Source organism: Vigna angularis, chromosome 1 (genome assembly GCF_016808095.1).
Source record: "Vigna angularis cultivar LongXiaoDou No.4 chromosome 1, ASM1680809v1, whole genome shotgun sequence".
Taxonomy (NCBI): domain Eukaryota; kingdom Viridiplantae; phylum Streptophyta; class Magnoliopsida; order Fabales; family Fabaceae; genus Vigna; species Vigna angularis.
Window position 1 is genome coordinate 54,482,931 of NC_068970.1, and position 60,948 is coordinate 54,543,878.

The window sequence follows — 60,948 nt, forward strand, 5'->3', positions numbered from 1 at the left end:
GGTGGAACAGAGAAAACTGAGAGAATAAAACAGAGGAATATAAAACTGCTTGATGTATTATTTTTGGAGTGCAATTGCTTTTATAAAGCAAATAAGTGAACGTAAATGTACGAAAATGTTGGCCTCTATAACCACTAACAAACTAGTGCTCTTAGTGCCTAGAAAATAGCAAATAAATTCTACTAGTCAACATGACTTTTATTTTCCTAAAAAATAGCATAACATATAATTTTAATTTTTTAATTTCCAATAGTCATTAATCAACATAGACACCAGTGTCAAGAGCGTTGTTCGTTTCGCAGATGATAGTATAATTCATGCATAAGGCTCAGGCAAGGTGTTGATCACACGAAAAGATGGTAAATATGTGTTCATGCACAATGTCCTCTATCTGCCCACTATGAAGAGTAATCTTATGAGTCTTGGCCAACTCCTTGAAAAGGGATACAGTATGAATTTATGGGAAAAAAAAATATTGAGGTTTATGACGAAAAACAGAGTTTGATAATCAAGGCACCTCTTGCTTGGAATAGAACGTTCAAAGTTAACTTGAATGCTGTTGAAGTGCAATGTTTAGCTGCAGAAGGCGCAGATACAGAAGAATGACTTTGGCACTATCGCTTTGGACATTTGAATTTCAGAAGTTTGTGTCAATTGAGAGATAAAAACCTCGTGGGTATTCCTAAGTTTACTACACCAAGCAAAGTGTGTGAAGGGTGCACTACTGGTAAACAGACTAGGTGTGCCTTCAAAAGACATGCACCCAAGCGAGTAATACAGGTGTTGAACGTCATTCATGCAGATGTCTGTGCGCCATTCGATGTGTCGTCCCTAGGAGGTAACAAATATTTTTTGCTTTTCGTAGATGAGTTTTCTAGAAAGCTTTGGGTATATCTACTAAAAGAAAAAAAAAGAGACTTACACCTGCTTTGTTAAATTCTGCTGCATGGTTGAGAGGCAATCGGGCAAACAAATCAAGATTCTTAGAACCGATGGTGAAGGCGAGTTTAATTCAGGAGATATGAGTGTATTCTGCGTTGATAGAGGAATTAAACATGAAGTCACTGTACCTTATACCCCACAACACAACGGGTTGGCTAAAAGAAGAAATCAAATGATCTTGGACATGGTCAGATGCAAGATCAAAGGAAAGGGGTTGCCTAACTTTCTATGGGGTGAAGCAGTCGCAACAGCAACCTATCTTATGAACAGATGTCCTACAAAAGCATTATCAAATTACACACTAGAAGAGATGTTGTCGAAGAGAAAGCCTGATGTTCGACACTTGAAAGTATTTAAATCAGTCTGCTATAGGCACATACCAGCTGAAAGAAGAAATAAACTTGATGATAGAAGTGAAATCCTTGTTCTTGTAGGATATCATCCAACAGGTGCTTACAAGATGTTTGATCCAGATAAACAACAAGTCATGATTGGCAGGGATGTCATTGTTGATGAAACAGCTACCTACAAGTGGAAAGAAAGTGAAGTTGTCCCAGCTCAAAGACCTGATAATGTGATGACCATCTGGATGGAAGAGAACAAATTGGAAGAAAACAAACCAGCAGCTATCAGTGTAGATGGTGACACAAGGCGATCACAAAGAATGTGTTTCCCATCTATAAGACTCACGAATCATGAATTGTTCTCTGATAATGATATTACTGACACTGGAGATATTGTACAGTATGCCCTTTTTGCAGGTGTTGAATCACTCATATGGGAGCAAGCCATTGAGATCAAGGAGTGGCGAGAAGCTATGCAAGAGGAGCTATCAGCAATAGAACGAAACAAAACATGAATGCTTGTGGAGCTGTTAGAACAAGGATGTTGTCAAAAAAATACACGTAAATAGTGTTAAAATATTGTCCAAAAAATGTTGTCAAAGTATTGTTATTCTTTTTAAAATCCCTATTCAAAGTTAGTAATTTTTTTTTTGCTTCGTTGATATAAAATATTCAAGGGTTAATACCTTATTTTGATCTCAGTTTCGTTCAAAAATGTCAAATTAGTTCATTCTTTAAAAAGTGTGTCAATTTCGTCCTTACTTAATAAAATTTATATCAATAAAATCTCTTCCATTAAATCTGTACAAACAGCGGTGCGTATTAAGCCAATATTCAATAATCCATCATAAAACTTTTATCTTTACTTTTTGCGTTTTCTAAAACCCTTTGTCCTGAAAGCCATGCACGTTTTCTATCCCATATCTAATAACACGTGTAAGAAAATAACTTAGAGAATGATGAATCCAATACAGTGTAGTCCCTTTCATACCTATATGTCGAATAGAAAGATTTATCAATAATTTCTTTAAAGTTTTCCTTGCAAGAGAAAGATAAGTCTTTTCAATTCATTTCTATAAGTAATTATAAAAGGGTAACATTATTTCTCTTGATTAGTTTATAGAAAATCACTAAAATATTGAATAAGTGTTCATAATTACTCGTTAATCAAACTTCAGATAATAGGAAATTGGAATTTGAAAACTTGAAAAGACTTGAGAACAGAAAGCGGTGACTGCAACGACAAGCTTCCTTGAGAAAATATACTTTTATAAAATTTATTATTCAATATTTTTCCAAAAATGGAAATTCTGCTACAAAAATGCCAATTTCGACGAAAACAGTTGGGTCAATGTTTTTCTGACGAAATGGAAGCCTAGAACTGTGAGTTCTCTAGGAGAAGAAAGTGACAAATATGAATGTAGTTTGTTGGCTAGGTTTGGAGTTGGAGTGCAAGCATAAAAGGTGTTTGTGAGAATTACGCAAAGAAAAGTACACGGTGGAGAAAACAAATATATCTACTTCCAACCCTCTGATTGGAATCTTAATCCACCGTAATCTTGTCGAATTTGGATGGAATAATCATATAGGCTTTGATTCACACTTCCAATCCAATCGATCAACACAACATGGAGGATTCCCTCCAATCTTCAACTCCAACTTCTCAGGAACATCTTTTAGACCACAGAGAAGGGGCAGAGAGAGAGCAACAAGGCGCCAACACCAAGTCACACAAGAAGCTAGCTCTTCTCCCTCTAGTTTTTCTCATCTATTTTGAAGTTGCTGGAGGCCCCTATGGTGAAGAGCCTGCTGTAGGGGCTGCAGGTCCCCTCATTGCAATCCTTGGCTTTGTGGTTTTCCCCTTCATCTGGAGCATCCCCGAGGCCCTCCTCACTGCAGAATTGGCCACAACCTTCCCTGGTAATGGTGGGTTTGTCATATGGGCTAATGAAGCCTTTGGTCCCTTTTGGGGTTCCCTCATGGGCTTCTGGAAGTTCTACAGTGGGGTTATCAACTTAGCCTCATACCCAGTTCTCTGCATAGATTATCTCAAACTAGTGATCCCGGCTCTGTCTTCTGGTTCACCCCGCTTTGTGTCCATAATCCTCTCCACTTGTACGTTGTCTTTTCTCAACTATTCTGGTTTGGCTATAGTGGGTTATACTGCAGTTGCTTTGGGGATTGTTTCCCTCTTGCCTTTTGTGTTACTCTCTTTCTTTTCCTTGCCCAAGATTGATCCCAGCAGATGGCTAAGTTGGGGTCAGGAGGGTGTGGAGAGGGACTGGACACTCTACTTCAACACCATCTTTTGGAATTTGAACTTTTGGGACAGTGCCAGTACTCTAGCTGGTGAAGTTGAGGAGCCTCATAGAACATTCCCAAAGGCTCTGTTATCTGCAGGGTTGCTTACTTGTTTGGGTTACATTGTTCCCTTGTTGGCTGCCACAGGAGCTATGCCACTTGACCAAAAAAGTTGGGTTGGAGGGTATTTTGCAGATGTGGCTGAGATCATTGCTGGGAAATGGTTGAAATTTTGGATGGAAATCGGTGCTGTTTTGTCAATAATTGGACTGTTTGAAGCTCAACTCAGCAGTGCTGCATTCCAGCTTCTGGGTATGGCTGATTTGGGATTCTTACCAAAAATTTTTGGAGAAAGGTCAAGGTGGTTTAACACTCCTTGGATGGCTATTTTGGTCTCAACGGTTATAGCACTCTCCGTGTGTTTCTTCTCCTTCACAGATATCATATCTACTGTGAATTTCTTGTACAGTTTGGGAATGCTTTTGGAGTTTGCTGCTTTCCTAAGGTTGAGGAGGAAATTCCCAGCTTTGAAAAGACCATTTGAGGTTCCGTTGGGGTTCTTTGGTTTGGTCCTAATGTGTTTGATACCATCTGTGCTTCTGGTGTATGTCATGAGTGTGGCTTCAAAAATTGTGTATGTGACTAGTTTCTTCTTGACCTTTCTTGGGATTGCTTTATATTATTTCATGAATGTTTGTAAGTCTAGGAAGTGGCTTGAATTCAGCCTTGTTAGAGATAAATTGGATGAAGATGATTATGTGTTGTAGAAGTTGGGTGTGTGTGAGTATTGAATCTTTATCAGATTTATTAGTCTGGGTAGGGAGGAAGAATCTTTGGTCATATTTCTGCCAGAGAAATTGGATTCCCTTCAGATATTATGTATAATAGTATAAATTGTCACGCAAATACGTTGATGACGATGTAGACTCCCTTACAATCAGTAATGTGTGGTTGATTTTTAGTTTGAATTGTTATTTTATATCAAGTTGGCATTTGTAGATCCAATCTCATAAGCTACTAAATTCAAAGGTCATAAAGATCTGATTTAAGAATTGGTGTCCCTTCCAATTTTTTTGGGTGCCCACTACCTTCTACAAATGATTAAAATGGAAAAAAAAAATTATTTAATATCCGTTACTACTTGACAACTAATAAAATGATTATGGAGTGGTTTTTTATATTTTTTATAAAATATAATAAAGGACAACATTAAGTGAAATAAAAGAAATTTTAGTAGGTACCATTCTCCTTTAAGAAAATGATCCAGTGGAGAAAGTATCAGACGGTTACTCCCTACACCATCCTATATTCTTATCCTATATTCTTATCTGCGTCATTACACTTTTTTTTTAATTCTAAAATTATATTTTATATTTTAAAATATTTTATACATCCATTTCTTTTTTTTAAATGGATGTCAACATCCACTGAAAAGAAAAATTCTTCAACAGATGTGGCACATTTATTGAGATCTTTACCTTTTTTTATTTTTTAGTTTTTTAATTTATCATATTTTAAATTAATATATAAATATTATTTAATTTTTTTTAAATTATTACTTAATTATTTATAAATTTATTTTATTTTATTTAATAAAATAATTATTATTAATTTAATTTATGTATTATTATTTAAATAATAATTAAATTTTATTTTATAAATCTATTAAAACAGATGTATTGATTTGTTGAAATTTTCTTTTAATTTTTTAATTTATTGTATTTTAAATTAATATATAAATATTATTTAAATTTTTGAAAATTATTATTTAATTATTTATAAATTAATTTTATTTTATTTAATAAAATAATTATTATTAATTTAATTTATAAAATGATGCAGATTTGGTGGTGATGGAGGAAGAACACTCATGATGTCCGACACAATGGGTCAATATATTTTAGCTGTTTAGGGTTAATGACACAATGGATCAATGTATTTTGGCTGTTTGGGGTTAATGGCTGATTTTGATACAGTTTTTTTTAAAATTGATATAATTCTAAATTGAAAAATCAAATTCATTTAGTTTCTTTAATTTAAGTAATCTAAATAATGCTAATTTCAAATTTTAATTTTTTATGTCATAGACAGATACAATAAAATAATATTTATTAATTTTTAAATTATAATTATTATTTTTAAAAATAGGTTGATCCAACCATCGATCAATGAAATCCGCCAAAACTCATTTTGTTTTTTTTATCCAATTTGGCACAACTAATATTAGAGACAGGCCAACCTGTTTTACTAGCTTTAGTCACATCACTTAAATGATGTTGAAAAATATCTATGTGATTAATATTTTGTAAAAATTGTATTTAATGTTATTAATGTGAGATTTATGTAAATTTAAATATATTATTTATTATATATAAAATATAATATATTTAATTTAATTATATTTAATTTTTATTAATTTTAATAAATATCAGATACACATTTAATGTGTGGCCATATATATATATGAACTTTAGGAATTGAAACACGAATTACACTAATTGATTATGTTGCAAATGTTTGATTATGATCCAATAATATAAGAATGTTTTTTTTAATAATTACTTATAATTTTTTTAATTAATATAATTTATTTATTTACTTGTTAATTTTACAGTAGTAAAATGAAGGGCAGCGAATGTGAATAAAACATATAGATATTTAGCGTATACGAGAATAACAAAGTAAAATTGAAATCGACAGTAATCCTAAAAAAGATATGTTTATAGTGGCCCACCTGTTCCTATACCTTTCCTTCCCACGTGATATCCATTGACAATTAATAATGGTGCATTAGTAGATCACATGTTCAAATAAATATACAGGAGAACTATCACACAAATAAATATTTGATTTAATTATTTTGGTGGTCTTTATATATTTTTGAATCGTTAAGTATTTTTTATATTTTCTTTATTTTAATTAAGTATTTTTTTTATGTAAAATTGAGTCAATTGAAATTTTATCATTAATGTCAATGAACGAGGTTTTAATTTAGTCGTGACATATTGAACAAGTAATTAATTCTGATGTAACACACTAAAATTGTATTAGGTGGAATTTAATTATACATTAGGTGAAATTTAATTATAATAGACAAAATAAAGCATTGTTTTCTTCTTTGGATGTCCTCTTCTGTTAGGATCTTCGAAGATGTAGTGTCCTCTTCTGTTAGGGTCTTCGAAGTTGTAGTGATTTCACGCATGGTACGAACAGATAATTCAAAAGTATTTTATCTTTCCTATGCTTTTCTTAGCCATTAAATACTGCAGAGACTGAGATTAGTCAATAAGCCACCGGCAACCAGTGCCTCCATTCCATTCATCCAATATTATTTGTGAAAACAGTAAGCAAAAATGGCCTAAACGTTTAAACTTTTAAATTAATACAACGTAGGTGATTTATACATTCTAAAATCTTCAAATCTTAAACAGTAAATCGGAAGTGAATCTGTGGGAAGTGGTTTAGGGCAGTGGATCTGGGGGCGGAGAAAGAGGGTTTGGGGAAGTGAATCAAAAGTGGTTGTTCAGAACAAGAAAGAGGGTTTGGGAAAAGAATGGAGAAGAAATTTTGGACTTAGCCTTAGACGGTGGCAGATAACAGTGTTCATGGCGTCAGAATTAAGCTACGACCACCTCTTATAATTTTCGATGGTGTCGAAGATCGCGATGGATTGAGAAACTCCATACTTAAAGGAAACAGGCAGAGTCTAGATTCTTTCCTTCTCGTTCTGAAACAAGGAGGCCACGATTCGAGATTCGCCTCCGTTAGCGTTATGTAGTTCATCGCCACGGACGCCGAATTGAAGATTTTAGTAGCCGAGAAGGAAGGCGCAATTGCAGAATTGCTGAAGTCGGTGGTGCTGGAGAACGATCCAACACTGGTGGAGAAGGTGTTGAACCTGGTGGAGGTGGTGCTTTGACGAGGGAGGGGCGGAAGGAGATATGCAAGGACGCAGTGTGCGTGACGGCGATGCTGAACAAAGTTTTGAAGATGTCTAATGTGGCTACGGAGCAATGTTGTTAGAAGTCATAAAATAAATTAGGTTTAATTATTTTATCTTTTTGTTAGAAGTCATCAAATAAATTAGGTTTAATTATTTAAAACATGAAATAAAATAAATTCTACCTAAGGCGACCACATTGTGTCATGTTATTAAAATTTGCACACTCAGTAGGTTAAGATATAGAAATTTTAACGTTGTCTAATCCAATTAACCGCAAGGTTCTAATTGACTCAATTTTGCAAAAACAGAAACTTAGTTGAGATAAAAAAAATACGAAGACCTATTTGAGACAAATCTGCAGAAAATGGGAACCTGAAATGATTAAACTTAAATATTTTTAACATAAAATTATACTTTACTAATTGTTACTATGGGCTCATAGTTGTTCGGTCCCGACAAGCTTCTCAGCCATTCGGTCCCGACACAACTGTTGAGCAGAGTTAATGCACAAATAAATGCGGTAATGGCTACCATTAGACACTTAAGGTTTGCATTAATGACCATTAAGAGGTAAATTAATTAGTCAGATTCCTTTAAACTCTATAAATAGGGTTTAGGTTTGAGGTAAACGAACATTCAACTCTCACTCTACTATGCCCTACTTATGTCCGATCAGGACTTAAATATTTAACTATAACGAACAGTTCATAAAACGGCTCCTAACTTGAGCGTCAAAGTGCCTTTTGTAGGTACCTCCCCCTTTTGCACGAGGGTGACCGAGTGGTCAAGACTGTAGTTCACCGAGCGGCCAATACGGAAGAGGACCGCTCGGTCTAAATTGAAAGCATACAAGCAGAGCACACAAGTCAAAGGTTAGTGTCTCGGTCTCACAAAATTCCTACCGAAACATTTTGGCGCCCACCGTGGGACCGAGGCTTGAAGACACCCTATGGTGACCACGAGAAATATGGAAGAGCAGGGCACTAGAGATTTAATCAAAGAGTTACAAGCCCAGATTGAGGCACGGGCGCAGACCATACAAGCGCAGGCACATGCACAACAAGAGATGCAGCGGAGAAATGCAGAGGAGATTGCGGCGCTAAGGGCCAAACGGGTCCCTCCCGAGCGATCCGCATCAAATCGAGAGAATGACAACGAAGCAAGCCATAATCACACCAACCCGAATGGTCGAGGTAGAACGGAACCAACTGCATACCGTTCGGCCTACCAGTTTTCTTCCCTTTATAGTGACCATCATGCAAACTCCAATGCCGGAAAAAACTCCGCCCACATTGGATAAGTATGATGGTTCAACCGATCCGGACAATCACTTAAGGACGTTTGGTAATGCAATGGCATTCTATACAAACAGCGACCCGATCATGTGTAAAACCTTCTCATTATCACTCAAGGAAGAGGCATTGGAATGGTATAACACTCTTCCTCCCAACATAGTGGATTGCTTCACCACTGTGGAAACCCTCTTTAGAAGGCAATATGCCTACAATCGGAAACAGGGGATAACACCGCCGAAATTGGTAAATACTAAGCAGGAGAAAGAGGAAACTTTGAAGGCCTTTATGAAAAGGTATACTGAGACCACATGACGAGTTAAAGAGGTCAATCACTCTTTTATCATAAAAATTTGTCTTCATGTCTGAGACCAGGATATTTTGCGGAAAAATTGTATGCGCGACCACCAAAAACTATGGAAGAGCTCCAAAAAGAGCAACTGAATTCATCCGTATGGAGGAAATGCGAATCTCACAGAGAAAGCGACAACAAAAAGTCGATGTAGGCGGAGGCAGAAAGGACAGCAGACAACCATTCGACATTAATGATAAAAGTGGGGAACTTCCCCAAACATGTAAGTTTAACCATTATACAACCCTCAAAGCACCTAGGGCAAAAGTTCTCGAAGAAGCCCTCAATGTAGAAATTTCTCGTACCCCGAAGGAAACCATCTCCAAAAATCACAGACGAAAGGAAGAGCTGCTACAGAAGAATGCATTACGCTAAAAAATGAAATAGAAAGTCTTGTTCGGGCGGGACATCTTCGTAGGTATATAAAGGAAGCAAGAAGCCTCACCAGGGAAGGATATTTTCTAAGAAGCCTTGAACGGGCCTATAGGAAGGACGAGCGGGGGCGGGGCTATAGTCGAAGTCCTGGTCGTCTTTGGGAACGATCGATTCGTGGATTTATCAACTGAGGAGAAGCATCCAAAACTCTATTAGTGTCATGTTTAAATTCAGTTTCATTTGATTTAGACTCTTGTTCTTGTCTTATGCTTTCATTATGGAATAAATTAAGCCTAGCAATTCATGCTCAATCACTGGTTTCTAACTTTGTTAAAGTTCATATTCAACGAAGAAGCCTCTCAAAAAGAGTATGAAGCTAAAGACCGAGCGGTAAATTCCTCTCGGCCGAGAGGTAAACTCATCTCGTTGAAGTTAAAGACCGAAAGGTAAATCCCTCTCGGCCGAGAGGTAAATCCCTCTCGTTAGCCAGAAAGCTGAAGTTAAAGACCGAGCGGTAAATCCCTCTCGGCCGAGAGGTCAACTCCTCTCGTTGAAGTTAAAGATCGAGAGGTAAATCCCTCTCAGCCGAGAGGTAAACTCTTCTTGTTGAAGTTAAAGACCGAGCGGTAAATCCCTCTCGGCCGAGAGGTAAACTCCTCTTGTTGAAGTTAAAGACCGAGCGGTAAATCTCTGTCGGCCGAGAGGTAAACTCCTCTTGTTGAAGTTAAAGATCGAGTGGTAAATCCCTCTTGGCCGAGAGGTAAACTCCTCTCGTTGAAGTTAAAGACCAAGAGGTAAATCTCTCTCGGCCGAGAGGTAAATCGCTCTCATCAGCTAGAAAGCTGAAGTTAAAGACCGAGTGGTAAATCCCTCCCGTCACCTAGAAAGTTGATGCCAGACCGAGAGGAAAATCCCTTTAAACCGAACGGTTTATTTCTCGCCAACCAGGTAGCCCTGGTAACATGAACTAAGACTCAAGTACGTAGCCAGACGGTCATATTGTACGAATGACAAGATTCAACACATGAAATCGTTCGGCCCAAATAAGATACAACGACTTGAGGCACATGGAAAGCAACTTCCTCACTACAACGAGAACAACCTCCCTCAAACTCATAAGTCCTATAGTTAACCGTTCGGCTAAATTTTTACGGTTAACTCGGACTTGGGGGCTTTATATTACTATGGGCTCATAGTCGTTCGATCCCGACAAGCTTCTCAGTCGTTCGGTCCCGACACAACTGTTGAGCAGAGTTAATGCACAAATAAATGTGGTAACAACTACCGTTAGACAGTTAAGGTCTGCATTAATGACCATTAAGAGGTAAATTAATTAGTCAGATTCCTTTGAACTCTATAAATAAGGTTTAGGTTTGAGGTAAACGAACATTCAACTCTCACTCCATTATGCCATACTTATGTCCAATGAGAATGGATAATGGTACATTTTTAAATCATATATTAGAACAATTCATCTTATAAATAACCTATGACACTACCACAATTTCGAAAACTAAAAATCTAATATTTATTTTTAATGGAAAATTACTCTTACAGTCTTTTATCTTTTAAATCTAGCTTCTCTGAACTATTTATCTATTATATATTATTTTCAATTATCTAAATACATATGTTTCTTGGATATTTAATTTAATCAATTTCTTACTTGTTTTTAGGTTTAATAGGTTCATAGGTCCCTATATTTGCGAGTTTGTTTCAATTGGGTCCTTCAATTTTGAAAGTGATCAATTGAGTCCCTAATTTGGTCAATCTGATTCAATAATAGGATCATCGTCAAATGAAGTTAACGATGTTAACTTTGTTATGAAGTGGCAAGCTAAGGCATCCAAGTGACATTCTTTTGAGCTGTATAGGTAGATTTATAACATTTTTATATTATTCACAAATAAAATAAAAGCTAAATGAAAGCTAAATGAATTTTCGTGGTTTAACCAAAACAGTGTTTCCCCAATTTCGCAGATTTGCCCAACTTTGAAGACACGAGCTACCTGACCCCAACTTCAACTTCATCTTCCAACTATCAAAAACCCCAAAGCCATCTTCATTTTTTTCACGGAGACAGAAAAACATTGGATAATCATCTTTCTCACACAAAAGTTGATTCCTCTCTATTCTCACCACAACCATTTCTTACCCACACAGAAAAACACCTCCCTCAGTATCAATTCATCTTTCATTCTCTCCTCCATCATGTTCAACACCTGAAAAATAGAGAAGAATTCACTCGGCTCCTAACCTCAACCATGTTTCCCATCACATAAATTCATTCTAACGCCCAAAACAGAAAATAGATATCAGAGGGTATGGGAACAATTGTCGGCAGCAAGTTCTAATTTCAAACGAAGGAGGGCAACTGTCGGAGTTAGGTTATGGCAGTGTCGTGTGAAAAATAAAGGGGAAAGGGATTTCCTCCTTGCAAGCAAAGAAGAGAAAGAGGGAGAGAGAGAGAGAGAGTGGTGCATGCCGGCGACGATGGTTAGGGGCTGCACCGGCGCGAGTAGGGTCCAACGGAGACGTTGGCAGAACCTCTGGTGGTGGCTGTCTCAAGGTGGAAGGTAGAACAGCGTGCCCCAAGTTGGAGGGAGGACCCGTCTCACAGAAAACGAAGAAGGGAGCAGTACAACTGGCTTTAGGAAGCGCCATTGGCTCTAGGCAACGCTGGCGGCAAGCTCGATAGTGGCGGCGACGCGGTGATGGCGGAGAAGAGCGAAGAAGGAGAAGGTCGCGTTGACGCTGGTAAATCTTCCTCCTATGGTGACCGTCATCGCCGATGGCAGTCCTAGCTTGACAGAGCGTGGTCGCGCAACGGTTGCTCGACTGGAGATCTCGAGGGGTCGCGACGGTTATGGACGCTGGTGCAGGAGTGCTTTGTCCGAAGTGAAGCGGGGCGCTGGGAGAAGCCTTGGTGGTAACCGGCATCGTCGCCGGCGGTCCTGATAGCGAATAGCATCGTGACCTAAGGTAGGGGGTTGGGAAACATTGTTTTGGTTTGGTTTAATGATTTATAATTAAACCACGAAAATTCATTTAGCTTTTATTTTATTTGTGAATAATATAAAAATGATATAAATCCACCTATACAACTCAAAAGGATGCCACCTGGATGTCTCAGCTTGCCACTTCATAACAAAGTTAACATCGTTAACTCTATTTAACGACGATCCTATTATTGAATCAGATTGACCAACTTAGGGACTCAATTGATCACTTTCAAAATTGGAGGACCCAATTGAAACAAACCTGCAAATATAAGGACCTCCGAACTTATTAAACCCTTGTTTTTATCTACTAAACCTCTTTGATATGGGCTCTTCATCACAGTATTAACAGTCCTAATTGGTGTGTAGTTTATGTTTCGGTCTTGATGCAAAACATTAATTTCATGTAATAATTATTAATCTCATGCAACAATTTTACTCCCACGTTTGATAAATTCAATTTTTTATGTGGACTTTTCATCAGGATCTCACACATAATTTATTAATGTTTTTGTATATTTTTTGTTTCTTTCTTTTTTGTTTTTGGTGAAGATGAAGATGGAATGTAATAATAAATGAATGAAGTAAAAAATAAAAGTAATGTTCAAAAATGTATGATATTTTCCACAATTTGTCACTATGGTAAAATACACAATAAATTTATTTATACGTCTGACTCTTCCGTAAAGGGTTACAAAATTTGAATTCAAATTTAAACTTAACCACAAATAACTATCTTAGAATTAATTACTGTCAATAATTTTTGAAGTTCAAACAGTGTTAAGAAATAGACTTTAAACCTAACTCAATCCCACAAGGTTTGCAAGGTGAGATTTGTACCCATTTATATATTATAAATTGGTCTTATCTTTAGTCGATGTGACTTCCAACACACCCCCCTCACACTGAGGTAGAGACATCATCTCGAGCATGACTAGACATTAAAGGGTGGTCCGATAATGGCTCGATAGCGGGTGGAACAATATGCCCAACAAATAACAAATATAATTAAGATAGGCTCTAACTATAGCTTTGATACCATATTAAAAAGTGGACTTTAAGTCTAACTCAACCCCACAAAACTAGCTTGTAAGATGGGTGCAAACCTCACCTTACAAGTCAGTTTTGTAGTGTTGAGTTAGGCTTAAAGTCCACTTCTTAACACATGGTTTGAGCAATTACCATCCATTAAACTTTCAGGCTTTGTTCACTTGAATGGATTTGGGGGAGAGTGATTGAGTGGATTTGAAGATAAAATTTGTTGTTGTTTATTTGAGTGAATTTGGATGTATGTGAGAATAGATTTGAAAGTAAATTTTTTTAATCTGTCATATCAATCAAATCCTACACTAATTCTCACAAACGTTGCTTCCAAATTTACTCTCACTTACCTCCAAATCACTCAAATAAACAACAACAAAAATTTATCTTCAAATCCACCTAATCACTATTCCCCAAATCTATTCAAGTGAACAAAGAGTCAGGTCGTTTACTACTTTGTTTTTCTCGATTTTCTTCTTGATGTTTATTGATAGATATCTTCAATGTGCATCTTTCTTCTACCAACTTTTGATGAAAGCCACCAGAAGTGACTTTCCAATAAATGAATGCTCATCTTATTGCATCAATCTCATAAAGAAGCACTTGATAAAGCTGTCTTTTTTTCACGATATCTATGCAGAATAATTCTCTATAGTCTACAGTTAATGAGACTTAGGAAGCACAAGATGATGCTCAAATGGAACTTGAAAGTGATATTGGTCTTCATTGACACCCTCGTAGTTTTTATGTGCTAGGATCCTCCGTTTCACGATCTTCATAAAATTTGACGTTTGGTTGATTAATAGTTTTGAAGCCTAATTATCGACTATCCATGTATAATTTTTCTATTAACCTTTAGTCTTATAACGACTCTCGATCTCTTAAATAATTTCTTCTGACTTCTTCTATGTGAATCTAGTCATATAATATCTTTTTCAAAATCCCTATTTAATACACAACCTATAAGATCTCAACATTATATTTCCTCCTTGAAAATAACTATGTTCGTATCTTACCAAATATCACGTCTGAATAACTCATTACATATTCATTCCTAGATACATTCTTATATCAAATCATTATAAACTTTAGTTCAATTAACCATGTTTAAATTAACTATATCATAGAATTCATCATTCACTACCACTTACATTTTAGACATTCAAAACACAACTTTCACTCCCTAAAAAAAGTTATTTTTGTTCAACAAACCCATAAACAACACAACTATGGAAGTTTTATTATAAAAGGCTCGCCCAAAATGGATACTCACTCACTTGGCGAGACACCTCTTGAAGTTAGCTCTCTCAACAATCAACCCCTTTAAGCTCTTTGAATTTTAATTAAATAAATTTCGTTCAATGAAATAGTTGACTTGTTGAGTGACCAAGTACTAAGTTCTTACTAAATACTTTTGCTTGACAAAGCTAGACTCACAAAGTGACAAAACCGCCTTAAGCTCTTAAATTTTTTATAAAATTTAGAGAACAGTTGGTTTTATCAGCGATAAAAAAAATGGGAACTTTATTTGAAGGCTCGCCCAACGAAACAATGTTGTTGAGCTCTTTAGATTTTAAAATCTTGAATTTAGTCAAGTGAGTGGAGGAATTTTAAAATCTTGAATTTAGCCAAGTGAGTGGAGGGTCCACCTAACGTGCCTATATAATTCATAAATATATTGTAACCAAAACCTGCAAAAATATAGCAATGGTTAAGCCTGTTGCCAGTAAATTCCATTTCCAAAAACAACTTCTCTCCCTGTGTCATTCCTCCTGCATTTACACTTTAATGGAAAGCAATATGCGCCCAATCTATACGGCGGACTACACTGCTGTCGACGTTGCCCTTCACCCAAAACACAACCCTCCTTCTCCACCTAATGCAACCTCCATCCATCCCCCCCAACCAATATATTTCCTCAACCACTCGACCCTTCATACTGTTGTCCATGCCACACGTCTGACTGGTCTCCCTCGTCGTGGTTTTCTCCACATGTCTTCGTCCAATGGTGGTGGTAATAACACACCTGCATCGTCTACGCCCCTGTCCTCAACCTTCACGCCCAATGCTTCCATGGAGGACGAAACCATCGATGACACACGCGCCACCAACATCACAACAGCATCACACCATGGAGGTTCGGTTAAAGGGTTATGCACCTTCAGCTATGGCCACGGAGCCACTGTCCAGCTATAGGGAACCGGTCTATGGAATCGGAACACACACCTGCCATCGAAACAACCAGCAACCAAGCCGCACACTACCCTCACTTATTAATGGATCCAGATACAATAAATACGTAACCGGATACACCTAAAGAGCAGAAACTGAGTATGGCTCGATCCGGATACACAAACATGAGATCCGGATACACACACATTTCTTCTTCATTCGCTGTTGTCTTCATCATCAACCGGCAATATCCTCCGACGTCGTCTTCTTCATCCCTTGCGTTGGTTGTCATCAACGACCTTCTTCCTCCTCCGCACACCCCCGTCTTCGTCTTCACCTCTTCCAGAGGTCTTCAACCTGCAACAACCATGTTAATGTGTAGCAAAAATTTCCTCACCTGAACTTCTCCACACCTGCTGGACCTCACTCTCGGATAAACACTCTCAGCACACAAACAACACACAAAGATCTCTCACTGCTGCAAAAGCTGGGCTAAGTATAGACACTCTCACAATTAATAACTTATCAACCAACGGCCTCTTATAAATGGTGTTACTGGTCAGACTAACTTTTTGAATTTCAAACAGGAATCTCTCCTTTGCAGTGAATTGTTCTCTCAACCAAGGAATCTTGCTGCTATCCAATGCTGCAAAAGCGTGCCTCCACACAGTCAAACCTCCTCACATGCCAAGCCCCAGTATTATCCCTTGTGATGGCACAGTGCATTTGGTTGAAATGAGTAAAAAAAATGAAACCTAATCACGTGATATGTGTACATATCTCATGCACGTTTTTTTAAATTATCGTTGAATTATTGTAAAAGCACAGGGCAGATACGAGTTTTCACTACAAATCAGCGCAAATCTTTGCTCATCTGCGAGATGCTGAAAAAGTGAAAATCATCGCAAATCGCTACATTTACATGTATTTCCGTCATACCAAATCACGCTAATCGAATATGGTTTACCACGCAAGTCCATCTTCGCAAATTCTCCTCTACAGTAAATCGCCACATCCGAACGCAGTGTAAGATCGTGTATCAAATTGGGTTTTATCTTGCATCGAATATGATATATGTAGTTCTAAAATAGCATTCAATTGAATTAATTTAAATCAATTATCAAACTCATTCTTTACTCGTAAAAACACAACTTTCAATTCAAATTACTCATTTAAACATTCACCAATAATTAGATACTAAAATCTATCAAACTACTAAATTCAATTGTGCTGACTTTATCATGCCTACAAATAATTCATCTAACTTTTAGTACTAATAGAAACTGAGCTAAATTACTTTATACAGATCATGATTATTTACTCTAAATAAGTTTCAAGAGTTTCTATTCTCACAAAATACAAGAACTACACAAAAAAAAAGAAAAAAAAACTCAAATAAACTATCTGAACAAATCCTAACCATCTTAAACCAATATAAATTTATTTTTAGTCCAATTGAGTCACACAAAAGCAACATCTCATTCATGCATGCATAACTTCAAAATATTGAATTAATAAAAGTAATAAAGACAAATTTAGTCAAATGAAAATTTTGATCAAATAAAATTATTGTACTCACGTTAAGATCTCTATAATGAATTATGATTATAAAAACTAGGATATCTGTAATGAATTATGATTATAAAAGAGATGAACAAATTGTTCAAAAACTAGAAAAAAGTAAAAAAAAATTATTTTTAAAATGAAACTCAAATGTTTGCCTTTTCTATTAATAAATTTTTCTATTAAATAACATTATAAGCAGGAAGTTGACATCTTTCAACATATTAATTACAATGTAAAAACACATCTAACTATTTACCATTTATCGGTAGGATGTGTTTCACAGTTCCTATTTTGATAAGTTTTAATTGATTTAAAAAGTTAACTTACTTGATTTAATAGTTTGACCTACACATATGATCATTGTAACTCTAAAGAACACACTCTTTGGTATCACATTCCAAGTATTGTTTTATTTTCTTTGCATAAAACTTTTGTTCACTCATAAAAACTCTTATATTATTTTGTATGTATCTAACTTTTTTTTATTCTCTGATATAATAATCAAGGTTCTATTAAAATATTATTATTATCTATTTTATTATTGTTTAAGAAATATATTTTTAATTTATTTATGAACATAATTATGATTGTATTTGTAGACATTTTTAATATATATTTATATTGATTACTTAAGTTACTAAAACTTATTATTCACATATAACTTTTTTTTATCTTAGCTTTAACAAGATAAAATCCTACACTTTCTTTTATACAATGTCTTATAAAGAGTTATGTTAATATTAATATTACAGTTGTTCTTATGGGTGAACTTTATAAAAAATAAAACATCATCCCTAATATCAAAGATTATATATATTATCCTTTCGTACTAATAATATATAATATTATAAATAGAAAAAAATAATTCAACTTAGTTCTTTTTATTTTTTATAAAGCATGTTAAAACCTAGAAATAAACTTATGATTAAATACCATACTTATACTAAAATGTATATGAAAGTCTTACGATCTTTATAAAATATATTAAAATCAAATTAATTTAATTAACTATCACAAATTAAAAGTAATCAATATTTTTCATGGTTAAAATTAAATAGCTCAAGGTTTGATTTTTTTTTTAAATCCTACCGACAAAGAAACTAACTTTAAAAATCAACAATTTACTGAAAAATTCAAATCGTGGTGAATCTTTTAATACATGTAAGAGATTCGATTTCTCTCTCTCTCATAAATGCAGAAGATTTTTTTATAAAAGAGACCAACTCATTTTAATCATTTTATGTAAAAGTTAAAATCTGTTTCAAAATTTATTTTAAGGATATTTTAAATTTTTAACCCACACAATATATTTATAATATATAAAATAGTATTTTTTTTTTGTGATATTATCTATTGGTTCTGCTAACTAGTTTAAGAATAATTATTAAATATTAAATTTTACAAAAAAAATATAATTAATTTTGACATTAAATAAATTCTAACATCAATAATGCAGTTTTACTTTATTTAAAAAAATATTTATAAATATTATATAATTATAATTGATAATTATTTAATTGATATAAACAAAAATATTAAAAAATAATTAAATAATAAATAATTTTAATGTTAACTTTTTTAACAGTTTATTTTTTATTTTAATATTATTAAAAATTAAATATAATTAAGCATAAAAAAATTTAAATTAACATATAAAGTAACAAACAAAAATAACAAAAAAATCGTTTTTAAACATTCTATCATATAATTTTGTATTTTTTTAATTAATGAAATTAATTATTTCAGATTTTAACCTAAATATAATAGAATCAAATAATTAGTTATATCTTAAAAATATTTTTGAGACATGGTTAACATTTCTCTTATCTATTTACTTAAATATACAAAAAATTTCAATTATGTAAATCTTATTCAATATTATTATTTTGAAATACTCTTATTTTTAAATTAACAACATTCTTCGTAAATATAACTTAAAAAAAATAAAAAAATATACTTCTCTGTTAAAAAAATAAAAAAATATACTTCTCTGTTAAAAAAATGAAAATATTAAATTAATTAAACTATGGCATTCTTAGATCGGATGGTAATTAAGGTTAAATTAATTAAACTATGGCATTCTTAGATCGGATGGTAATTAAGGTCTCCAACTGGATTTGATTGAAAATGAGAGGTCTTCGATTTCTGTTGTGGGGATAAGGAGAATGTCCATATCACTTTATTTTCATAAATAGACTAAAAGTAATGCATTCGTGTCAGATCAACTTCAAATTTAAAATGATAAACTACAATGGTTCTAGAAATAAATATTGTGCAGTTCTAAAATTCAAAGCACAAACAAGTCAGCTAATCATACACTTTGGAGGAACGTCTCATAGCTTGAAACTCATATTTTACATTTTAAAGTCTATATCCTACCATTCAAACTGCAAGTCCCTACAGTCCCCCAAGTGTAAATCATTGAGACTAAAATACAAGTTTACATCTCCAAAATTTTATAATTAAAAATTGTTTTTTAATATAATAAATAATTAATTAACTTATAAAAACTTAGAAAAAATATATTAACCATATTTGTAAATACGGTTAACATATTCAATTTCATATTAAATGTTAACCGTATTTCCAATTACGGTTTTTTATTTTTTTTAATTTTTGTAATATTTTGATAAATAAATAATATTTTAATTTGAAAAAATAAATTTTGTTTTATAACTTTTTAATATGTATTATTATTTAATATGATTATTAAATAAAAAATAAACTAAAAAAATTTTAAAAACATCCTCAAAGTTGGTTGAAAAAACTTAAAAACCTGTAATGGAAAATACAGTTAACATTTTTGAAATTGAATATGTTAACCGTATTTAAAGATACGATTAACATATTTTTTTTAAGTTCTTTTGTTTTAAATTAATTAAATATTTATTATATTAAAGAAATAATTTTTAATTACAAAATTTAAATAAATAATTTTTAAATATAGCTTTTCAATTAAAATATTAAACTTTTAATATTTTTAATATGTTTTTATTATTATTAATAAATAAAAATAAAAGTAAAGAAAAAAAAACCTTAATTGGCGTTAAATAAATTTTTTAACTAGTTTTCAAATGGCCATGACACTTTTGGTAACCATAAATTAAACAAAATAAATTAATCTTAAAATTCATCAACTTTTATAAAACATAATCATTTACATTTGGATCATAGACCAATTTTAAAAAAAAATTCTTTATAAAATTTATAAATATTAAACTAACTTTCTTATTAGAATATCTTTTATAAATATTTTTAAAATAGTTTAAATAAATGAAAACTCGCTTTCTAAATCATTAACCTCGACTCTTTAATTGAAACAACAATAAAAATTCAGTATTCAGACTAAGAACAAATATTTACATATTTATAGCAATAGCTTCCACAGTTCCACCCACTCTCATTTCCTTCATTGCCTCTTCAATCAAGTAAATAGCTCCTTATTATTCATCTCTGTCTCTAAGAAAATAAAGAATCGAAAATCAACTTTGTGTCTTGGTTATTGTTGGGTTCGCGTGAAATGGAGAAAAAAAAACTTAGATGCAAAGAAGAAAGAACAAGAGAGTAAAAGAGAGATAAAAATAATCTGAACAATACTTCGAGATTTTAAAAACTAATACAAGCCGCAAAGACAGGTTACAATATATAGTCAGCCAAAGCAATTGTAATAAACACAGCAGAATGACCGAACGATTATTAACAATAGGAGGCCAACACAGGTCGAGCATTAGCTAAAATTCGAACAGCCACACACAAGCTAAAGACCGAACAACATCGACAAAAGTCAAAACTGAAAAAAACACGACCGAACGTTCAAAAATAAGAGACCATTTCGTCACAAGCAATAATTGAGTTTATCCAACAATTCTCCACCTAGACTCAATAATGACAAACAAAATAAACTGGATGGTAAAAAAATTACAGACCAAACGGTACAGAACCAATCCTGAACAAAAACTTCAAAATTTTCTCCTTTGTGAGCAGCTTAGTTAGCATATCTGCAGGGTTGTCTTCAGATGCAATTTTGTAGATTTGGACAACACCGGATTCTACAATGCTCCTAACAAAGTGCAACCTGACATCAATATGTTTTTTTCTTGGATGGTATATTTGATGATTGGCCAAATGTATGGCGCTTTGACTGTCACAATGAACACGGACAAACTTTTGATCAATTCCCAATTCCTGAATCAAGCCTTTTAACTAAAGTGTCTCCTTTACCCCTTCAACAAGCGCACAATATTCTGCTTCAGTGGTTGAAAGGGCAACGACTAATTGCAATGTAGACTTCCAGCTAACACAGTTCCAAATAGAGTAAACACATATCCCGAATGAGACTTTCTTGTGTCCATACACCCGACAAAATCTGAATCTACAAATCCTTCAATAAAACCTCCACCTTGAAAGTTATTTTGAAAGAGTAATCTAGTATCCAGAGACCCCCTTATGTATTTAAGCATCCACTTCAAAGCTTCCCAGTGGATTTGTCCAGGATCAACCATAAACCGACTAAGAACACTTACTCCATGCGTCAGGTCAGGTCTAGTGCACACCATGCCATACATGATGCTCCCAATCCCATTTGAAAATGGAACAGACTCCATCTTCCTCCTCTCATTCTCGATCTTCAGGTATTGCTCTTTGGTGAGTTTTAAGTGTTGATTGATAGGTGTGCCAACAGGTTTGGATTAAGACATCTGATACCTTGAAACCACCTTCTGCAAGTAATTCTTTTGAGATAAAAACAAGTTTCCCCCAATTTATCTCTCTTTATATCAATGGCCAAGATCCGTCTTGCTTCCCCTAGCTCCCTCATCTCGAAAGCACCACTCAATTTCGCTTTCAACTCATGAATCATGCACCTGTCACTGTTGCCAATGAGAATATCATCCACATATAGTAGAAGATACAGTACCTCACTATCACGGTTCAGAGTATACACGCAGTCATCATAATTGCACCGCTTGAAGTTCAGTTTTATCAGGAAATCATCAAATTTCTTATACCATTGCCTTGGACTTTGCTTCAAGCCGTATAAAGACTTCTGCAACACGCACACCCTATCATCCAAAGCAAATCCCTCTGACTGCTTCATATAAATAGTTTCCTCCAAATCTCCATGCAAAAATGCAGTTCTCAGATCCAATTGTTCCAGGTGCAAATTGCGATGAGTAACTATAACCATTAGAACTCTGACCGAACAGTGCTTTACCACAGGAGCAAAAATCTCATGATAATCTATACCTTTAATCTGGGTGAAGCCTTTTGCAACAAGTCTCGCTTTGTACCTTACTTTCTCACCCCCTGGTATAGCTTCCTTTTTCTTGAAGATCCATTTAGAACCTACGACCTTCTTACCCTTTGGCAAATCCACCAATCTGCAGGTGTTATTCTTCCTTAAAGCCTCAAGCTTTTCCTCCATAGCACCCTGCCAAAGATGTTGATCGCTGCTGTCAAGAGTCTCCTTGTAACTTTTCGGTTCACTCGAGCTTTTAAGATCTTCAGCAGCATTCAAGGCGTAGCAAATTAGATCTGCCTCTTCAAACTGTTTGATTGGCTTAAAGATCCTCCTTTGCCTATCACGAACAAGCTGATAATTTCTCAATTCAACACTAGCCCCTCTTAAGTGACTCACATCACTAGACATTCCATATGTATCATCACCAAGATCTGTGATAAACTCTCTTTGAACTGCACCGTTCGGTTCTCAGCTAATGACCGAATGGCTTCATTTTGAACTTCACTCGTTCGGTCTTTCTCAGTCAACGACCAAACGACTTCATCAGTAGTCTACTCCACCTCAATGAGAGTCTTCTTTTTCACATTCAGGATTTTCAGCATGCGTTGTCATTATTCTCTCATCAAAAACGACATCTCTACTAATGATCAATTTTGAAGGTTTATTATCCAACCTCCACAACCTATATCCCTTAACTCCTTCAGCATATTCAAGGAATACACTTATCACCGCTCGGGCCTCCAACTTATCCCCTTTGACATGTGAAAATGCTAAAGAACCGAACACCGTCAAGTTTGAGTAATCAATCGATTGTCCACTCCAAACTTCCATTCGTGTTTTACAATTGAGAGCCGAAGACGGACTCTTGTTGATCAAGTATACTGTCGTATTGGCCGCCTCTCCCCAGAAAGCTTTTGACAACCCCGATCCAAGCAACATGCTTCTCAAATTCTTCAATTCTTCAATCTCCCAGAAGTAAACCTTGCTTCTCCAATTCTTCAAGGCCCTTCTCACTGATATGTCTCATCCTCAAGTGCCAAAGTCGAGCGGTATTCTCTGACTTCTTACTTGCTACCGAGGCATGACCAATGACAGTCGAACCCTCCAGAATGTACAAGTCATTCTTTCTTCTGCCTTTGACAATCACAAAATCTCCATAATACACCCTCATCACTCCATCCTCAACTTTCGTGGAATAACCCCTAAGATCAAATGAACTTATAGAAATCAAATTTCTCTTTAGTTCAGGCACATACCTTACATCCTGCAGCACCATCTTCCGGTTATCAAACATCTTCAGCCTTACTGACCCCAATCATTGCACTCAGCAAGCCTTGTTATTATCGAGCAACACATTTCCAAGCTCCTTTTGCTCCAAACTCTCAAAGAACTCCTTCACCGGGTACATGTGATAGGTACAGCCAGAATCCATGACCCAGCTCTTTTGAGAATCTTCAGATGAAGCCACCAGAACACCAGCAGATTCATATCCCTCGGACGCCTCTACCACATCAACAATTTCCTGTGACCGAACGACTTTTCCCTTCTATGGACAAAACTTCTTGATATGTTCAACCTTCTGGCACTTGAAACATCTCACTTGTTTTGTACCTTCTGGTTTTGACTTCTTTCAATTTCCCTCCTGCTTCTTCCTTTTTCCTTTCACCGCAACGAGCCCAGATGCCTCCACCTCGGTTGCCTTTGAATCTTGAAGTTTTGGGAACTCCTTGGTTCAAATTGACGTCACAACCTCCTCTAAAGTGATCACCTGATCCTTACCATAGAGCAAGGCATCCCTAAAATACTCGAAGGTTCTTGGAAGAGCATTCAGAAGAATAACAACCTTATCTTCATCTTCCAACCTCACGTCAATATTCTCCAGATCATCAACAATCTTGCTGAATTCTGCAAGTTGCTCCTCTATGGTTCTTGATTCTATCATCTTGAACAAATAAAGTTGTTGTTTTAGACACAACCTATGAGCCAACGATTTTGTCATGTACAATGACTCCAACTTTGCCCATATTCCAGCTGCAGTCTTCTCCTTCGCAACCTCCCTCAGCGCCTTATCATCAAGACACAGTATGATTGCATTTCTTGCCCTATCAACCATTCTTTTCTTCTCTTCTTGCGTTAGAGTAACACCCATGTTCAACTCCCCCTTCAATGCATCATCACAGCCCTGTTGTATCAAGATAGCCTCCATCTTGATCTTCCACAGCCCAAGTCATTTAATCCATTGAATTTCTCTATGTTGAACTTGGTTGTCATCGTTTGTGGAATTTCTTGATTCACAGCCCCACGGTGGACGTCAATTGTTGGGTTCGCGTGAAACGGAGAACAGAAAACCCAGATGCAAAGAAGAAAGAACAAGAGAGTAAAAGACAGAGATAAAAATTATCTGAATAATACTTCGATATTTTAAAAACTAATACAAACCGCAAAGACGGGCTACAATGTATAGCCAGTCAAAACAACTGTAACAAACACAACAGAATGATCGAACAATTATTAACAGTAGGAGGCCAACACAGGTCGAGCACTAACTAAAGTCCGAACAACCACACACAAGCTAAAAACCGAACAACATCGTCAAAAGTCAAAACTGAAATAAACACGATCAAACATTCACAAATAAGAGACCGTTTCGTAACACGCAAAGTCTGTCCAACCATTATCATTTCAAATTCTACGAAAAACGATATGTATATATAATTACCGTGTTCAATGTTTCTTTTTCCAATTATTTTGTGAAATGTTTTAACATAATTGTGGGAGTATGGAATATGAAATTTTGAGTATTAACTTTGTGACTTGTTAAGGGGAATGAATTGTCAGTATTAAATAATATTGATTAGTTTTTAAGCAATTTAACGTATTGAATGTCATTTTATATGAACTGTGATAAAGACTTTTAGGATTACACCATGCAGATGTGTGCTGGATAGCACTTCGTTAGGATGAAGACAATTCACATACTGCATGCCCTTGGCACCATTCAATAATCACTTAAAACATGGATTTATTGACAAATAAAATTTGTTAATAAATATAAAAATAAAGAAAAATTTTCAGTAATTTGTAATCAATAAATTTTATCGATGAGTAAGAAAATATTTAAGTAATAATCAATAATAAAAAAATGTATTAGTAATTATTTGTTAATAATTATTGACATTGGAAATATGATATTAATTATTTATAGATAAATATTTGTTGATAATTATTATAATTTTTTATGTCAATTAATATTATAATTTAGTTTTTTTCTTCTTAAAAGTTTTTAAAAAGGGATTTCTAAAAATATATTATATTTTAAAATAATAAAACTTTTTTATAATAAAATTATTTATAATTAAATTATTTAAAATTATAATAATTTAATCTGATTATTTTTAATTATCATAATTTGTAAAGATAATGTTGAGATAAAAGACAAAAAAACATGTGCATATATAACCTGTTTTACAGGATGTGTTTCTTTTTGTAATAGGATAATTTGGAGGAGATTTGAATAACTTTAAAGATGAAGTTTGTATTGTTTTTTTTTTTAAATGGAATGAATATAAATGGATTTGAAGTTAAATTTATGAATTACTTAATTAATGTAATAAATTAAAAATAATAAATAAAAGAGAAAATTTTAAAAATTACTTTTATTATTAATATTATTATTTATTATTACTAATATTATTATTATTATTATTATTATTAATTACAACACACAAGCCCGAAAAGGATCACAACAACACCCACAACACAATTAATATGACTGAATCGATTCTAATAAAAAATATTAAAAATGTTATGTATTGACATAGCAAAAAGTCTGGTGTAATTTGCACGTGAAAAAAATAAGGTTTATAAGTGAAAAATAATATAATAAATTCATCGAAAATACCATCAAATCCCCTCTTACATGGGAAATGGGAATTTCAGCTTATTTCGCAAGCAAATTTGTGGTTGCTCATCGAAGTAAATGATTAATCATTAATGCTTTGTTTATGAGATGATTTGTGGGTGATTTGGAAGAGAGTGATGGATGAATTTGGAAAGAATAATCGAATATAACATTCTTCAATTTCACCTACTTCACCGAAACTGAATATTCCTGTGTAACCGAATATAACGGTTTTATTCTTCCTCTTCAGCTAAAATATGCTTCGTCTTCACCTAACAAATTTCTTACTTTCACCATACCATCATTTTTTTCGTCTTCAACACTCGCACACGACCACATATATGCCTCCAACCTGTAACAACAAATCAACATCTCTAGATATACCCTCTTATTTTATACACAAATCTTGTAACTAATATTTTATTTTAGGGTAATGATACTTGAACAACCATTTTTGACAACATTTAGACACGTGCACACGTGTCAAAATCTGAGTGGTCCTGTGACATCCCAAAAATACAGTCATAACTATAAATTCAGAAAGTCACATTTAATAATAATTCAGTACAGTTTTTTGCTAAAAACAAAAGCCAAGCCGTACACCTTACAACACGAATCACAATCCGAAGTCGAACGCACAAATAAAAACCTGACCGAACGGTTTACAGAAAACATTTACCGAACGGTCCAAAATAAACTTAAATGAAAACGAGAGATGGTCGAACGACCATTCAATTCAACTAAATACAATACAGGCCGAGCGGTCTCACTGCTCGATCTTCACTTCAACATCCACCAGGTTCTCTTCATTCAACGCATCTTCCAAACGCTCGTCTCCATCTGCTCACATCCACCCGGATGATCATTGCAATGACAAGACGGACGTACAAGGACAATTAACAACACAAGGAAAACGAAAGGGTAAGCTTACGTAATTTAACTCATGCATCAACATATAATTTCTAGCAAACAGTTCATTTCACACATACATATCAACGTACACATTCATCATACATCACATAATTTAACGCATGTACAAAATAAAACTCAACACGACTGACTGTCCGGACTGTATGAAATCTGCGTAGTTACAGGCGTTCACGCACCCGGGTGGTGTGGTAACTGGCATCCTCATCAGCTGCCACCCGAGGTTAGTCCGTTCTTACGTCGCCCATGTTAACTTATGGACTAAGGACCTCCTGCCGTTCCCACGCATGACGTGCGTCCTCTACTTGAGAACGAGCACTCACGGAACATCAGGATGAACAGCCAGCATTAACTATCCACAGTCATACTTTACAACTTTCCACATTCAACAATGAGTCGCTCCTGCCTGGAACGCTCGTTCAATATTCATAACTTTCATATCATCGCAAATACTGTTCATCATTCACTTTTGATCATATATTCATAATTCACTAGTCATCATTCCATAATCATTTTCATCATATAATATTTGTCATTTTACTATTCATCATTTACTGTTCATCATGAACTATTCATCATTTAAATACCGAACGTACCATCATAAGGGGAACGAGAACGAACACTGTTTTGCGAGACAAAAAGACGCTCGTTCGGATCAAAGAAACGAACGCTAAAAGCGAGACCAAAGACGCTCGTTCGTATCAAATAACGAACGCTATTTTGTGGAAAATGAGGACGAGCGCTCAAAATGATACCGAGCACTATTCGGACGAACGCTCAATTCAAAACCGAGCACTATTAGGACGAACGCTCAGTGTGATACCGAGCCCCAATTTGAGCGAGCGTTCGGTATAAGACCGAACACCATTTTGAGCGAGCACTCATTATGAACGAACACTAAACAGAACGAACGTTCAGTATAAGATTAAATATCAATTAGGACGGACGTTCAGTATAGAACCGAACGCCCTTTAGGACGAACGCTGGTGTGAGACCGAACGTTAATAATCTTAAAATAATAGACTTTGATATCGAAGAAGTACGAACGGTAAAATACACTATTACATATGTGCATACAACAGAAGGGCTTTTATCAAAGAATACCAAACACAATGCTTGGCCGAACGCTCAAGCATACCCTTTAGACACGAGGACGCTCGTCCTCAACAAGGGATCCTTCCAAATGAACGAATCCCACTTCTACTACTTTATCAGGAAAACCGAACGGTCAAGGACCGTTCAGCAACGAACGATTATGTTCATAGGGAAAGTTTCTTAGTCAATTTCTTTTGTATTCCAGTTCATCTTTTGTCATTCATACTCATAGATTTCACACGTTCATATCAACATCAACTTCCACATTTTATACAATCCATGTCATGTAAATTCATACATCTCATTTCACCGAGAAAACGAACGTTCATGCAGTTCAATAAATCAAATATCATGCATTATACACATACCATCAAATAACGAACGTTCACATAGCCAATCATAGAAGCATCCAACAGTAAAATGACGAACGCTCATTCATTCATACATCATGCCTTATTTTCTTACAAATAAATAACGAACGTTCACATAGCATACATCATACCAGTTAAATTAAATAAGCTTCCCTTACCTGGAAAATGGCGAACGTTCACAGACGTACACAGACGCTCTCTACTCAATTCCTTATCACCAACGCTCGTTAATCCACTATATATGAACGAACGCTCAGAAACCCACCTATATTTGGTCATATACTGTTAGGACGAACGTTCAGAGTATTTAAGAACGAACGCTCAACATGTAACTTAAGGACGAACGCTCGACAACACTGTTTGGACGAACGCTCGTTACTAAGACGAACGAACGTTCAGAAACGAACGCTCGACAGAGAAAAAGAGACGAGCGCTCAAAACAACGTGGACGAACGTTCCATTTGTCAAGTTTTGGACGAACGTCCAATTTGAAACCAAATTGGACGAACGCGATTCTGCAGAATCACAGATTTTCCAGAAACCAGAAAACCTCCATTTTTAACTCTAAAGCTTTTAGATTTCTACCAAAAACAGCAAAATGAACTAACCAAAACGAAAAATCTATCTCTCCTTACCTCTTGAAGACTTCCTTTGTGAATTCTTTGAATCTACTCTTCCAAAACTTGCAGCTCTAAGCAATTCCACCAAGCTTTGAACTTCTCCTTCTTTCCAGCACCTCTTCACTCTTTACGTGAGCTAGCCATGAGTTGTTGCTAGACGTGAATATCTTCTTTACTGGACGCAACAACCTACTGAACTAAGCTTGCTGGATGGAAGTCGTGCTACTGCCCACCCTTGATTCCATTAAGCTTTGTCCCTTAGCACTGTCTTTACTCAATTCTCCATATCTTTGTGCTCCTCGGCGTGACAAAGGCAGAGACCCATCCATTTGTGTTTGGTTTCTTCATTGGCAAAGCACTTTCTCATTTCCAGGAACACTTTCTCACATCCAAACTCTCGTTCTTCCTTCATCCATCCAGCCAGACGTGAGTTTCATTTCTTCACCGTGCACCTTCTCTTATCTTCTCTGGAATCAACGTGAATGTGGTGGCTGCATGCTGGGCGATACCGGATTGCTGGTGTTGATGGACGAGAGGCCGTGACTGACTGCAACTCTTGCCGCTGCTGCACCGTGTTGGATGGTTCAAGGCTTCTCTGCTGGTTCTGCTAGCCAAAGAGAAGAAACATTGAAGTGTTGGATGAAAGGAATGAGTTGTTCCCAAGGAGCTATCCTTAACGTGTTGCTTTTTCATGTGTGCAGCTCTCCCATTTTAATTGTTCACCCGTGAAGATAATAGTAAAATATAATGTTGGCATGTGAACTATAATAATGTTCACGGGTGTGGCATATTACTGTGCTCTCACATGAACGTGAGCTCTGTGTGTGGCATGTTGCTCCCCTGAAATGAAAAAGGGTGGGTGACCACCGTGTCCCCACCACTCTTAAAATCATGGTTCTTACAGGTCCATTTTCATTTAATTTTTCCAACTAAACCACTCAGATTTTGACACGTGTACGCGTGTCTAAATGTTGTCAAAAATGGTTGTTCAAGAAACATTTTCCTTTATTTTATTATATACATGCTATTTTACAAATATATGAGGGTAAATATGTCATTGTGACTTAAATCAGCGCAAATCATCTCACTTCTACGAAAAAGTCGAAATCATACAATTCCGTAAATTCTTCTCTCTCCATAGTCTTCAATCCACGCAAACGAACACGAATTCACCCACAAATCATTCCTTGTATTTCTCTTTGAACAGTATCGACACAAGTAAACACGAACTAAATGGGATCATGATATTCACTTACAAACCTCTTCCTCCAATGAAACAAAAACACCACATACGAGTGTTTATGACTATTGCACAACCGTCCAAGTTCAGGATCACTTTCGAAAATTAAAGGTTTCAAAAATACAATTTTTTTCTTAATTTTTTATTTCAAAATTAAAATATTTATCAATTTTATCCTAATAGCATAATCATAAAATTTCTGTTATTTTTTACAAGTCAATCTTCTTCTATTCCTTTGTCCCCGTAATATGATCCACTTACAAAAATCTCAATAATACATTTGATGATTGAATGTTACAGTACATTTGTTTATTGAGTTAATAATTTTACATTTTTTATTGTAACTTTGTTTAACATTATAGTTTTTTACGCTTCGAATGATGTCATGAATGATGGTCATTGTATGTGAACAACTTTTTCTTTTTTATGGTTTTGATCTTGTTTGGCCATTCAACTTTTGCACTTATCTTGATTTGCACGTCATATCCTTCTATTTAGCCATTACGCGTCTTTTTAATCACTAATAAAATATTGCTACCATTAAACTAAGCCATTAATATTAGTTTTTTTATCCTCCCTATTACTTTCTTGATTGGAGGATTTTCGAGTCTCTACATGATTAACATCTCACGTTAAAGGATTTTCGAGACTTAAGAATTGTGTATCTTTAAAATTGTTTATCAATTCAAAGTTTCTTACACTGTTTTCTTCAAACTTGTTTGGATATATTTTAACACTCATATTATTTAGTGCTTAAGAATAAAAATAATTTAATTATATATTTATTTTTCATCTTCTTTACACATTTTTCTAAAGATAATCATGAATGAAGTTGTATATTTTAAAAAGACAATATGCAATTATTAATCCTACTTTTGTTTTATTGAACTTAAGATCAGAAGTATTAAGAATTGTATATTATTTTAATTATTTAAATTTAAATAATTTGTTCTCTATATTTATGTTAGGTTTTATTTTAGTTTTTATATTTTTTTTACTCAGTTGAGTTTTAATATTTATTAAATAGAATTAATTTGATTTTTGGTTAAATTAACTTTAACTATGTTTAAAAAATTTGTGTTAAAATATATTTTATCTTTTATTTTGTATTTTTCTTCACCAATTAACTAATCATACGCGAATCCTTTTTTAGTTTGAATACTTATTTAGTTTTTATTTTCGTTGATTTTTTTTAATATAGAATTATTTTTTCGAATGTTTAATGTAGTTTTAGTTTTGATAATTTATATTTAATTTGATCGTTTTTCATGACGATGTCTAAATTATTAATAGTTGAGAATGTTTGAATGAACGATTTGACTACATCATCATCAACCTCTCAACCTCCCAACACATCGAAAACACTGTTAACCATCACACACCTCCACTACACCGCATTGACAATGCGCCATCTTCGTCCAGAAAGAGAACCACACCTGCTTCTCTCCAGAATATGCAACATTTCCATGTAAGTCTAAATTGCCTCATCGTGAACCACCTCACAAACCATTCTCACGCACCACCACGATCATCCTCTAAATCCTTTCGAACCACTGATGCCCACACACAAATCTTGTAAGGTGGATACACAATTTCAGATATTCACTGCTCTTACGGTGGTTAATCCACAATGAATCTTTTCTCGGAAGAGGCGCAATTGGGGTTTCGTGGAGGAGACCAATGGTGGTGGCACAATGGACACATGTTTGCTTACAATGCATGTACATTTTAGGTCTAGTTGGGTTACTAACTCGCGATTGGTGTCTCACTCGCTGTGGTTGACAACAATAGTTGTAGCATAGAGATATGGAGCGAAGATTGTTTATGCGTTGGAGGGGTTCTGCGGTTGTTAGTCGGGTGGTTCATTGAGGATGATCATGGTGGTGTGTGAGAATGGTTCCTAAGGTGGTTCTCACGGTAAGGCGATTTAGACTTATGGTGGAGATTGGTGTTGCGTGTTCTAGAGAAGTGTAAGTGTGATTTGTGTTTTTTGCGAATATAGCACGTCATCGATGTTGTGTAGTGGAGGTGCATGGTGGTTAGAGTTTTTGATGTGTTGGGAGGTTGAAAATGATGATGTGACAATGTGTATATTGTGTTGAACAGGTCACGTAAGAAAAAAATCAAACAGCTCATTCAAACACTATCAATATGTATAGTTCGTGATTAACATTTTAGCTGACATCATGAAAAAATATTAAATCGAACTTAAATTACCAAAATTGAGATTATATTAAACATCCGATAAAAAAATAAGTCTCACAATAAACAAAATCAACTAAACAGAAACTAAAAGAGTATTTAAACACTTTTTTTTCTTTATCTGATTTCCTTTACCTTCTTCATCTTTATTCACTTTTCTACATCTCTCTCCATCTCATCTTCTGAACCTTTGTCTATCTTCAAGTTAATATTCCTTTTAAATTATTTAGAACATATAAATACTAGGTACATCTTAGTTTTAGAATCTTAATTTTGTTTCTCTAAATACACCATGGAGAAAGTAAGGAGAGGAAGATGTTGAAAGGTAGAAAGAGAAAAAGTAAGGTTGATGGAGGAATAGAAAGAAAAACATATGTAAGAGATTTAAAATACTAAATGAACCAAATTTTTACTTTCACAAAGTATCAAATAAACTATATTTAATAAATATTAAAATTTAATTGAGTAAAAAACTAAAAATTAGATAAATCAAAAAATTACTAATTAAGTTTTTAATTAATAGAAAAATCACACTTAAAGAAAATAAAAAATAAAAAATAAAAAATAATTTTGTATATTTATATAAACATGAGGATAAGAATGAGAAATGATTTATGAGAGGGTTACTTTTGGTAGGAGAAAGTTAGTTGTTGTTTTTGTGCAGTGTACTCTCTCATATCCGTTGAATCTGGTGGCCCCCTTAGTCCCACATACGAAATGCATCCTTATCCATTTCTACGCACTTCAATGGAATCAAACAAAATCCATCCTAATATTTGTGGATAAAATTCATATATTACATTTAATTTTACAATAAATTTTCAAAATATAATTATGTTATACATCACTACTTCAACCATGCTATCATTCCAAAAATCCTTACAATATAAATGATTGTTTTACAAAGACTCTTAATATTATAACAATTACTCTAACTTTTTCATTAGTGTAATTATTATCAACTCTTTTTATTACTTTGAATAGTTGTTACAATAGTCTCTATTATTATTATTATTATTATTATTATTATTATTATTATTATTAATAATAATAATATTAAGATCACCACATAATTTATTAGTTGGTTATGATCATTCTGCACACTCAAGATCACGTAGATAATAGTTATCGTATTCTTGTCATATTTGAACTCCAAAGCAAGTTCTTATATTTCTGCTGCTCATATCATATTCAAATTACAATTTTTGGTGACCAAATTTATAATAATTTGTGATTGGAAAATTATTCCTAAGCATATCTAAATTCATTTTTCATATTCAGGCGAACACTTCTTAAATTCTAATTTAATTAAAAAAATAAAAAAAAACTGTAAATTCTAATGTAGATGAAAATATAACTTATCCTCAGCGTGAAAATTCAAGCCGTATAAACAAAAGTATTGTAATTTTCGTAAAAAAAACGATTTTTTTTCATAGCATTCTAACAAGCACAAAAACATACAATTCCACTTTCATATTTTGAAAAATAGAAAATGACTTTGTGAAACAAAGTGTACTTGATTTAAAAACTAATCTACCTTCATTTCTACTTACGTTTTTTATTTTTTTCTTTTAAATCTTATTAACAAAATTTATTAATATAAAATTTATAAGTGGCTTAAATTGTTTTCTACTTTAAATTGAAATCTAAAATATATATTATAAAATATAAATTATATTTTGTATTCTAAAAGTTCATAAATGGTTGAACTTAGTATTAATGTAAATTTATCAATGGATTTCATATAACGAATTTTGATTGTGGATAATATAATTTTTTTAATAATGATAAAAATAAATTAATATTTTGAATTAGTTGAAAACAAAAACGAACCTAATATTAGTTACTTCTAGGGAAAGGTATCAACTTATAAAAAAATATTACGATGAAATTTTTTTAAATCATTTATATATTTTAATTCGAAATTGTTCCGTTGAGGAACGATGCATACATTAAATCCCATTTAATGAATTAGTTTCGAAGTTTGAAATTGCAACTATGCTTAGAGGAAAAAATGCTTTAGTATTAATATTATATAGGTATAACTAAAATTAGCTCTTTTAAATTGGGTATTAATTGTTATATATATATATATATATATATATATATATAAATTTATTTTCGTCTCCATACTTCTAATTATAAATTATTAAAACACTAAACTGTTACAGTTTTACATAACTATGAAATAAATAAATTTTACAATTTTATAATTTTGTTTATTATTTATATTAAGTTGAGTTTGTAGCATCAATTTAGCATATTTAAATTATTAAGTGAAGTATTATGTAATTGTTAAAAAGTTATAACTAACATAGTATATAAATTGTATTTATAAATGTTCAAGGAAAAAAAAAGTAAAATTTAACTTTTGAAAAATAAATAACACTTCATCAATTTGGAGGTCTATGATACAAAAAATATATATCTAAATAATCACTACTAAAAAACATATTCTACAAATTTCTCGTCTACACTACCATCTCCTCACATATAACACATGGTAGGTGGACAAACTATAATACAAAAGACAAAAGGATACGATGATATAATTATAATAATTTTTATTACTCAAATTAAGACAAGATAGATTCAAATTATTTTCCTCCAAATAAATTAAAACAACATATAAATTATCGAACTCATGTTCAACAAAGCATGCCTAAAATGGCTTATGACATTTGACTCTACTTCTGAGAGACATGTGTATCAAGTAAACTTAGAAATCTTACACATGTCATCTCTCATCTCTATCTTACAAGAGTTATAATTATACAATACAAAGTTGAAAAACATAAGTACAATGAAGGGTTTTGACACCATTTTTTTTGTCTTATACTTCGGTTCTACAATTGAAGCATATCCAGGTAATGTAAAATAGGAAATTTTTAGGCTTAGTGAACCGAAGCCTATACTTCAAAAATAGGCTTTGGTTGGTAAGACAACCAAAAACATAAAATGATTAAAAAAACAATAGGTTTCAGTCAAACGCGAGTGAGAGTGAGAAAAAAAGTGAGAGAGACCATGACCAACTACTTAAAAGTGAACTAACAACCAATACAACAGTAATGTTGTGGCGTCCTAAATGCAACAAATCATGACCAACACAAATCTACAATGTTGAGAAGAAAAAAAATATTAGGAGAAGGAAGAGAAAAACAATAATGAAAGGAAGAGATAAACGAGAAACAAGAAGGAAAAAAGGAATCTCAATGAAAGTTATAATGAAGGAAAACGTGAAATTGTAGCGAACTCAGAAGAAGAATGTAGTGGTGCCATGCAACAAGACCTTTCACTGGTCATAACAATTCAAAAATTGTCCTATGTATATGTGTATAGGATTCAATTTAACTTAGAATCGATGCATATACTTTGACATTCAGGTAAAGCCTTTTAAAAATACAGTGAAAATTTTGAAAATATTTGCTCAACTATGGTTCTTTAAAGAATTAAAACATATAATTGTTAAATATTTTAAAGAATGTCATCGCGTCATTATAGACTTCGGTTCTTTAAAGAACTGAAGCATGTACTCATGTGATTAAGGTATAAGCTTCGATTATCCTTGAATTGGTGCCTATAATTGTAAAATTATTTTAAAAAATGTCACCTCATCATTTAACACTTAAATTACAGTTGATAACCTACAATACCAATATGTCACTTCAATACACTTAAATTTGATTCATCCCTAGTTATTTCTAACTCATGATTGTATCAACGATTCCAAGTAATTAGATTACTAAAGTGATATCTTAGGTTAACACACCTATTAAGCATAAAATTCATTAATCAATTTATCAATACAAATCATAATTTCTGAAAGCCATCTATCTTAGGCTTTGATATGTGTGTTTTCAACTAAAAAATAAAGGGAATGCCTAGATAAATTAGTTAGGAGCACACTATCAAAATTGGTTTTGAAAAACTATGCATATTCATTGAGTGAGAATGCAAAACCTACATTCTAGAGAGCTCTAACGCTTTTACTCTCTAGGCGAACTATCCCTCATTGCCCGATATTGTCAAAAGAGGTATTAGGAGGTATGTTCGTTGAGCGAGTAAAAGAGTGGTCGAGTGGAAATTAAAATATCAAAAACTTAAAAATGAGGTGCGTGTTTGACTCACTGGATGAGAGGTTTTTCATTGAGTGATTTTTTAAAGAATTTAGTCTTAATACACTCGTTGGACAAGTCTACACTTTGTTTAGCGACAAAAGTTTATGTTAAGACAAATAACATTAGTGACATATTTTCATTGTACAAGTAATGTAATCGTTGGGTGAGTCTCATTCTAATGGGGACTCGGTGACCAACATATGTATTCATTGAGTGGTAATATACATCCATGAACTCATAAATATAGTTTTAAATTTTTTATTTTGTGGTGTGGTTTAGTATGAATTGTGTGGAATGAAAATATAATGGTTTCTAAGGTAGGAATATTATTATATGTAGTAATGTGCAAAGTGTATTGACAACAAAGTTGAATTGAAATTATCCTAATTATTAATATTTGAATCACATAGATAAAATATTCAATTGTGAGAGTCCAATGATTATACTATTTGAGAAGAGTGTTACATGATTATGATATAATTATAACAATTACAAAAAAAGATATGAGAGGGTTAGTGATGAAAAATGAAGAGTTGAATATCTTTCTAGTTAATGAATGATTAATTATATTTTTAAAAATTAATTTCAATTTCTTATGAAAGACATCTTATACTTGTGTTTGTTTACGTTTTCTTATTGATGATGTACTTAGATAATCTTATTAAATTTAGGGGCTATTTTTTTATGAGAAAATTACTATATTATTTTGTATAAAAAACGGTACAATAAATAACAGTAATACATAAGCATTAAGTTATAACTAAATAGAAAAAAAGATTAAAGGGACTATAATAACATAGGTTTTGAATATTGATCTTGAAAAGATGGGTGATGTGCTCCTTATTATATTAATGGAAAATGATACTTGAACAACCAACATTTAGACATGCCTACACGTGTCAAAATCTGAGTGATCCATTTTCATTTAATTTTTCCAACTAGACCACTTAGATTTTGACACGTGTGCGCGTGTCTAAATGTTGTCAAAAATGGTTGTTCAACAAACATTTTCCTATATTAATACGAGGAAACAACAAAACATTTATTCCTGGATTGCCAAGTTGCTTATCGACTGACTGGTTTCAAAGGACATTTTTTTTTCTCTTTTCATCCACGAATATTCAATAGAACACGTAACTATTGAGATATAAGGTGTAAATTTGGTAATATTTTTAACAGATGATATAGTAAAAATATAATTTATGTGAAATTAGACACATGACTTTTATGCTAATTTTATGTTAATTCGAAAAGTGTGTTTTTTTATTATTTTTTGTGTGAAATTTAACATGAAATGAAAATATTTAAGAAGTGTAGTGAGATTTTAACGTGAGAAAATATCTGGAAGTACTGTATTGGATTATGATGACTTATCTAACGGCTTATATCTCTATAAATGCTACAACCGCCGGGTCATCATGCTCACAAAACACTTAGAATATGGATTTCTCCATCTTCATCCACTTCAACGACTTGATACCAGGGTTACCGACAGACCTTGGACTCGAGTGCCTCACTCGTTTGCCCCACTCAGCGCACCGAGTCGCGCTCCGAGTCTGCAGACAATGGCACCACCTCCTCCAGAGCGACCAATTCTACATACACCGCAAGAAAACCGGCCGCACGCGAAGAGTCACGTGCCTCGTTCAGGCGCATCATGACCAACCGCGCCACGACAAACACACTGGCTCACTGCCACCGTCTTACGGGATTAGTTTGTTCGACCCCCAGAGCATGGCGTGGGACCGAGTCGAACCGGTTCCGGAATACCCATTCGGGTTGCCGCTGTTCTGCCAGCTGGCGAGCTGCGACGGGAGCCTCGTGCTCATGGGAGGGTGGGACCCGGCGAGTTACGAGCCCTTGACGGCGGTGTTTGTTTACGACTTTCGAACGAGCGAGTGGCGGCGGGGGAAAGACATGCCGGAGAAGCGGTCGTTTTTCGCGATCGGGTCGGGGAGGGGTCGGGTTTATGTGGCGGGAGGGCATGACGAGAATAAGAACGCGCTGAGGTCGGCGTGGACTTATGACCCGAGGCGCGACGAGTGGGCCGGGGTGGGCCCGATGGGCCGTGAGAGGGACGAATGCGAGGGGGTGGTGGTGGGGGACGAGTTTTGGGTTGTGAGTGGATATGGTACGGAGAGGCAGGGGATGTTTGACGGGTCGGTGGAGGTGCTGGATCTTGGGTCGGGTCAGTGGAGAGAGGTTAACGGGGTTTGGGAAGAGGGTCGGTGTCCTAGGTCTTGTGTTGGGGTTGGGAAAGATGGGAAACTGGTGAACTTTAGAGGTTTGGATCCGGGTCTTAAGGTTGGGGTTTGTGGGGTTGCGATCGGGTCGAGGGTTGTGTTGAGTGGATCCGAATACGAAGAGGCAGCTCACGGGTTCTATTTGGTGGACATGGAGGAGGGGCAGAATCGTAAATTGAAAAGTATAAGTGTTGCTGAGGGTTTCTCTGGGCTTGTTCAATCAGGGTGCTGTTTTGAAATTTAGTGAGGGAGTGATGTGTAATATAATAATTTTACCATACAAATATCACATGTATATTACTTTTTATTTGACAGTCCTTGTACTTTTTTCAAATTACGCTTCTCTATCAGAAAATTCTTAAATCAACAATCTGCAGCAACATAATGCAACTGATATAGCTTCCACTAACACAAACTAACGTTGGGATGTTGAGTATGTTAAAAGAGTATTTCGTTCTCAAAATTTTTCCCTTTTTGAATGGTGATAATGAGGTTTCAACTTATCATACCCTAAAAGCTATTTAAACCTTCATTTTACCAGAAAATTTTCTCACTCAACTTCAACATAACCAGCAAAATTACAGTCGGCATGTCTGCCCAATCTAATTTTATGACACTGATTTCTTACTTTACCATTGACTTATAGTAATAATCAAATTAAACATAAGTTCTGCCAATAGTTAATGAGTAATTAGTAAATATTATCTTTTATGTAAGCAATCATAATAATCATCAAATTAATTAACATGTTGTTACTAACTTTTTTTACCATATTATAGATTACCAATATGTAAATTTTACTGAATAATTCGATTTATTATTTTTACTGGAAGTTCTCTTCACAATATTTATTTTACAGATAATTAAATTTTCTCTTATCTTTTACGTCTCTTTATCCAAATAATTCAAGAAAAATATATTTTTTGTTTTTTTTTCTTTTCTTTAAAAAGTAGACAAAGTATTGATTCCTCTATATGGCAAAAAGGATATGTTTACTTGAACTATTAAAAAAGTATTCTATTATATACTAATTTAGAGTAATATATATATTTTTTAAATTAATTGTTACATTTATAAAAAAAACGTGTGAATTGTATACTAATTCCACATATTATATTAAAAATTATAACTTATAAAAGCAATGTGATTTTAGTGTGAACATCATCATATTCAGGACAAATGTTTCATTAAATATAAGTGACAGAAAATTTAAACAAGACACAAATACCTAGATATTTAATACGAGAAAGTTACACGATGCAATGAAAAAAAAAATAACATGGTAAATATACAGGGCCTGAATATTTTAAGATGAGAATGGTGTTATAAATAATATACTATTAAAATATAATGAGTATTGGAATGAAAATAATATACTAAAAAACAAAATATTATGAATATTTTGTTTGAAATAAAATAAAGAAACGATTCTATCAAAATCGAGGAAGATTGATGGGAAAATTATTTATGACAATATTATTCAGAGTACTTAAGTTATAATCTAACTTATATTAGGATTAAATTAGATCAAACTTCTTTTGTAAATAAACTAACACTTCTCTAATTTATTTATTTTTTTGTTTAAAAACCAACAAATCATGTTTTAAGTTTAAAAACTTAATTAAAATAAAAAATATTCAAAATAAATTAAATGAATACCTAAGATAAAAAAGTCACCTAATTTAACATAAAAACATCTTCGACGAAAAAACCATTTACATTCATATTATAAAGAGGAATATACTAGATTTTCAGAAAAATATTTCTTTATAAATTTAATTCAAAATATTGGTTGATATTAGCGGCAAAGAGGAAAAAAAAAAACAGTGGAAACATGTCTTAATAAAAAAATTTATAAATAAGAACTTAATATTATCTTCCACCTAAAACATCAAAATTATAATTAAGACATGTGTGTATTATGTATATAGTAAAATTATGTATATAATAACACTAACATTTCAAAATAAATAAAAAATAAAAATAAATTATCCATCCATAAATTGAGTTGTCAATGTTATCTAAATCATAAATAATTTATTAACTTCATCAGTAACTTAAAAATTATTCTACCATACCTTTTAATTGATTAAATATGAATTTAATAAAAGCTCAAAAAGAATAAATGTAATAACATTACATAAAAATTAATTAACTAAACATGTTTTCATGTCTAAATAACTTTTTCCTTATTATCGACCTTAATTTTGTATTTATTTTGAATCTGGTGTTTGGAAATTTTTGGTTTTATTATACGATCTATAAAATATTTTTATTATAGGTTTTGCATGTTAAATTATCAAAATCAATGTAATGATAAAACTGAAATACAACAAAAAATAATTCATGGAAGAGTGACATTTTTTTTTAGTATAGACAAAAGAAAAATCTGAATATATTATGTAATTAAACCAAAATTAAAGCAGGATGTTTATTCAAGAAAAAAGATAAAAATAAAATAAAAAAGTTGTGTGCAGGGAACAAATTTGGGGCACCAATTAAGGAAGGTGCATTTGACATTAACAGAAGGTGGATTAAAGGCATGTTTGGATTTGGGTTTGGGTTTTGCGAATGACTGAATGAGTTAGCGTTTGTAGAATCCGAAATTTGATTAGGGAAATTGAAACAGAGCCCTCCGAAAACCCCAAAACCCTGTTTGGCTTTGCGTTTCGTTGTGGCCATGGATTTTCAAGTGGTGGTTCTCGGCGGTGGCGTCTCCAAGAAGCTCCTCCCCCTCGTTTCTCAGGTTTCACAACGGAAATGCTTCTAACCAAACAATTTTCGACGCTATTATGTTATAAAAAAGCGCTTATTTCTTACTGCAGGAGCTTCCGAACGCGTTGCTTCCGGTGGCGAATCGCCCCGTTATCTCTTACGTTCTCGAGTACTTGGAGCTTAGCAACCTCAAGGATCTCATTGTGGTAATTTCATTTTTCGCAATCTTTGGTGTTATTGGAAAGGGTAAATAGTGAAATTGGTGAGGAAATTTAACTGTAGGTGATTGAAGGCGAAGAAGCGGCACTTCGTGTTGGGGCTTGGATTTCAGGGGCTTATGCTGATCGCCTCCATGTTGAGGTAATCGGTTTTTTGGTGTTACCTTTCATTTACTAAACATGATTCATTGTCGCTATGTATCTTGATAGTGACCGTAAGCATAAGGGTACCTAGGTCTTACGTTTTGTTTGGATGAGCTTTTAAATAGTTATAGAGGGAAATTTTGAGATAGTAAAATGGGTAGACTCTTTTTTGGGGAAACTTCACATTAATCACCTACGTTAGAAGAAAACAAAAGATATAATGAATTAATTTTTCGTGCAAGTTAAATTCGTCAGCTTTGAAGAAGTGAAATTGAAGAGTTTTTGATAAATTAGCTTAAGTATAAGTCATTTTGATTCTTGGGAGATGGTGCCTTAATTTGTTTTACCTTCTTATTCTATTCTCTTATTAGTGCTTATTGAGAAGCTTATTTAAAAGGGGTCTTACACTTCTTTAATAAGTTCACATTAACCTATGCACTTTAATTTTTATTGAAGCTCTCTCATCTAACTTCTTCAAAAGCTGAGGTTCAAGTTGATTTTAACTTGTGGAAGAAGTTTGATTCAATTTGTTTTTTATTTTCTTCTTTTGTGATTGCTTGTTAAGAAAATGATCTAAATGGTCTTATGTAGTTTTTCCTTAAAAGATTGATAATGCATAGACATGTGTGATGATTTTTTTGTTCAACAATTGTTCAGGTTGCTGCAGTTCCTGAGGATGTGGGTACAGCAGGTGCAATTCGGGCTATTTCTCATCACCTAACTGCTAAAGACATTTTGGTGGAATATCCCTCCCTCCCTTGCCTGTGAACTCTGTGATCTAAATAATGTTGTTCTTCATGGCTGTGTTGATTTTCTGCAGGTTGTCAGTGGTGATCTTGTTACGGATGTGCCACTTGGTGCTGTTGCAGCTACTCATAGACGACATGATGCAGTTGTTACTGCTATGCTCTGCTCTGCTCCTGTGAGTGGACCTTCAGAGTCAGTATCTTCTGGTGGGAAAGACAAAACCAAGAAACCTGGCCGCTATGATTTGATAGGGCTGGATCCCACAAAGCAGTTTTTAGTTCACATAGCAACTGGTTAGTCATCTAACTTTTGTTTATATATGGCATGGTATTGTTGTATGTGTGTTCATGTGGAATCTTGCAACATTTTTCAGGAGCAGAAGTTGAGAAGGATCTTCGAATTCAGAAGAGCATACTCCCTGCAGTTGGCCAGGTACTTTTCTTTTTCTCGTGTCTGGACCTTCTTAGTTGGTTCCACCTGCCTATAATTTCTTCAATATTACATGTTTATCATTGTTATGCTGTGAGATTTAACTGTCTATTCTGTAGCAAAACTTTCTACTTTAATTTGCTATTTACTGTTATTGCATCTCTTGTTCAGCACATTGACCAACTTTATTATTGGAGTTGTTTTGTGTTTGTGATTTATGTGGAAATGGAAATTGGTTATCATGCTTCCAGAGTTAGAAAACTGTTCAATCTGTCAATCTTATAGAAGTAGCATCTTCTGTGAAAATATGAATTACTCATCCGGTTAATTGAAAATTAAAAGCAAGGCTTTTGCTATTTCTTATTTCTCTTTATTGTTATTTGTCATTCATGTAGATAGAAATAAGAGCTGATCTGATGGATGCCCACTTGTATGCGTTCAAAAGGTATATTCATTTTCTTTTTAAATTCCTTCCTTGTTCTTTTGTCTTGAATCACTCATTTTTGCATCCTGAAACAAACTTTTGTTGCAGATCAGTTCTACAAGAAGTTCTAGATCAGAAAAGTGCATTTCATAGCTTAAAGCATGATGTATTGCCATATCTAGTCCGGAGCCAACTGGTTAGTTGATAATGGTTTTTCACGAGATAGTTAGGTATTGTTGAACTTATAAGGATTCTAACCTTGTTCAAATTTTCTTAATGAGAGTTAGAAATCAGAAGTATTATTTAATGGTATGCCACAAGTGGAAGAAAATGGAACTGAAAAGGTTATATCTCAGAGCAATCAACAAATGCTATCTCAAATACTTGCTAATGCATCTGAACCAACCTTTCATCTACGGCATGCACTGGGTTCTTATAGTTCTACTTCTGATCGAAAAACCCACAAATGCTGTGTGTATATTGCTGGAAGCAGCAAGTACTGTGCTCGTTTAAATTCTATACAAGCATACAATGACATAAACCGAGATGTGAGTTTGTTGTTGTTATGGCCTTTATCAGGAACTCGTGATTGTCTTCAATTCTCTGGTTGCTTTGGCATTATTCATTTTTTTACTGTGACAGGTAATAGGAGAGGCTAGCCATTTATCAGGTTATTCTTTCTCTGCCCAAAACAACATTATCCATCCTTCTGCAGAGCTTGGGGCAAAAACAACTGTAAGTTACTTTAGTGGTCTGATATAGGGTTTCTGGAGCATTATTTTTTGTTCTTTCCATTTTTAGGTTCATATAAATAGTTATGATTTGTGTAGGTTGGACCACATTGTATGTTGGGGGAAGGTTCACAAATGGGTGACAAATGCAGTGTGAAACGGTCTGTCATTGGCCGTCATTGTCGGATAGGTGCCAATGTTAAGGTGGGATGATATATTATTCTTACAAGTTAGCAGGAGGTTACATTTTGGTCTTCTGATTTATCTGTGGCATATGGACTCCAACCCACAATGAGTGATCAGCAACACTGTCTAGCATATTCCTAATGAGTTGTATTCAGTAATGTTAATGCCAAGTTTTCCTGTGACTTGTTTTATGCATGCAGGTTGTTAATTCAGTAGTTATGAATCATGTTTCTATTGGAGACTGTTGTTCAATCCAAGGTTCTGTTATCTGTAGCAATGTACAGCTCCAAGAACGTGCAGTAGTAAAAGATTGTCAAGTAATTTGTTTCGCCTTTTTTCTGACCATTTTTTCATGCAATTTGAACGGGAATGTGACATTGCTTGTCTTGGCAGGTTGGAGCAGGTTATGTGGTCACTGCTGGTAGTGAGTGCAAGGGAGAGGTCTTAGCTAAGAAATGAAACTGAGATGTGAGAATCGAGGCTGGGAAATTCATACCAAAGTGACTTATGTTCTGCTTCGTCACTGCTTGGAGCAAATTTTGTGCTTTTTGCTGGCAGCAGTTACAATTTGGTGTTGTTGGCAGGAGGGGCAAAGAAATTCTAATACTTCCGACTTGCATGCGTGTCCTTTGCAGTTTGTTTCGATCGCTATTTGTTTGAAAATGGCTGCAATTGGTCTTGAATATTCATTTGTGTTAATGACTACTATTTATTTCTGCTTCATCACAATTTTCTGCCATTTAATTCAAGTTACAAGGGACTTTCGGTTGGTATCTTACTGCTGAACGAAAGCGGTATAATCCAGAGCCATCAGTTTTGTATTCGAGCATATGAAGTACTATCGCCATATTTCTTTGAGCTTTTTTGCATTTTTGTTTTTGTTAGAGATCTAGTGATAATAACGTTTACTTGAATTTGGTACCTGCTTTGTAAGAATATATTTAAGCTCAACTTTTTCCTCCCTATTTTGCTCTGGGATTGGGATGATGAGAGGTGTGCTATTGTTTCCAGATACTAAATGGTCTCAAGAGAATTACGAGTCTCATTGAAGCCATTACTTCTATTTTTTGCTTATAAGGTTTTGCCAGACGAAATGGGTCTGGTGGATTTGGATTCTCGTTCTGTTTGGTGTTAACATCAGAGGTTCTCATTAATAAATTTCTATACCGTTCATTCACTTTATTAATCCACGTTGGAATGAAAACTAATTTAGACTATCAAAGAAGAATGAATGAGGAACATAAACGTAATGAATGATTAAGATTTAAGAAAATTACCACTTCTATTATGCTGATTTTCTTTATAGAGTACCCTTAATAACGTGTTCCAGATTGTTTTTACTGCAAAAATACGTTTAGCAAAAAGAGGAATAACGTGTTTGGTTAACATAATTTCATGAAATGAATCTCTATGTTTGAATATATCTTGGCGGAAAGTGTTTTTATAGATAAAGGAAGACTTTAAAAAATCATTTATAGAATATTTATAATAATGAAGTGTTAAGGGTAAAATTAAAATTAAGTTGTTTATTATGAAAAAGTTTTCTTCAATAAATAATTAAAGATTATAATGTATTTTTTTTAAGGAGGGCCAATTCACTGATACTGTACATGTTCATCGTTAATTGTATCGCTTCATTACTGTACGTGATAGGAAACAGACATTAATACGTTTATTCAGGAAAAAACAATTAAATTCATTTATGAAATATATAGCTTTGATGATCATTCTTTGATTAATAACAAAAAATGCTAAAAGTCTTTGAATACGAAATTTCTAGAATTTGTAAAATGATTTTGACGAATTTTGATTAGTTAAAGAATTTTGTTATATTTAATTAGTTATAAGAAAAAATATTATTTTGACCAAATTATACTCATTTAACAAATTTATCTGTACTCATCCATATAAAAAAAATAGTATGAAACAACGGTGATATAAAAGTATCAATGCCTTATTTATAATTAAAGTAAGGATATGTTAACATAAATTTTTTTACAACATTTTCAAGGTGTTAATTATTTTTATTTAGTTTAAGACACGAGAGTATAATAATAAATAAATAATGAATATGTGTTTCTAAATATTTTAAAATTTATCTTTCAAAATATATTTTTTAAGTCTCCTTATGAAAATTTATGATTGAGTTGTTGGGTGATGGAAGTAAAGAAGTTTACGAAGGTAGTTGTGGGTAGTCTTCCATGGCAATGCAAAGGGTTTTGGAGTCAGAAGTGGTGAGAATTGTGGAGAAATGCAGAACTCTTAATCATGCGAAACAAGTTCACGCCCATATTTACAACAACAACCTCCACCAATGTTCCTACGTAATCACCAAGCTCTTACGCCTCGTCACCTCGTTCACCCATGTGCCGCTCCACTCCTACCCTCGCCTTATCTTCGCACAGGTCCACACCCCAAACCCCTTTCTCTGGACCGCTCTCATTCGCGCCTACGCCGTCCGAGGACCCCTCTCCCAAGCCCTTAGCCTCTTCTGTTCCATGCGCGAACGACGCATCACTCCCCTCTCGTTTACCTTCGTCGCTCTCTTTTCCGCTTCCGGTGCCGCTCGCCACATAGGTTTGGGAGCGCAGCTCCACACCCAGACACTTTTGGTTGGTGGGTTCGATTCTGATATGTACGTCCACAACGCCATGATTGACATGTATGTGAAATGTGGGTTTACGCTATACGCGCGCAAGGTGTTCGATGAAATGCCTGAACGGGATGTCGTTTCTTGGACCGGACTAATTGTTGCTTACGCGAGGAGGGGCGATATGAAGGCGGCGCAGGACTTGTTTGATGGGTTGCCTATGAAGGATATGGTTGCTTGGACTGCGATGGTTACTGGGTATGCGCAGAATGCCTTACCTGAAAATGCGGTGGAGGTTTTCCGGCGGTTGGTAGATGAGGGTGTCGAAATTGATGAAGTTACCTTGGTTGGTGTAATATCTGCTTGTGCTCAATTGGGTGCGTCTATTTATGCTAAGTGGATAAGGAACATTGCTGAGAATTCTGGATTTGGAGATGGAAGTAGTGTCCTTGTGGGGTCAGCCTTGATAGACATGTACTCAAAATGTGGTAATGTGAAGGAGGCATATAATATCTTTAAAGGAATGAGGGTGAGAAATGTGTTTTCTTACAGTTCTATGATTGTGGGGTTTGCTATACATGGTCAAGTTCATGCAGCGATTAAGTTGTTTTATGATATGTTGGAGACTGATGTGAAACCAAACTGTGTTACTTTTGTAGGGGTGCTTACTGCGTGCAGTCATGCTGGCTTGGTAGACCTAGGACAGCAGCTCTTTGCTACTATGGAAAAGTATTATGGTGTTGCTCCAACCCCACAGCTTTATGCTTGCATGGCGGATCTTCTTGGTCGAGCTGGATACTTGGAAAAGGTAATACGGCTTGTTGAGACAATGTCTATGAAGCCTGATGGAGCTGTGTGGGGGGCGCTTCTTGGAGCATCATACGTTCATGGGAATCCTGATGTTGCGGAAATTGCTTTCAAGCATTTATTTGAGCTTGAACCTGCTAACATGGGGAATTATTTGTTGCTTTCTAATACCTATGCATCTGTTGGAAGATGGGATGATGTGTCTAGGGTCAGGAAATGGATCAGAGAGAAAAATTTGAAAAAAGATCCAGGATGGAGCTGGGTTGAAGCAAAAAATGGAATGATTCACAAGTTCGCTGCTGGTGACGTGAAACATCCACAGATTAACGAGATAAAGAAGGAATTAAATGAACTTTTGGAACGACTAAAGGGTATTGGATATCAGCCAAACCTAAGTTCGGTGCTGTATGATGTTAATGATAATGAAAAAAGGATGTTACTAATGTCTCACAGCGAAAAACTAGCGTTGGCATTTGGATTGCTGAGTACTGATGCCGGTTCCACCATAAAAATTATGAAGAACCTTAGGATATGTAAGGATTGTCATATTGTAATGTGTGGAGTATCAAGACTTACTGGAAGAAAAATTGTTGTGAGGGATAACACGAGATTCCACCACTTCTTTAATGGGGCCTGCTCTTGTAGAAATTTTTGGTGATAGAGGCTAGTGCCATATACGGGTGAATACTGACGCATCGGTGTTGGAAGGATAACATAGTGACCTTTTCTCATTTTTGGTAAACTAGAGGCGTCTATAGAGTTGTTTTGTGCCTGCCTAGACTAATCTATTATAAAAGGAGATTGAAAGTTTAGATAAATTGCTCACCTGTTCATTTTACAGGTTGAATTCATCATTGAGGAGTGTTAGAAATGTAAAGGGAAGGCAGGTGATTCAGGTGAAGGTTGTTGGTAAACAAACATTTACCTCGGGGAATGCAAAAGTTTGTACATATACATGATCAATGCAGTTATGTACCAACACTTAAAGTTAAATTGTAAATTAATTCTAGAGGGTTTGATTGATTCCTCTCATAATCTTCTATCTATAAGAATAAATTGATATAGGAGTACATGATAATTAAGGTAATCCTAGACACAATATAATCATGATAAATAGAGTAATCCTAAACATACTATAATTATGATAAATAGGGTAACTCTACATACAATATAATCTTAATAAATAGGGTAACTCTTGACACAATATAATAATGATAGATGTGCTTGCTTAAATTCTATACAAGCATACAATGACATAAACCGAGATGTGAGTTTGTTGTTGTTATGGCCTTTATCAGGAACTCGTGATTGTCTTAAATTATCTGGTTGCTTTGGCATTATTCATTTTTTTACCGTGACAGGTAATAGGAGAGGCTAGCCATTTATCAGGTTATTCTTTCTCTACCCAAAACAACATTATCCATCCTTCTGCAGAGCTTGGGGCAAAAACAACTGTAAGTTACTTTAGTGGTCTGATATAGGGTTTCTGGAGCATTATTTTTTGTTCTTTCCATTTTTAGGTCCATATAAATATTATGATTTGTGTAGGTTGGACCACATTGTATGTTGGGGGAAGGTTCACAAATGGGTGACAAATGCAGTGTGAAGCGGTCTGTCATTGGCCTTCATTGTTGGATAGGTGCCAATGTTAAGGTGGGATGATATATTATTCTTACAAGTTGGCAGGAGGTTACATTTTGGTCTTCTGATTTATCTGTGGCATATGCACTTCAACCCACAATGAGTGATCAGCAACACTGTCTAGCATATTCCTAATGAGTTGTATTCAATAATGTTAATGCCAAGTTTTCCTGTGACTTGTTTTATGCATGCAGGTTGTTAATTCAGTAGTTATGAATCATGTTTCTATTGGAGACTGTTGTTCAATCCAAGGTTCTGTTATCTGTAGCAATGTACAGCTCCAAGAACGTGCAGTAGTAAAAGATTGTCAACTTATTTGTTTCTCCTTTTTTCTGACCATTTTTTCATGCAATTTGAATCGGAATGTGACATTGCTTGTCTTGGCAGGTTGGAGCAGGTTATGTGGTCACTGCTGGTAGTGAGTGCAAGGGAGAGGTCTTAGCTAAGAAATTAAACTGAGATGTGAGAATCCTGGCTGGGAAATTCATACCAAAGTGATGAGAGGTGTGCGAGTGTTTCCAGATACTAAATGGTCTCTAGAGAATTACGAGTCTCATTGAAGTCATTACTTCTATTTTTTTGCTTGTAAGTGGTTTTGCCAGACGCAATGGGTCTGGTGGATTTGTATTCTCGTTTTGTTTAGTGTTAACATCAGAGGTTCTCATTAATAAATTTCTATACCATTCATTCGCTTTATTAGTCCATGTTGGAATGAGAACTAATTAAGACTATCAAAGAAGAATGAATGAGGAGCATAAACGTAATGAATGATTAAGATTAGGAAACAAACATTAACAGTAACCAACTTTTATTCAGGAAAACCAATTACATTCATTTATGAAATATATAGCTTTGATCATCATTCTTTGAATGATAACAAAATATGCTAAAAGTCTTTGAATACAAATTTTCAAGAATTTGTAAAATGATTTTGACGAATTTTGATGTGGGAATAAAAACTTGGAAAATATTTATAAGTGTTTTTATTGCGGCAAGAAGAAAATGAATGTTACAGGGAATTGTGGCAGAGGAACATGAATGACGGAGAAAAAGAACTGAATCTTGTTTACACGCCAATGACGGTAGGTGAAGAGAATGAACGGAATCTTGATGTATGTCTTGTTCTTTTGCAAATTAAGAATGTCACTAAAGTCTGCTCTGAATTGAAAGCTCGCGTTTCGCCTGATCTCTCAAAACTCTCCTTAGCAATTTGTTGGAAGCTGTTCGAGGAAAGTCCGGAACAATTTTAACAAGGCTCACCTGTAGAATAACAGAATGAGTTTGTGAACATCAAATCAATAACTTAATCATCACAACTCAGGCTAAAATTCCGGTAAAATTTCAATTTCCCTTCAAACTTGAAATTTCATGAATATTTAAGTCGTTGAGTTGTGGCTTTTCATGATTTATTCAATTCAAAATGGTAATTGCTTGCAATGAACCAAAGGTCATACCTTAAACAAGGGATTAAGGTTGCTTTGAATGGCTTTAGCGAATTTCCTTTTTAGAGTTTCTGCATCTGAATTGTATCCTTTCTTTAAAACTACAAATATAATAAGCTGTTCTGGACCTCCATGTGCAGGTGCAACACTGATTGCAGCTGTCTCCAAAATGCATTCATCAGCCCCATCACAGACACGCTCAATTTCCACAGAACTTGTCTGCATATCAGAACAGAAAATTCCTGGTAAGAATAACAGTCAGACCAAAGTTGTCAAGGTAGGAATTTATGATTTTCTGACTAATCACGTAGCAATTAGTGTTGGAAGTCCCGTATCGACTAGAGATAAAGCCAATTTATAATATATAAATAAGGTAAATCTCACCTTACAAACCAGTTTTGTGGGGTTGAGTTAGGTTTGAAACCCACTTAATAATTAGGTTCAATTCTTATTAATTTATGCTGAACATTGACATGGAAAAATATATGATTGTTACACCATGTGTATCCAATAAGTGTTATCTTGGAGGAGATAAAACCATAAATATAGCGGTGATGAAGGTACCTTTATTCCACCAAGATTCATTGTGTCATCAGCCCTCCCTTGTACTACTAAATAGCCTCCGGCAGTTCTTTTGATTATATCTCCATGTCTTCTAAGAACCTGCTTATATCGTTTTAGACATTACAAATTATGTATAAATAAACCACTTGAAGAAGTTTATTAGAATAACAACAGAACGTGAGTAGTTAACATTAGAACTCACAACATAGTCTATTAAGGTACCATGTAATTTACAATGTGACTAACTGAAAACCTTTATGAAGATATTGCTCACTTCCGTAGCATAACAGTGTTTGATAAACATCATAAGTCGAGAGTTAAAGAGTAATCTTATCCTCTAGTTTCTTTCTTTTTGGATTTTATGTGTTCAATTAGGTCAGTGAGTACTTGTGCAGTAGGACATCAAACAAAGCATTAAGATGTATTGAACCAATTCATTCTGGACCTTTAAAAAACTATTAGTATGCAAGAAAAGCCACAAAATACCTTCAGATCTGAACTACTATTGCAAGATAGCTATAACTGAATTTGAAAATAACGTAACATTGGGAATAGGATAATTGAAGTATATACCTTTCCTTTGTACATTGGCATTCCCTTGAAGTAAACCTCATCATTATCAGCATTAAGCAATCTATCAGTTGCTCCCATATATATCGGAAACAAGCCCACTTCACCAACACAAGCAACGTCCTCTGGCTGTCATATTGGTTAAAGAGGTCCAACAAATTAGAAAGCCTAAAAATAATTTCGCTATACCAAAACGACATGGAATCCTTTTGGTAAGAGTAAAAAATCTAAGACTTAGAGAATTGAAAAGTGTCACAGGACACACAAACACACACATACAGTCTCAAGATTTTGAGATCAGTTTTCCATTTAGCGATATTGGTTCAAAAGTATGGATTATGTAACAGATAACAAGCACTTGACAACAATTATCCATTGCAACAACAAAATTATAGGTAAGTATTGATACGATGAAAAACAGTTTGAAGTCGGTGGCAAAATACTAAATAGTTAATACTATATGATCAAATAATACACTGCCAAGAAAATTTTCTTACATAAGGAACTCCATTTTCGTCAAGGATAACCAAATCAGTTGTCATTGATGCTGTACTAAATGTTCCAAAAGCTTGGGGCTGCAGTGTACTTCCCATGATGTAAGAAGATGCAAGCTCAGTGCCTCCACAACATTCAATGATTGGTTTGTAATAAGACCTCGAAGAAAGCCAGAGGTCATCATCAACATTCGAAGTTTCTCCAGTTGAACAAAATGTTCTGCATATAACCTCAGATTAGTTCAGTTTTTCATTAGTTACTTGATTATTCAAACTAACAAGAACCTACTTTATCTTTGTCCAATCCAAGCCCTCCATGCATTGTGTATTCTTCCATGTCTTTACCAAGCTTGGAACCGTTCCCAAAATAGTAACACCTGCTTCCTGAACAATTGCAGTTGAATGATGATCTTTGAGCAACGTATCAAATTCTATTCATGCAGACTAAAAACATCATCTACAACAGTTAGTATGACACTTATGTTTTATTGCTGCATTTATGTTTGATTCACCCCATCCATATAAACCTCTTTGTGGCTAAGTCAGGTTCTAGCAATGAGAACCTTGCCTTCTACAAGGTTATTTTTCCCTTTCCTGTACATTCAGGCCTAGAGTACAGGGGTTCATGTTCCACTATAAGCACCTAGTCGTTGAGGCTCAGCCAAATAACTCTGCATAAGGACAACTCATTTTTCTCTTTTCTTTTGCCATAACAGAATTACATAAGTTAACATATATACTTTTATGGACATAGCTCACTACACAATACTTTTTTTGTCATCACAAACTTCATCTTTAGTAATTCTAGTTTATGAGAAAATTTCTAAGCAGCAAACTTCTTTTATCTTGTTTCGACATCAATGTGGCAAACAGATGCAAATTGTTTTCACAAAGGATAGGAATGTTCACAAGTAATGCCACTGTAGATGACACTAACTCGAAACCATTTCCCTCTACATCCCACTGCATCATATTACTTCATGGCATCCATAATTTGGAAGAAAAAACAACTACCCTACATAGTTCCCATTCAGTCCTGCTACTAGTCAGCATTTATTTTATTTAGCATGCTGTCCCCAAGTCATATGTGATTAAAACAAGTTATGTTGATCACAAATAACGACCGCTTTGTAGAATAAGACATGTATGTTAATCGCCAATATTGACTGCTTAGTAGAATAAGACATGTTATGTTAATCATAAATATATAGGGGCTGAAATATTAGAGTTGGACAAATACCTGAACGAACTTTCCAAAACCATGGTCTAGAGGAGATCCATGGTACAGAGCAAGAGTTGCACCTGATAGAAAACATGAATATATAAGAGTTGGGCCCATCACCCATCCTAAATTTGTAGGCCAGCAATAGACATCTCCAGGTTGAATATCAATAAAAGCCCATCCATCTGCAGCACTTCTTATGGGTGAAAGTTGAGTCCAAGGAATTGCTTTCGGCTCCCCTAAAAAGTAAAAATGTAACTAGAAAATCATTATAATGGGAGTTTCTTATTGATGTATTTCACTGTTCAAGGAAGAATCTTTACCTGTGGTTCCAGATGAAAAAAGTATGTTAGTGACAGCATCAATTGATTGGTTGAATGGAGAGTAGTGATGTGACCTGCCACGGTTTAAATGTTAAGGTGAGACTAAACACTAGAGAAACATTCCAAATTCTCTCACCCATACTTTCTGTTTATGGGACCTTTAGTAATGACTCTTTTAGATCACATAATAGAAACATTTTAATGTATACATTACCTGGGATGCTGTCTGCTAGAAGAAAGAAAATCCTTCCATGATACATCGCATTCTCTTAATTGCACACCTAGATCATCACCTATCACAGGAAGCACGATAACTTTACACGCAGCTGCCTCAATGACTCGACTGCAAGGAGAAATAAGCAGAATGAGCTGGTGTTCTAAATGTAAAAGGAAAAACCTTAAATTTATCTAGCTTAAACTACAAGAAAGATTGAAATATTCCAAGTTTTGCTTCGTAAAAATATTCTGAGTGGCACTAAAGTAAGCATTAAGCAGTGGTTAGGAAATGCATCTAGAATATGAAACTTGGTCAATGGAAGTCAGTTGTGCCTTTTACTGACCAAAATCTCGAGGAAAGTCTAAGCATATCAAAACGCCAAGAAAATATAAACGAGCAAGGAATGCGACATTCCAAGTGGAAGAATCACATTGAAGGAGCATTGAAGAAGTACCACAATTATGCTTTATGATAAAGACAGATGCATCCTAAGCATCCATCTAGCAAAGAAAAGAACAAACTATTCACCTGATAAGGTTTTTGGTACTTGGCCGGTACTGGAACTAACTAAGACATTTGTTCAAGGTCCTATACGGTCTATGTAAGTTGAACTGGTATATTTTTCAATTTTAACATAAAATATAATAAATATTAAGCAAAAAAAAATGTAATCATAATTTTAAAGAAAATGCAAATGACATTACTTATAACTGATAATATTCAAAATTAAACAAGAAACCAAATCAAATATGTCATAACATATACAATACAATATATATCAACTACCAGGATTTGAACCATATTAACTGACTTTACACCAGCTCTCTATAAGATCAGTTTTAAGAATAGACGAAAGGAATTGTTTATTAGTTAGAACAGTTACTTTGGTCTGATACCATTCTGACATTGGTTCTTGATAGAATCGTTAGAATCGGAAAAGGTAGTACTAAAAAAAGATGACTTGAGTGTGAGATATCAATTTCATTTCATAAGTGGAAAATATAATTTTGCCACATTACTCTTTTCTTATGGTTCCATTAAATATCTATTAACTAGAATCCCGCATATAAAAGTTCCATTCAGGAATTTATGAGAAAAAAAAAAGGTTCTATAAAAACAGTTTCCAAAATACACTGTGTTTGGTGATTTAACACTATTTTCGTTAAGCTTGACTCCTATATTCTAATACAATGACTTTTCTGTTCCAAAACAGATTGAGCTTTCACTAGCATGTGACCATTGCATTGAACTCAAACCCAAGTAACAAAAAGGAACATCCCATTGAAACATTTGTCAAATGATCGTTAAATAAAATTACTATAACAAATATTGAGCTGGTAATTTTGCCAAGAGTAAAGGATTTCTGAACAGATAAACAAGGTAATATGATCCGGATAATGCAAGAAGTATGATGTAAAATAATTACCTGTACAAAGGGAACTTCCTGCCACCTCTAGATATGAAATCCTGAAACAAATTCAAGCCGAGTAAATTACAACAGTTCGAATTTATCTTCGAAAGTTCATCATGTAAGTGCTTATATCAATGATCCTAAATGTGAGGACAGCTAGGATCAAACTCTTTACCACTCGATCAGGATAGTTTTACACCATGTCAAGGACCAGCTCTTCTTAAAGCTTAAGCTATATGTTTTTATGTCTAAAGAAGATTCCAAAGAAGCATCTACAATTTATTTCCCCCATTTTTATATATTTGTGTGTATGTGTGTCATGAGTTGAGGATTGTTCCTCCACTTTTATATATATAGATATATATATATATATATATGTGTGTGTGTGTGTTTTATTTTAGTCATATCATTAGTTAAAATGAAATTTCAAACAATCCCCACTTATGTCCAAAATTGAACATTTCAAGTGGGATATTTACAAGACTGGATATTTGGATATAGTCCAATAATAGATCATCCAAAAGGCCCAAAACAAATGCTAGGAGAGAAGAATTCGAGCTCCAAAACTTAACTCAATATTATAAAATCTGCTTATAAATTGAGAGTTGCTTAAGCCTTGTAAGGGCTACATAAGTCATATATATAACTAATGTGGGATCTACACCATACTCATCAAATATGCAAGAACAGAATGACAATTTCAAAATTGTTGTATTCATGATTTCAACATATTCTTCAATACTTTGATCTTTATAACTCTAGGTATAAACAAAAGTAGTTTGAAGATTCGGGAGCACTAATTACAACTTGTTTCTACAATTCTATTTGATGAAATGTCTAGAAGATACGGAACTAGGAAGCCAGGATCATGGCATTGAACCTGACCTTGTGAAGGAACTATACAACTGAGTCATATACGACAGTTTCAAGAACCAAATGTCGTAAAGCTTAAGCTATAAAGCACAAGCCCAATAATCGTATTTAGTCTAAAATGTCCTCTGGTGAGAACCATTTGGGATTCAAGCATAAAGTACTAGTGTACTCAGATATTTTGGTGAAATTATAATTTAATTAAGGGAATTTGTCAGTGAGGACAGAACCCTTGACGACTTAGTAGAATCTGATTTCATTGCATGAACAGTCTCCCAGCAGTTTAATTTGTCAGGTGCAAGCCCAGAAAAATTAATTTCTAACAGATAGTTGGGAACATAACAAAATGTAACTAACAATATATGACAAGTTCATCCATGTAATTATCAGTTTAAGATTTAGATAATTGCTACTTTTAGGTTGTGAGTGTGAAAGTGCTGGACAGAAAAGGCAAGAAGCCTGGGATAACCATCATCCAGAACTCAAATATTCAATTTTCTTTATGTTCATTATCTGTCCAGGTTTATCTTATGGCTATACATGTTAAGATTTCATTCACTTAGTGTCCTCCTAATTGATTTTCGCTTAACTTCATTTAAAACTCTCAGCACCATGAAATCTATTTTAGTAAACACTCTTTGATCACTGAAACTGTTACCAATATGGTTGTTAGGTTCTGTCAACTCCTAGCATGCCACCTTTTAACACACTACATACAGCTTTCAATGCAGCTACTGTTATACCTAATTAAAATTTATTATAAACCTGACCTTTCTCGGGTTTGTGAAGTCTTAATTTATTGCAATGCACCATTCATGAAGACTAACAAGCCCTAACAAGATCCAGCTCTTTGCTAATGTCTAGGATCAAAGCTAAATGATGCAGTCAGCATCCTCATTAAACATATATAGGCCAATACCTTTACCGAAATAAGGTCCAAGAAATCATTATTTTAACAAGTTCTCCTTGAATTGGGTATCTGTGAACATCGACCATTTGCTGAATCTCATCAAATAAGAAACATTTAATAAAATTAAACTTTTTTAGGCCATATAAACCATTTGGTAATTTTAGCATTTCTTCACACACACTGAGGCGTATAACACGCATATATTGGTGACTAGGAAAGAACAAAGACAATATCGATTGAATAGAACTTTGATGAACAACAAGTAATACACAATACCAAATTTAAAACATCACCTGAGTGAAAATACCCTTAGCTTTAGAAACACGCAGGCGAGTTGCAATTTCTTTTGGTGCAAAACTATCAGCTATTGATACCACAACACATCCTGCTAAAACAATGGCCAGATATATAATCACGGCATTGACTGTCATTTGCATGTCAATGGCGATTGCATCTCCTTTCGAGAATGAGGCACCTATTGCATTCGCTACCAACCTGGAAAAAACACAGCAAAAACTATGAAAATTACTTAAAGAATAAAACAGAAGGGAGAAAGATCAAAATCTAAAAAGTGAGATACAGGAACAAAAAGAACGGAAGAAAAATAAAATAAAGCATAATGATACACAAATTAATCCCGAATCAACAAGAAAATCAAAGCAGCGATGAGATTGAAAAACACATAAAATTATTGAATCAACCAAAGTGGCACAGGTATGATGATGAGCAACACAAATTTGGTCCAAAAGCAAGACTGTGAGCTGAAAAGGCTTACATTACTTGTTGTCGGAGCTGTTTAAGCGTGATACGGTTAACCTCGGAATCATGAAAAGCTTCATCTCTCCAAACGATGGCTAAACTATCATCTGGTTTGTAGGGATGAGAACTGGGTTGCAGGCAGCAATCAGCGATGTTGAGGACAGAACCGGGAAGCCAGGTGCCTCCATGTCTAGAAGGGTCAGAAGTATCTAAAATAGACTTGGGAGGTTCAACAAAGGAGAGAGAAAGCTCCTTGAGAAGAAGGGACCAGTAGAGCTGCATTGACAATGAGAATTAAGAAAGAAAGAAAAGAAGAGATGTGATGTGTGAATAGAAAAAGAGGTGTTGGGGTTGTTTGCCTGAGGGTGTTGAACAGAAAAGTTGTGAAAGAGGCGATAACTGGAAATAGGGTCTTTGTAGGAAGGTCCTAAAAGTTGAGGGGCGTGAGTTTCCATGAAACGGCCAAGGTTGGTGCGTTTGGAGTTGTCCCTGAAAAGAAGAAGAGAAGTGAGTGGAGATTGTAGTGTGATAAGAGTGATAGATAAGAAGAGAAAGACTTACAGGGAAGGAAACCAATAGAGTGGGAGGGAAGCATGTTGAGTGTGGAAGGCAGAGTGATAAACAGAGTGATAGAGAAGATGATGCAATGAGTGTGGAAAGGATGGTTTCAGCAGTTTTCGAGTGACAAGGTGGCGCCATATGAGTGAGGGTTGGTTGTCGTTGTCGGTGTCGGAGAGACACTGAGACAGAATATCCCTCAAAAGACGGTAGAGTTGATTGGCTTCTGCTACTGTCAACCCTGCATTCAGCAAGTCTTCCACTTCCAATTCCCTCACACTCTTCACCATCTCTGTTTGAAAAGTGGAAGTTGAATGAAAAGTTGCAGAGGGGTTGTTGAGTTCTTGAGAGGTTGAGGTGATCCAAGTGGATCATGCGGTATCTTCACACCACCAAACACTTCAAACTCTGTATTATTAAGCTTCGACCACCTTCACAGCATCTCCCTGAGAAAGCTTTTCTTTTTTTCAGGTGATTGGCGGTGATGAATGGTGATGTTTCTGAGAGAAAAATTGAATTTGGCATGAGGCACCAACTTTGCTTGACCACGTGCAGCGTTTATTACACCTACCAATGGAGTGAGTTAACTGCTGAGTTTATAAATAAGTCACTGCTTAGTTATTTATCAAATTGATTGAGTCAATTTATATTAACTTTTTTTAAATTACAACGTAGAATTATTTATTAGATGTAAATTATATTGTTATTATAAAATTCTTTACATTCAAATAAAAAATAATCATAAAATAATAATATGCAGTTATCAAATAACCCTTTTATGGCAATTTTTTATGACTTCGTTTTTTCTTTGAGAAGGTTAATTAAAATGGTTGATAGGGTGGTTGGTTAATGAGGTTGAGGTCCCAAAGTTGACCACAACATAGAATGGTAGTTGGTGACGCCTCTCCCCACAAACAACCAAACCAACCACGTTTTTTACCCTCCAAAAAAAGAACAACTTTTGGCCATAATAAAATTATCCTGTTTTTTAATTACAGAACTACAAAAGGAAAAATCACAAACATTCACCCTCATTTTATATACACATGTCTATTAAATACTTTTTTTTTCTTTATTATATTATATATCCTATAAATTTATTATTTTTATTTGCTATATATATATATTAAATGTTAATCATTATTTTTTTATGTATATGAATCATTTTTCTTATAACATCTCATTTAATAATATAAATCATTAAGTCAAACATGCTACAATTATTAATAAAAAAACTATAATCCAATAATATAACTACAACAATATATGATATGTATACAACTCAAGAAAACTATAATGAAGACAGAGAGATTAAAAATCTTTTAAAAAGGCCTTATATAAAGAACTACAATCTTAAAGCTACACAATTGTATCACCATCTTCTTTCAGAGATATATCAACTCTTACTTTCTCATTTGCAAAGAAAAACACAAGCACAAAACAAACTAATAAAAAAGAAAAGATACACTAATATACAAAAAAATACATCATATATCAAATAAACAAGTTGTTTTAACATAGTAAGTAATCCATACAATTATAAAACACAAGTACACAATTAAAGACTCTTCTAAACTAAATTATCCTGATATGATGGATATCCTTCACTCACAAAGTTAATCATTTTATTGTCATGAGAACTACAAAATATGTTTTTAAAGACTTCCTACTACTCTCACCATCTAACACATCA

The 60,948-nt window shown here is 34.2% G+C and overlaps 5 protein-coding genes across 14 annotated transcripts; 4 read left to right on the forward strand and 1 right to left on the reverse strand.

Moving 5' to 3' along the window:
* The first annotated feature begins 2,548 nt into the window (after nt 1-2,548).
* LOC108334906 (probable polyamine transporter At3g13620) lies at nt 2,549-4,555 on the forward strand. The gene has a single exon (XM_017570835.2). The coding sequence runs from the start codon at nt 2,915-2,917 to the stop codon at nt 4,352-4,354; it is 1,440 nt and encodes a 479-aa protein (XP_017426324.1). The 5' UTR covers nt 2,549-2,914; the 3' UTR covers nt 4,355-4,555.
* A 33,850-nt stretch (nt 4,556-38,405) lies between these two features.
* LOC108336036 (F-box/kelch-repeat protein At2g44130) lies at nt 38,406-39,597 on the forward strand. Its single transcript, XM_017572334.2, has one exon. The coding sequence runs from the start codon at nt 38,481-38,483 to the stop codon at nt 39,525-39,527; it is 1,047 nt and encodes a 348-aa protein (XP_017427823.1). The 5' UTR covers nt 38,406-38,480; the 3' UTR covers nt 39,528-39,597.
* Nucleotides 39,598-41,761: 2,164 nt separating this feature from the next.
* LOC108334264 (uncharacterized) lies at nt 41,762-45,746 on the forward strand. 2 transcript variants are annotated; one of them, XM_017570056.2, is made up of 13 exons: nt 41,763-42,029; nt 42,109-42,204; nt 42,281-42,358; nt 43,018-43,098; nt 43,181-43,400; nt 43,481-43,539; nt 43,932-43,981; nt 44,069-44,156; nt 44,248-44,508; nt 44,603-44,695; nt 44,791-44,895; nt 45,078-45,194; nt 45,271-45,746. In XM_017570056.2, exons 1-13 carry the CDS (start codon nt 41,964-41,966, stop codon nt 45,334-45,336), a joined length of 1,380 nt encoding a protein of 459 aa, XP_017425545.1. In that variant the 5' UTR covers nt 41,763-41,963; the 3' UTR covers nt 45,337-45,746. The 2 variants fall into 2 exon arrangements, with proteins under 2 accessions (XP_052727312.1, XP_017425545.1); XM_052871352.1 differs by lacking the exon at nt 44,248-44,508 and having other exon boundaries at nt 41,762-42,029.
* A 1,286-nt stretch (nt 45,747-47,032) lies between these two features.
* LOC108324025 (pentatricopeptide repeat-containing protein At5g44230) lies at nt 47,033-50,610 on the forward strand. 8 transcript variants are annotated; one of them, XM_017556820.2, is made up of 5 exons: nt 47,033-49,011; nt 49,116-49,241; nt 49,636-49,728; nt 49,823-49,927; nt 50,110-50,610. In XM_017556820.2, the coding sequence occupies exon 1, from the start codon at nt 47,079-47,081 to the stop codon at nt 48,930-48,932; it is 1,854 nt and encodes a 617-aa protein (XP_017412309.1). In that variant the 5' UTR covers nt 47,033-47,078; the 3' UTR covers nt 48,933-49,011; nt 49,116-49,241; nt 49,636-49,728; nt 49,823-49,927; nt 50,110-50,610. The 8 variants fall into 8 exon arrangements, with proteins under 8 accessions (XP_017412309.1, XP_052727319.1, XP_052727314.1 ...); XM_052871359.1 differs by having other exon boundaries at nt 49,116-49,170; XM_052871354.1 differs by having other exon boundaries at nt 47,033-49,728; nt 50,110-50,211; nt 50,303-50,610.
* Nucleotides 50,611-50,702: 92 nt separating this feature from the next.
* Nucleotides 50,703-59,822, reverse strand: LOC108322217 (probable CoA ligase CCL12). Of its 2 annotated transcripts, XM_017554238.2 has the most exons (14): nt 59,259-59,822; nt 59,057-59,186; nt 58,714-58,973; nt 58,232-58,433; nt 56,174-56,214; nt 54,745-54,873; nt 54,531-54,604; nt 54,226-54,446; nt 53,275-53,369; nt 52,989-53,205; nt 52,495-52,620; nt 51,922-52,020; nt 51,370-51,576; nt 50,703-51,175 (listed from the first exon to the last, which is right to left on the reverse strand). In XM_017554238.2, exons 1-14 carry the CDS (start codon nt 59,543-59,545, stop codon nt 51,062-51,064), a joined length of 2,202 nt encoding a protein of 733 aa, XP_017409727.1. In that variant the 5' UTR covers nt 59,546-59,822; the 3' UTR covers nt 50,703-51,061. The 2 variants fall into 2 exon arrangements, with proteins under 2 accessions (XP_017409727.1, XP_017409734.1); XM_017554245.2 differs by lacking the exon at nt 50,703-51,175 and having other exon boundaries at nt 51,374-51,599; nt 59,259-59,807.
* Between the last annotated feature and the right edge of the window lie 1,126 nt (nt 59,823-60,948).

Bases quoted from the DNA above. Each gene is read 5' to 3' on its own strand.
- LOC108334906 (XM_017570835.2), top strand. From the start codon at position 2,915: ATGGAGGATTCCCTCCAATCTTCAACTCCAACTTCTCAGGAACATCTT.
- LOC108336036 (XM_017572334.2), top strand. From the start codon at position 38,481: ATGGATTTCTCCATCTTCATCCACTTCAACGACTTGATACCAGGGTTA.
- LOC108334264 (XM_017570056.2), top strand. From the start codon at position 41,964: ATGGATTTTCAAGTGGTGGTTCTCGGCGGTGGCGTCTCCAAGAAGCTC. The intron at 42,030-42,108 runs GTTTCACAACGG...TTCTTACTGCAG, and splicing joins TCCTCCCCCTCGTTTCTCAG to GAGCTTCCGAACGCGTTGCT. The intron at 44,896-45,077 runs GTGGGATGATAT...TTATGCATGCAG, and splicing joins GGATAGGTGCCAATGTTAAG to GTTGTTAATTCAGTAGTTAT.
- LOC108324025 (XM_052871353.1), top strand. From the start codon at position 47,079: ATGGCAATGCAAAGGGTTTTGGAGTCAGAAGTGGTGAGAATTGTGGAG.
- LOC108322217 (XM_017554238.2), bottom strand. From the start codon at position 59,545: ATGGTGAAGAGTGTGAGGGAATTGGAAGTGGAAGACTTGCTGAATGCA. The intron at 56,215-58,231 runs GTGATGTTTTAA...AATTTGTTTCAG, and splicing joins CTAAGGGTATTTTCACTCAG to GATTTCATATCTAGAGGTGG. The intron at 52,021-52,494 runs GTATATACTTCA...CGATATAAGCAG, and splicing joins TGCCAATGTACAAAGGAAAG to GTTCTTAGAAGACATGGAGA.